Source organism: Pleurodeles waltl, chromosome 6, assembly GCF_031143425.1.
Source record: "Pleurodeles waltl isolate 20211129_DDA chromosome 6, aPleWal1.hap1.20221129, whole genome shotgun sequence".
Taxonomy (NCBI): Eukaryota; Metazoa; Chordata; class Amphibia; order Caudata; family Salamandridae; genus Pleurodeles; species Pleurodeles waltl.
In genome coordinates, this window is record NC_090445.1 from 317350808 (window position 1) to 317422896 (window position 72089).

At 46.7% G+C, this 72089-nt stretch overlaps 1 protein-coding gene across 1 annotated transcript; it reads left to right on the forward strand.

Moving 5' to 3' along the window:
* Positions 1-28698: 28698 nt before the first annotated feature.
* Positions 28699-57421, forward strand: CEBPE (CCAAT enhancer binding protein epsilon). Its single transcript, XM_069238124.1, has 3 exons — positions 28699-29456; positions 30183-30896; positions 54426-57421. The coding sequence occupies exons 2-3, from the start codon at positions 30429-30431 to the stop codon at positions 54774-54776; spliced, it is 819 nt and encodes a 272-aa protein (XP_069094225.1). The 5' UTR covers positions 28699-29456; positions 30183-30428; the 3' UTR covers positions 54777-57421.
* The last annotated feature ends 14668 nt before the right edge of the window (positions 57422-72089 follow it).

Consider the following 72089-nt stretch of genomic DNA (forward strand, 5'->3'; position numbering starts at 1 on the left):
AGTGGGCGTTTTGGAGTCAGGGAGGTGTGTGACTGCTCCTCAGGGTGGTGACCGCGCACAAGCAACATTGCACCACTTCATTAAAGTTGAGAAGACAACGTTTTGACGGGTTTTTCAAATTAAACTCTGTCCTGGAAATCATCCTAGAAAGTATAACCTGCTTCTACAACATTCTTAGGAACAGCAGTTGATCGTGTGACCCGTAAATACTTTTGAAAAACCGAACCCACAATCCCTAGCTTTACACAATGCACCCAGATTGTTCATCATACGTTATCTGCATTTCCTGACAAACCTTTTCTCTAGTTTTATACCTTGACCTTCCCCTCAGTCTCTGTTTGCCGCCTCTCTATTCGGGCTTCCTCTTTTCGACTGTCACATTGAGACATTTTAGTCCCCCTCGACTGTCATGTGGTGCCCTCTTACACCTGAGCAGACCCTCATGTGATGATGGATGTCTAGCATTTGCACTCACTGCTCCAGGCTCATAATGCCAGCTATTCCTAATGAGTATCCTTAAAAAACTCCGGATGAGTCCTTTAGAACTGCTCTAAATCGAGCCTACACAACGTGGCACAATACATCTCCTTCTATCGAAGAGGAACTTGTAGTTCTTTTCCCCCGGCTACGTGTCATGAAGGCTGCAGATCTTTCCCGGGGCGGCAGGGACATCTTAATCATTTTGGGGGCCCTAGGTCAAACGTATTTTGGCCCCCGGTTCGGAATAGCTTTGAATTTTTAATCCACTTTTAGCTCAAATGTATTTTGGGTGCCTCTGTTTAGAATAGCTGTGAATTTATAATCCAATTTAAGCTTTTTCGTTCCCTCTTTGGCCAGATCAGTGACTGCACAGAAGCACATTGGCCCAAATTCTAAACTTGTCTACATGTAATATTCAGGGATAGTGACACGTATTTTCAATGTTGTAACAAAGCAGCAGATCACTAATATTACTGCAAATAATCTCTGTGACATCTTACAATTTCTCAGATGTGAGGTCCTGCTTTGATCTAAAGACGTTAAGGATGTAACATGAAGCATAAACATTACATTTCTCATAGAGTCTCACGCAATGTAGGAAAATGTCTCTTTTGACATGGTCACACCCCCCACACATACTTTTTGCCTAGTTTCTGGTGCAATTTCGACTGAAAGTGCTCTAGGTTCCTGCTTAACAGGTCCCAGTGCCAGATCTCTTCCCTCCAAAACTGCACAGATGTTTTCCCAATTGGCAAACCTTTAGCTACCACTGTAAGTCTTTAGTAAATAGTAACCCTGGTACCTAGGGCATGAGGTACTAAAGGAAGCCCCCTGAGGGCTGTAGTACGAATTGTGCCACAATCAGAGCCCCTCTCACTAAGTGCACACAGTGCTGCTTTCGCAGGCTGCATGTCTTGGTGCAGAACTAAAATGAAAACACAACATGGCACACGGCCTTTGTGCCCTTCCCCCCTTTACACTGCATGCAATATATGTAAGTCACCCCTTGCCTTGCTTGCACTACCACAAATAAAGCATTAGTCCTATAAACTTTTGCCTCTGCAATACCAATTGGTGATCCACTGGACTCTATGCACAGTGTACTTCATTTAGTGCACATATAGAGGGCCAGCTCCCTACACGCATCACACAATATTAAAATAAATTAAAGGAAAACAATATTTAAAACAGTTATTTCAAGTCTTGTTCAAGGTGACTAGGGCAAGACTCTCTGCCAAACAGAGCTGGGCCTGTAAGCCCCACTAAAAGGCTGGGGCCCTGGGTCAGAGACCACTTTGTTCATGCCTAGAACGCCTCTGCGGGGTGACTATTTGCAAAACACGATATGCAATTCAGTTTTCCGCTGCCTTAAAGTGAGTTGGCATCGACTTGTTGCTCGTCATGGATACAGAGAAGTAGAAACATACTAGGATCTGGGCTTAAAATGGAAATATAGAAGTGAAGATAGTCAGTGCCGCAGAATACGTATTTGCTGCTTAGGAGTGCCAGTGCTGTTCCATTAGAAGTATTTAACCTCTTCTGAGAAGTTCAGTTACTCTCCTTTTAAAATAAAAGTTGCTGGTACTCAGTACTTGACAGTGCCTGCTCATTTATAGCACTGTTGGACATGGCTCTCTTTAGTGAAAAAGCTTTTTCCTCCCAGGCTATGCTGTTTCCCCGTGCCGGACCTTAGGACTCTGGACACTTCCTTGTCGTCTGGCAGTGGGGAAGCGAGCCCCCTGTCCTACTGAATATAGGGGAGGACGTGCTGGAGTGCTGCCTCTGGCTGGCCCCAAGCCATAGTTGTACTAGATACCTGGGGCTGGGGGGTAGGTTTGTGGTTCTGGTTGCCAAGTAGAATTCCGGCGCATGTTCTGCCCCCATTGGCAACCGAGTTGGCCACGTCTGAGGCTTGATTGAGAAGGCCAGCAGGGCTTGTGGGCTTCTGCACTCAGGATAGAAATCCTGCTGAGTGTGACTAGAGCTGAGTGGGCTCTACAGCATCCCCGGAGAGCCCCAGCAGTCAGCCGGACCGGCATCTCCCGAAGGATCTGCCCAGGTAGGGGTGAAAACCCCTACCGAAAGGAAGCCGGCCGGATCCCAAGTGGGGATGCAGATTCCCTGATATGTGTCCAGGGGCCATGAACATAGGCCTCATGTGTGGGCAGGGTGGAGGTGAAGGAGCTCCCCAAGTGGGGAGACCGCACTGTCTAGCATGGGTGGAACCAGCCATGGTGAGACCCAGAGTATGCCTCAGGCCTGGAGGGTCGGGTAAAGTATGGGCCAAGCACAGCCAGGCCGTACCAGCATGCCCCCGCTCAGCAGACCCCCTCATGTGGTGCTGTGGCAGAGTATCTCAGAAGGTGCCTAACTGCAGCTGGACACCACATGACTTAAGAGCCTAGGAACTTGGAGCACTTTCCCCTTGCCAATCCAGGGTGAAAGTGCCCACACCATCCATACCTGTTAGAAACTGGCATCGTTACCCAGGTGCAGGTTTTAGTACCCGGGATGGGGCAGGTATGGATGGGGGTTGGCCTCTCCAACCCGGGCGTCCATGTCTATGACCGGGTGGAGTGGTTGCTATGTGGATGCGCACATGGCTGAAGTGACAACGGAGCATGTATTTATGCAAAAGTATTCACTAGAGAAATATAGCCTGAATGCTCAGGCCATCGGACGTGCACGAGCACCGTGGTGGTGGCTGTACCAGAAGTGCCACCTGCCTTGGCAGCTTGGTGCATGCACTAGGGCACAAGTGCCAGGGAAGTGCTGAACACCCATGCATGTTTTACCCATACTTTGGTATGGAACACCTAGACTTATTAATCCCAGTTGCAAAAATGGGTTGCAGGTGAACAGCTTCATGCTGTTTGGTATCGATGGATTCAGGATGAGAAACTGAAACAGTTGGTAATGTAAGCTTTGTCGCCTCTGGGCAGGAAGTGCCACTCCTTGGAAGTGGGTGTTTCTAAGAGTTGGGACTGGTTCTGGTGCCCGATAAATTAGGCTTCGTTCTAGGGGTCCCAGTGGAAGAGCACATCTGCACATTCCCCAGATGACCGCTATAAAACTCGGGCATCCTGAAGGACCGATCCCTGCCATTTGGGGCCTGGGACATTTGGCCTCCTGGAGCCAGAGCTTGGCACCCATAAAGCTAAAGATCTGTATCCCAAGACCCCAGGGAAGACATGGAGGAAAATTAGGGTAGACATCTGTGGTTCAAAGGGAATGCCCTTTGAACCACACCCCACTTCAAAGGCTTTAATTATTATAAGTAGGGGTACTCAAAGTCTGCAACTTAGAGTACCACTGATGGATACGTGAGAACAGTATGGCTGAACCGCGTCAGCACACTGTCAGAGGAATCTGGGTGGCCAGGAGGCTAACTGTAAAAAGAAGGGGTTGCGCTCCATTCCTGATTAGAGACTGTCCTGAGGCTGATTGCCTGCTGCTGTGTGGCACCTTGAAGTGGCTCTCCAAGGGCAGATTGACTGCCCCCTGCTCTCTGCAGCAGTCTCAGAAACATCGTGATCAGTACATCTGGAGAGCGGTGCTGTCTGCTTACACATACATCATGCCAGACTCCACCTGCCAGGAGCGGTGTTCATGTGGACCAGGAACTAAGTCTGTGAAGCGGGCGCACTAGGTGCGGGGTAGCAACATACTGCTCCCACTCCTGGTGTGTGGCCCTTCATCGTAGGGACCACTGCACCCCACAACGCGGCTTATGAAGTGAACGGATCAATGTTGAGCAATCCTGCTGGGAGCTCGCTGAGGTTGAATAGTAGCATTTCAATTGTGTGACTCTCGGCTGCATGTTCATTGTGTGCTGTGCCTGTTCATAAGTTGGAACCTGCGGAGGTGTGAGTACAATCCAAGGAGTGCTTTACATGGCCTAGTATTGCACAATGGAACTTGCATCTAGTGTGTTCGTCTGCCGAGTCCCATATTGCTAAGGTCATAGTGTACTGGGTACGGAAACGAAGTATGAAGTCCCAAGTGGAACTGGAAGGTTTGGTGCGGGGGCTTTGACGCTAGGAGTTGGTTGAAGAAACCTGGTGCCATCTGGGAAACCCCCAGTCATTGGGGGTACGACACTGAGTACATTCTACATGGGATTGAACCTGTCTGGGGCTACTGGAAGTTCACAGGCACCAGACAGGGTGTCTCCAATCTGGAGACATGGACCTGGTAACTTGCCTGTAACCTGAAGCATCAAGGGTGGGTCGAGTCAACATGCCCCAATGGCTCCTCTCCATTCCAGAGGTGTTGAATTTGATTACTATTTAGCAACATTTGACTGTCTGGCAGGGCTGGGATCCTCTGAGTATAAAGGTTGGCCCAGGTGACCATCCTCCTGTGTTTTGCAGACCTCTGAATGACCCTCCTATCGGGAGGCTGAACATCTCCTTCTTAATTGTTTACTGGCTGTTGCTTTTCCGGCCCCCACCTTGACCTCGACCTCGACACCTGGGGAGTTGTGACTTAGCCGTTAGTGGCTGGGTGCCCAGGAGAAAGTTACTATATTCTGTGGGGTGCAGTGGGGTGAGGTTAACTGGAGGCTGTTTGGCAGGTGGAGGTCGGGTTGGGATCCAGAGGGTGTGCAAGCACATGGGCATCCACTTGCCAGTTATCAGGACATCACATTAGGGTGTCGGAAGCAAGTGCATCTGAGATTGTTGCGCGTGTACCAATAACAACTGATATCCGGGCCCTGAGTCTAGGAGCAGGGTGGATGTGAGGGAGTCTGAGTGAGAACGAGTGAGTGTTTGGCCAGCACTGTTGTGTTGCTGGGTACTCAGGCTCTGCTAGGGGGTTCATATGGTTGACATTACATTTTACTAGTGCAGCTGAGGCCGTGGGTCTAAGTGGGAGTGTGGCTTACTGTGATATACATTGTGCTGCTACTGTCAGCCTCAAGTCACACCCTAGATTGCACGGGTTACACTGATCATGACTACCGTGAGGGTAGGCCTAGTGCTGACAGCGGATGGGCACCATATTGGAGTGTGGAGAGGGAATGAATGGTTTCCTCAAATGCATATACAGTGATCAGTGTTTAACACAGTGCGGCCTATTATTGTGGGTGTTAGACCTGGCAGCTTTTTGGCGTATCTCCCCTGTCTTTTTGCCTTCTGACCTCCTGTTTTTATGGTGTACTGGACTCTGTTGTTGCTGGTTTATTTTCTCCGCACACTTTACAACTGCTAATAAGTGCTAAAGTGCAAGTGTTCCCTATTGAAAGTGTACTGTTGATTGGTTTATCCATGACTGGCATATTTGGTTTACTGGTAAGTCCCAAGTAAAGTGCACTAGAGGTGCCCAGGGCCTGTAAATCAAATGTTGCAGCCTGGTTGTGCACTGGTTGTGCTCAGACCTGCCCCTGCAGGGTGTGTGTGTGTGCAGTTTTAAAATGCCAATTCGACTTGACAAGTGTACCCATTGACCAGGCCTAAACCTTCCCCTTGTCTACATATAAGGCACACTTAAGGTAGGCCCTAGGTAGCCCCATGGGCAGGGTGCAGTGAATGTTAAAGGTGGGATATTTACATATGTGTATTACAGTGAAATACTGCTAAATTTGGTTTTCACTGTGCAAGGCCTATACGTCTCATAGGTTAACATGGGGGCTGCCTTTAAATATTATTAAAATGCAGATTCCCTTTGAGAGCAGATAGAAATATGGAGTTAGGGGCCTCTGAACTCACAATTTAAAAATATATCTTTTGGTAAGGGTTGTTTTTAAATTGTGTGTTTGAAAATGACACTTTTAGAAAATAGGCATTTTCTTGCTTAAACCATTCTGTGACTTTTTCTCTTTGTGGATTCCCTATCTGGGTCAGTTTGACAGTTGGGCTGTTTGCACCTCTCTCTAGACAGTGGCACAAAGGAGGCTAGGGTGTAGCCTGCATACCCTGATGAGCCATCTGAGCTAGAGGGAAGGGAGGAGTGGCCACTTACACCTGAAAGGACTGTGCCTGCCCTCACACAATGCAGTCTCCAACCCCCTGGTGTGTGTCTGGGGCCCGGCCTGGACAAGGAAGGATCTTGCAAACACTTGAGACTTTGCTTTAAAGTTTGCCAACTTCAAAGGCAGAAAGGGGTATAAGTATTGGACCAAAAACCTCAGACTTTTAGAATCTTTCTGGGATCAAGAGAAACCTCTGCCAAAGAGAATTGCTGAAGAGCTGGAGGGGGAGAACTGTCCCTTTGCTGTGTTGCTTTGCTGAATTGGCCTGCAGTTGCTTCTTTTGCCTTAAAAGAGTGCAAAGGATGAACTTTGCTGTGTATCCTGCTTGAAAAAGTTCTCCAAGGGCTTGGAGTAGATCTTGCCTCCTGTTGGAAGTCTCAGAGACACCAATGACTTCAGTTTCCTCGACCTGCAGCACTGGGATCAAGAAGAAAAACCACCATGACGCTGCCAACGATGCCGCTGGCCTGCACCGTGACCTGCCGATGCCGCATGGTGCTGACACTGGTCTCACCGACACTGTCATTAATGACTTCACTGAGCTGCTGCTCGTACTGCGACCTGTGGGCCCAACACTCTGGCATCGCCTGCTCACACCGCAGCCTGGACATCCCCAGTGACACCACTCCTGCTGACACCAGCGCTGCTGCCTACACCATGGCCTGTGGACACCGCTCGTGAGGTACACAAAGCACCGTCCCATCCCGCACCGCAGCCCCGGTCCACTGACGCCAGCACCATCGACTCCAGTGTCGTCACCAGGCATCCTTGCCTGCACCGTGGCCTGTGGACACTGCTTGTGAGGGTCATGAAGCACTGTCCTGTCCTGCACCGCCTGCCTGGGCCTACCGATGTCAGTGATTCAGCAACGACACCGCCACTCCTTGCACTGTGACCTGGTGACACTGCATGTTGCGCTGCCCCCCTTCACACCGCAGCCCTGGTCTCACCGACACCACTGGATGCCATAACTGAGCCGCTGTCTGCACCATGACCTGTGAGCATGCACGTTGCATCATCCCGCTTCACACAGCAGCCCCAACGCTGTCCACGCCAGCGCTCCTGACTTCATCAGCCCTGAGGTCGATCTGCAATGCGTGTGACTTCAAGGGCCTGAACACCCCAGCACCGACCTCCGGAACTGACACCGCAACGCCAGCGATGCCGCTCTCTGGAGCTCACCGCGAGGATCACGACACCCTGCAATTCCAAAGGTACTGTTTGTCGGTCTTCCCAACACAGTAGCTGGCTCGCAACGCTACGCCCGACCTAAACTGTTCGTTTTGTTGATCACGACGCCTTGTGTAGGAAAGTACCATCTTGCCTGGCATGTTACCCCCATTTTTACTTGTGTGTCAGTTTGGTTTTGCCTGTGTCACTGGGATCCTGCTCGCCAGGACCCCAGTGCTCATAGTTTGTAGCCTATATGTGTTCCCTGTGTGGTGCCTAACTGTATCACTGAAGCTCTGCTAACCAGAACCTCAGTGTTTATGCTCTCTCTGCTTTTAAAATTGTTACTGCAGGCTAGTGACCATTTTCACCAATTCTGATTGGCACACTGGAACACCCTTATAATTCCCTAGTATATGGTACCTAGGTACCCAGTGTATTGGGGTTCCAGGAGATCCCTATGGGTTGCTGCATATCTTTTGCCACCCATAGGGAGCTCAGACAATTCTTACACAGGACTGCCACTGCAGCCTGAGGGAAATAACGTCCATGTTATTTCACACCCATTTTACACTGCACTTAAGTAACTTATAAGTCACCTATATGTCTAACCCTTACTTGGTGAAGGTTAGGTGCAAAGTTACTTAGTGTGAGGGCACCCTGGCACTAGCCAAGGTGCCCCCACATTGTTTAGGGCAATTTCCCCAGACTTTGTGAATGCGGGGACACCATTACACATGTGCACTACATACAGGTCAATACCTATATGTAGCTTCACAATGGTAACTCCAAATATGGCCATGTAACATGCCTAAGATCATGGAATTGTCCCACCAAGCCAAATCTGGTATTGAGGTGCCAATCCCATGCTTCCCTGGGGCTCCATCATAGACCCGGGTACTGCCAAACTAGCTCTCTGGGGTGTTCTCTGCAGCTACCGCTGCTGCCAACCCTCAGCCAGGTTTCTGCCCTCCTGGGGTCTGGGCAGCCCAGTCCCAGGAAGACAGAACAAAGGATTTCCTCTGAGAGAGGGTGTTACACCCTCTCCCTTTGGAAATAGGTGTTAAGGGCTGGGGAGGAGTAACCTCCCCCAGCCTCTGGAAATGCTTTGAAAGGCACAGATGGTGCCCTCCTTGCATAAGCCAGCCTACACCGGTTCAGGGATCCCCAGCCCCTGATCTGGTGTGAAACTTGACAAAGGAAAGGGAAGTGACCACTCCCCTGTTCATCACCACCCCAGGGGTGGTGCCCAGAGCTCCTCTAGTGTGTCCCAGACCTCTGCCATCTTGAATGCAGAGGTGTGAGGGCAAAGTGGAGGCCTCTGACTGGTCAGTGCCACCAGGTGATGTCAGAGACCCCTCCTGATAGGTGCTTACCTGGTTAGGTGGCCAATCCTCCTCTGAGGGCTATTTAGGGTCTCTCCTGGGGGTTTCTCTTCAGATAACGAATGCAAGAGCTCACCAGAGTTCCTCTGCATCTCCCTCTTTGACTTCTGCCAAGTATCGACCGCTGACTGCTCCAGGACGCCTGCAAAACTGCAACAAAGTAGCAAAACAACTACCAGCAACATTGTAGCGCCTAATCCTGCTGGCTTTTTTGACTGTTTCCTGGTGGTGCATGCTCTGAGGGCTGTCTGCCTTCACCCTGCACTGGAAGCCAAGAAGAAATCTCCTGTGGGTCGACGGAATCTTCCCCCTGCTAACGCAGGCACCAAACTTCTGCTTCACCAGGCCTCTGGGTCCCCTCTTATCTCGACGAGCGTGGTCCCTGGAGCACAGGAGCTGGATCCAAGTGACCCCGACAGTCCAGTGGTCCTTCTGTCCAAATTTGGTGGAGGTAAGTCCTTGCCTCCCCACGCCAGACAGTAATCCTGTGTACTGTGTGAACTGCAGCTGCTAGGGCTTCTGTGCACTTTTACGAGGAATCCTTCGTGCACAGCATAGCTCAGGTCCCCAGTACTCTGTACTGCAATGCTCAACTCGCTGAGTTGACCACCGACTTCGTGGGACCCTCCTTTGTAGTGTTGAGACGACTGCCGTGTTCAGATTTCTTGAACATCTGTTCAAGTGCTTCTGTGGGTGCTGCCTGCTTCTGTGTGGGCTTATGCATGTGCTGCTGAGCGCCCCCTCTGTCTCCTCCTCCAAGGGGCGACCTCCTGGTCCTTCCTGGGCCCGGGCAGCACCCATTTTCTTCAACCGTGACCTTTGCAGCTAGCAAGGCTTGTTTGCGGTCTTTCTGCGTAGAAACAATTCTGCATCCTCCAGCACGCCGTGGGACATCTTCTGTGCAAAGAAGAAGTTCCTGGCATCTTCCGTTGTTGCAGAATCTTCAGCTTCTTCCACCCGGAGGCAGCCATTTTGCACCTTCATCCAGGGTTTAGTGGGCTCCTGCCCCCCTGGACACTTTCGTGACTCTTGGACTTGGTCCCCTTCCTTTACAGGTCCTCAGGTCCAGGAATCCGTCTTCAGTGCTTTGCAGTCAGTTGTTGTCTTTGCAGAATCCCCTATCCCAACTTTAGTGTGTTTCTGGGGAAGTAGAGTAACTTTACTCCTACTTTTCAGGGTCTTGGGGTGGGGTATCTTGGACACCCTTAGTGTTTTCTTACACTCCCAGCGACCCTCTCCACATTACACTAGGCCGGGGGTCCATTTGTGATTCGCATTCCACTTTTGGAGTATATGGTTTGTTTTGCCCCTAGGCCTATTGTGTCCTATTGCATCTTACTGTATTCTGCAGTGTTTGTACTACTTTTCTAACTGTTTACTTACCTGTTTTTGATTTGTGAGTATACTTTGTATATTTTACTTACCTCCTAAGGGAGTATATCCTCTGAGATACTTTTGGCATATTGTCACTAAAATAAAGTACCTTTATTTTTAGTAACTATGAGTATTGTGTTTCTTGTGATATAGTGCTATGTGATATAAGTGGTATGGTAGGAGCTTTGCATGTCTCCTAGTTCAGCCTAAGCTGCTCTGCTATAGCTACCTCTATCAGCCTAAGCTGCTAGAACGCTACTAATCTACTAGTAAGGGATAACTGGACCTGGCACAAGGTGTAAGTACCATCAGGTACCCACTATAAGCCAGGCCAGCCTCCTACACCGTGATAGCCCCAGGTGGAGCTATCGACTTCAAGGAACTGTATTTTTTTAGTAAATCTTGCAGAATTCATATTTTTATTACTGTATGCTGGATTTTTATCGTATTTGGTCTGGTTTTATATAGATAACCATCGGCTATTTTTCTCCAACTGGTGCAGTGTCCTTTTGTAGTGCTTTCACTTGTTACTGTGTGCTATGTGCAAATGCTTTACACATTAGTTTTGAGATAAGCCTGAGTGCTTGTGCCAAGCTACCAAGGGGGTCAGCAGGGGTTATCTGAGCGGATATCTCCCTTATCCTGACTAGATTGAGGGTCCCTACTTGGACAGGGCTCAAACCGACTGCCAACTAGAGACCCCATTCCTAACATTGGTGGCAGCGATGGGATAGGACTTGCATTTGCACTTGACCCACAGTGATTGGTGTACACCACTACCATATTGCAGACCACTACAGCTAACATACATATTTTTGTTTTTTTTCTCTTTGTCCTATAATGATCCTGAGTTCAAGTGAACTCCAACGACATCATGTCTCAGTCAGGAGCACCGTCAGTTGCATCCCAGGATTTGGCTTTTGAGGAGGATAGGTTGGAAATCTACACCGTGAAGGAACTGAAGCATTTTGTAAAAACCTAAAAGTCCAGGTCAGAGGCCCCACCAAAAAGGAGGAGCTACAAAAGGCGCTGAGGGCCTGGATATCAGCCAGAACTTCCAGTGGGCAGTCTGTGGATCCAATGGGGGGGTCGGTGGACCCAAATCCAGGAGAAGATGTGCTGAGGGTGCAGGAGCTGCTGGGGGGTAGGTACCCGCTGGGTCAGGCAGCAGTGATGGTTCTAAGAGCCTAACTCCAGAGGAGCTGGAGGACAGGAGAGAAGCCAGGAGGCCCCAGATTGAGTTGGAGGGATTGAAAATGGAGGAGAAGAAAATGCTCTTGGAGCATGAGCTTAAAGTAAAGGAGCTGGTTGTGAGGAGCATGTCCAGCAATGATGGTGACAGCAATACCTTAGTGCAGACAGACAGAATTGTGCACATTCCTAAGAACGTAGAGAGAGAGCACAAGAAGGGAGACGACATACAGAGGTGGTTTCAGGGATATGAGGCATCCATCCACATGAATGGGGTCCCTTAGAAGAATTGGGGGTCAGGATTGTGGAACCACTTCACAGAGAAGGGTATAAACACTTTGCTAGCTTTGGGAAAGGGGTACAACCTCACCTATGCTGACATGAAGGAGGCCCTTATCACTAGGTATGGTTTCACTCCTGACAAGTACCGAGATCAGTTTAGGCAGAGTAAGAAAACTGATTCCCAGATGTAGTTAGAATGTGTAGATTCTTTTTGCAGAGCACTGGATGGTTTGGTGAAGGGCAGTAATGTGACAGATTTTCAGGGGCTGTACAACTCTATTGAATGGGAGCACTTGTGTAGTCTGTGTTTTGCAGAGCTGTGCCAGCACTTCACTGATAGTAAGCTGACTGACACCAGGAAGCTTGCTATGGAGGCGGACTGCTGGGTGAGTATCAGAGTCCACAAAAAGGTATATGGGGGAGAATGTGCCAAAGGTGAGCAGGGTTCCTAGCAGCAGGCTGGGGGGGGACAAGGGTAAACAAAAGGAGTCTTCTAAAGGGGCCCAATCTAGTAACCCAGGTAAGAAATCCCACCCCCCAGGAGATAAGAAACCATGGGCCTCTTCAGAAAAGTCTGCAGAGGCAGGGCACTTTGCATGTGACCAGGATGGTCACATGAAGGTAGTTACCAAATGTCCAAAGTGGACACCGCCACACAGTGGTAGGCAGACCAAGGGGTTGGCCAGTGTAACGCTTGGGGAGGAAGTGGTCCCAGGTGGATGTGGGGATCCCACAGAGATGACCATTGTCTCACTAGGGGACGGTAAGATGGTCTAGAGAATCCTAATGCCTGATCACACTAAGAAATACAGGCAGATGGATACCATCAATGGGCAAAGGGTAGAGGCTCTCAGAGATACTGGAGCCAGTGTGACCACGATCTGATGTCACCTGGTGTCTGAGAAGCAAATAGTCCCTGGTGTATACCACCAAGTAGTTGCAGTGGACAACTCGGAGAGCTAATGTAAGGGGGTGCAGGTTCCCTTTGAGTGGGGGGTGGGGTGCTGGGTTCTTTGAGGGTAGCTGTGAGTTCCACCATGCCAGTTGACTGTCTGCTAGGCAACCACCTGAAGACTTCCACCTGGAAGGAGGTGGAACTGAGGTCGCACTTGGGGATGTTGGGGTTGCCAGAGTGGGCATGCGTGACCAGTCGGTCAATGGCAGCCAGACAGGGTGATAAGACAGAGCTGGAGCCTGTAACAGTGGCCCAGGTGACTGCCAAGAAGAAGGACAAGGGCTGTGGGAAACCCGCCCCAGAGGTTCCCATGGTCTGGGAGGAGGCTGACCTTGAGGGGGATGCCCCACCACCTACAGGGAAAGAAGTGACCGAACTGGGAGAACTACCTGAGCTGACCCATTGGCAGCAAGAAGGGGGTCCCACCAGGGAGGAGTTCTGTGCTGAGCAGAAGATATGCCCTACTCTTGTGGGTCTTAGGCAGCAGGCCGAAAACCAGGGAGCTGGCACTGAGCCCAAGGATCACCTGATCTACAGAGAGAATGATCTCCTGTATAGCGTACCTAAGGCTGCTGAGCCTGGGGCAGCCTGTGTGCTGGTTGTACCCCAGCACTTCAGAGCCTTCCTACTGGGTTTGGCTCACGATGTGCCTCTGAAAGGACATTTGGGACAGGGCAAGACCTTTGACAGGCTTGTCACCCACTTCTATTGGCCGAAGATGTGAAAACATTCAGATGCGTTCTGTAGATCCTGTCAGACTTGCCAAGCGAGTGGCAAAAGTGGAGGGAAATATAAAGCCCCCCTCCAGCCCTTTCCTGTCGTGCGCACCCCTTTTGAGGGGGTAGGCATTGACATAGTGGAGCCTCTGGACCCAAGACAGCCGTAGGCAACAGGTTCATACTGGTCTTGGTGGACTATGCCACCCGGCACCCCAAAGCTATCCCTCTGAGGACAGTGATGACACGTGTTGTGGCCCGGGCACTGAAGGGGATCTTTACCCAAGTGGGCTTCTCCAAGGAGGTGGTATCTGACCGGGGTACCAACTTTATGTCCAGGTACATAAAGGCCATGTGGAAGGAATGTGGAGTGAACTACAAATTCACCACTCCTTACCACCTCCAAAGTAACGGGTTGGTTGAAAGATTCAACTGAACCATTAAAGGCATGATTGGGGGTCTGTCAGAATCCATGAGCCGTAAGTGGGATGTCCTCTTACCATGCCTTCTCTTTGCCTACAGGGAAGTACCACAGAAGGGGTTTGGCTTTAGCCCCTTTGAGCTGTTGTATGGGCAACTGGTCAGAGGACCTCTGAGTCTGGTAAAAGAGGGCTGGCAGCAAGCTCCTAGGAAGCCACCCCAGGATGTATTTAGCTACATGCTGCCCTTCAGAAATCAAACCGCACGCATCAGGAAGCTCGCACAATAGAACCTAGAGGCAAGCCAGGAGGACATGAAACGCTGGTACAACCAGAATACCACTCTGGTTGAGTTTCAGCCTGGCCAGAAAGTGTGAGTGATGGCCCACGTAGAGCCTTGTGCTCTGCAGGACAGGTGGTCAGGGCCATTTGAGGTGAAGGAGGGCAAGAGTGATGTCACCTACTTGGTGTACTTGCAGACTCCAAGGAACCCCTTGAGGGTTCTGCATGTGAACCGCCTCAAACCCCACTTTGAGAGGTCTGAGTTGACCATGCTATTGGCTACAGATGATGGGATGGAAGAGGAAAGTGAACCTCTCCCTGACCTCCTGGTTGCCAAGGAGGATGGGTCAGTAGAAGGTGTAGTCTTCCCCCCTTCTCTGACTCTAGAACAGCAGAGTGAGTGCCGCCAGTTACTTGGACACTTTGCCACTCTGTTCTCACTCAATCCAGGTGTCACCCATCTATGCATGCATGATGTGGACACTGGGGACAGCCTTCCTGTAAAAAACAAGGTTTACAGGTTGGCTGACCGAGTGAAGGTAAGCATCAAGGAGGAGGTCTCCAAGATGTTGGCTTTAGGGGTGATTGAGCGCTCCAGCAGCCCTAGGTCCAGCCCAGTGGTTTTGATCCCCAAGGCTGCTGCAATTGGTGCCACATCAGAGCTTTGGTTCTGTGTGGACTATTGGGGGCTCAATGCTGTCACCAAAACAGACGCCCATCCCATCCCCAAAGCTGATGAGCTCATAGGTCGGTTGAGGGCAGCCAAGTTCCTCAGCACATTTGATTTAACATCTGGGTACTGGCAGATTGCCTTGACCGAGGGGTCGAAGGAGAGGTCAGCTTTCTCAACACCAGAGGGACACTTCCAATTCTGGGTCATGCCCTTTGGGTTGAAGAATGCCCCTGCCATCTTCCAGAGATTTTTCAATCAGGTCCTTGCTGGGCTTGAAAACTTCAGTGCCGCCTACCTTGACGACATTGCTGCGTTCAGTTCCAGTTTGGAGGACCACTTGCACCACCTCTGGGAAGTGTTGAAGGCACTGCAAGCCGCAGGCCTCCCTATCAAGGCCAGTAAGACACCAGGTAGGGAGCACCCGCATGGTGCCTCCACAACCCAAAATTGATTCCATTAGGGCTTGGTAACCCCCCAAGAGCCAGACAGAGGTGAGAGCCTTCTTAGGCATCACCGGGTACTACAGGAGATTTGTCAAGTGGTATGGCACCATTGTTGCCTCCTTGACAGAGCTGATGTCTACAAAGCAACCTAGACAGCTGATCTGAACTGAGGCGTGCCAGACTGCGTTTGACACCCTGAAGGAGGCCATGTGCACGGCACCCGTGCTGCTGGCCCCTGACTTCTCCAAGGAGTTTGTGGTACAGAGAGATGCTTCTGAGCATGATGTGGGAGCAGTGCTTTCACAGCTGAACGAAGAGGGCCTAGACCAGCCTGTAGTCTTCCTTAGCAGGAGACTACTCCCCACAGGAGAGATGTGGAGTGCAATTGAAAGGGAAGCTTATGCTGTGGTCTAGGCGCTGAAGAAGTTAAGACCCAAATTGTTTGGGTCTCACTTCCGGGTTCAGACCGACCACAGGATCCTCAGATGGTTAATGCAGATGAGGGGTGAGGACCCAAAACTGTTGAGGTGGTCCATTTCCCTAGAAGGGGTGGACCTTACGGTGGAACACCACCCAGGCACAGAACCCGCCAATGCTGATTGTCTGTCCAGGTTCTTCCGCCTTAGTGAAGAGGACTCCCCATGGGTTGGTAGTTCACCCTACTCTCAGCTGGAGGGGGCATGTGTTAGACCTGGCAGCTTTTTGGCGTGTCTCCCCTGTCTTTTGCCCTCTGATCTTCTGTTTTTATGGTGTACTGGGCTCTATTTTTGCTGGTGTATTGCCTCTGTGCACTTTACCACTGCTAATCAGTGCTAAAGTGTAAGTGTTCCCCATAGAAATTGTACTATTGGTTGGTTTATCCATGATTGGCATATTTGATTTACTGCTACGTCCCTAGTAAAGTGCACTAGTGGTGCCCAGGGTCTGTAAATCAAATGCTACCAGTGGGCCTGCAGCACTGGTTGTGCCACCCACATTAGTAGCCCTGTAAACATGGATCAGACCTGCCACTGCAGTGTCTGTGTGTGCTGTTTTAAACTGCCAATTCGAGTTGGCAAGTGTACCCACTTGCCAGGCCTAAACCTTCCCTTTTACTACATGTAAGGGACCCATGACCATGGGCAGGGTGCAGTGCATGTTAAAGGTGGGACATGTTCTTATGTGTGTAACATGTCCTAACAGTGAAATACTGCTAAATTCAGTTATCACTGTGCAAGGCCTATCTCTCTCATAGGTTAACATGGGGCTGCCTTTATCATTAAAGTGTAGATTCCCTTTGAGAGCAGATAGAAATATGGAGTTTAGGGTCTATGTACTCACAATGTAAAATATATCTTTTGGTAAGAGTTGTTTTTAAATTGTGTGTTTGAAAATGACATTTTTAGCAAGTAGGCATTTTCTTGCTTAAACCATTCTGTGACTCTGCCTGTTTGTGGATTCCCTGTCTTGGTCAGTTTGACAGTAGGGTTGTTTGCATCTCTCTCTAGACAGTGACACAAAGGGGACTGGGGTGTAGCCTGCATATCCTGATGAACTATCTGAGCTAGAGGGGAGGGAGGAGTGGTCACTTACACCCGAAAGGACTGTGCCTGCCCCCACACAATGCAGTCTCCAACCCCCTGGGGGCTGGCGTAGACAAGGAAGGATCTTGCAAACACTTGAGACTTTGCCAAAGTTTGCTTTGAAAGGGGTAGAAGTATTAGATCTAAAACAGAAGACTTTTAGAATCTTTCTGGGATCAAGATGAACCTCTGCCAAGGGGAAGAGCTGAATAGCTGGGGGAGAAGTACTGTCCCTTTGCTATGTTGCTTTGCTGGATTGGCCTGCAGTTGCTGCTTCTGCCTTAAAAGAGTACAAAGGGTGAACTTTGCTGTGTACCCTGCTTGAGCAAGTTCTCCAAGGGCATGGAGTAGAGCTTGCCTCCTGTTGGAAGTCTCAGAGACACCAAAGACTTCAGTTTCCTTGACCTGCAGCCCAGGGGAACTGTGTGTTTTGTGCTGTTCAAGAGGAAAAACCACTGTGACGCTGCCAATGATGCCGCTGGCCTGCACCGTGACCTGCCAACGCCGCACTGAGCTGCACTGCCCCCCTTCGCACCGTGACCCTGGTCTCACCGACGCCGTCATCAGACGACTTCACTGAGCCGCTGCTCGTATCACGACCTGTGGCCCGCACTCTGGCATCGCCTGCTCACACCGCAGCCTGGGTATCCCCGGCGACGCCGCTCCTGCTGACACTGGTGCAGCTGCCTGCACCGTGGCCTGTGGATGGCCTGTGGACACCACTCGTGAGGTACATGAAGCACCGACCCGCACCGCACCGCAGCCCCAGTCCTCCGACACTAGCACCATTAACTCCAGTGTCATCACCAGGCATCCCCGCCTGCACCGTGACCTGTGGACACCGCTCGTGAGGGTCACAAACCACTGTGCCGTCCTGCACCACCTGCTTAGGCCTACCAATGACAGCGCTTCAGCAGCGACGACACTGCCTGCACCATGACCTGGTGACACCGCACCTCACACCGCCCCACTTCACACCGCAGCCCTGGTTTAACTGACACCGATGGACGCCATCACCAAGCCGCTGCCTTCACCGTGACCTGTGGGCACCGTGCGTCGCAACGTCCCGCTTTGCACCGCAGCCCGACACCGTCCAAGCCAGCGCTCCTGACTTCATCAGCTCGGAGTTCGATCTGCAACGTATGTGACTTCAAGGGCCCGACGAACCCCGCACCGACCTCCAGATCCGACGCCAGCGACGCTGCTCTCCGGAGCTCACCGCGAGGATCACAACTCCTTGCAATTCCAAAGGTACTGTTTGTTGGTCTTCCCGACACCGTAGCTGGCTCGCAACGCCACAGCCTGCCTAAACTGTTGATTTTGTTGATCACAACACCGTGATAGCCCCAGGTGGAGCTATCGACTTCAAGGAACTTATTTTTGAGTAAATCTTGCAGAATTCATATTTATATTACTGTATGTTGGATTTTTATTGTATTTGGTCTTTTTTTATATAGATAAATATTGTCTATTTTTCTAAAACTGGTGTGGTGTACTTTTGTAGTGCTTTCACTTATTACTGTATGTTATGTGCAAATGCTTTACACATTGCTCTCAAGATAAGCCTGACTGCTTGTGCCAAGCTACCAAGGGGATGAGCAGGGGTTATCTGAGTGGGGATCTCCCTTATCCTGACTAGAGTGAGGGTCCCTACTTGGACAGGGTTCAAACCAACTGCCAACTAGAGACCCCATTTCTAACGCTGGTGGCAAGCAATGGGATAGGACTTGCATTTGCACTTGACCCACAGTGATTGGTGTACACTACTACCATATCACAGACCACTAAGTGCGACAAACAGATTTTTGTTTTGATTTTTTTCTCTTTGACCTATATTGATCTTGAGTTCAAGTGAACTCCAACGACATCATGTCTCAGTCAGGAGCATCGTAAGTTAGGATTTGGTTTTTGAGGAGGATAGGTTGGAAACCTATATCGTGAAAGAAATGAAGGCAGTTTGTAAAAACCTCAGAATCGGTGCTAAGGGCCTGGGTAGCAGCCAGAACTGCCAGTGGGCAGTCCCTGGATCCAACTGGGGAGTCTGTGGACCCGAAACCAGGAGAAGATGTGCTAGGAGTGCAGGAGCTTCTGGTGGGGGGGCGAGGTACCCTCTGGGTCAGGAGGCAGTGGTGGTTCTAAGAGCCTGACTCCAGAGGAGCTGTAGGACAGGAGAGAAGCCAAGAGGCACCAGATTGAGTTGGAGAGATTGAAAATGGAGGAGAAGAAAATGTTCTTGGAGCATGAGCTTAAAGTAAAGGAGCTGGTTGTGAGGAGCAGGTCCAGCAATGATGGTGGCAGCAATACCTCAGTGCAGCCAGACAGAATTGTGTACATTCCTAAGAACGTAGGGAGAGAGCTCAAGAAGGGAGACGACATACAGAGGTGGTTTCAGGGATATGAGGCATCCATCCACATGAATGGAGTCCCTGAGAGGAGTTGGGGGCAGGCTTGTGGAACCACTTCACAGAGGAGGGGAGGGGCACTTTGTTAGCTTTGGGTCAGGGGTACAACCTCACCTATGCTGACATGAAGGAGGCCCTACTCAGTAGGTATGGTCTCACTCCTAACAAGTACCAGGATCAGTTTAGGCAGAGTAAGAAAACTGATTCCCAGACCTGGTTAGAATGTGTGGATTCTTTTTGCAGAGCACTGGATGGTTGGGTGAAGGGCAGTAAAGTGATAGATTTTCAGGGGCTATACAACTTAATTGCAGGGACGCACTTGTCTAATCTGTGTTTTGCAGAGCTGTGCCAACACTTGACTGATAATAAGCTGACTGACCCCAGGAAGCTTGTTATGGAGGCAGACCACTGGGTGAGTACCAGAGTCCACAAAAAGGTATATGGGGGAGAATCTGCCAAAGGTGGGCAGTGTTCCCAGCAGCAGAGTAGGGGGGATAAGGGTAAACAAAAGGAGTCTTCCAAAGGGCCCCAATCTAGTAACCCAGGTAAGAGATCCCACCCTCAGGAGATAAGAAACCATGGGCCTCTTCAGGAAAGCCTGCAGAGGCAGGGCACCGTAAGTGCTTTGCATATGACCAGGAGGGTCACATGAAGGGAGATCCCAAGTGCCCCAAGTGGACACCACCACCCAGTGGTGGGCAGACCAAGGAGTTGGCCAGTGTAGCGCTTGGGGAGGAAACGGTCGCAGGTGGGTGTGGTCTCAGAGATGACCCTTGTCTCAGTAGGGGACGGTGAGATGGTCCAGAGAAACCAAATACCTGATAACACTAAGAAATACAGGGAGTGGGTGACCATCAATGGGCAAAGGGTAGAGGCGCTCAGAGATTCTGGAGCCAGTGTGACCACAGTCCGCTGTCACCTGGTGTCTGAGGAGAAAATAGTCCCTGGTGTATTCCACCAAGTAGTTGCAGTGGACAACTCGGAGCGCCAATGTAAGGTGGTGAAGGTTCCCTTTGAGTGGGCCTACCGACAACAGTGCTTCAGCAACAGCGACGCCGCTGCCTGCACCCTGACCTGGTGACACCACACGTTGCACCATCCCGCTTTGCACCGCAGCCCTGACGCCGCCCACGGCTGCTCTCCTGACTTCATCAGCCCGGAGGTCAATCTGCAATGTGTGTGACTTCAAGGGCCCGACGACCCCCGCACTGGCCTCTTGACCCGTAAAGGACGCCAGCGATGCTGCTCTCCGGAGATCACCGCAAGGATCACTACGCCCTGCAATTCCAAAGGTACTGTTTGTGGGTCTTCCCGACACTGTAGCTGGCTTGCAATGCCCCAGCCGGCCTGAATTGTTGGTTTTGTTGATCACAATGCCATAATAGCCCCAGGTGGAGCTGTTGACTTCAAGGAACTGTATTTTTGAGTAAATCTTGCCGCTTCATATTTTTATTACTGCATGTTAGATTTTTACATTATTTGGTCTTATTTTATTGGCTATTTTTCTAAAGCTGGTGTGGTGTCCTTTTGTAGTGCTTTCACATATTACTTTGTGTTATGTGCAAGTGCTTTACACATTGCTTCTGAGAAGCCTGACTGCTCGTGCCAGGCTACCAAAAGGGTGAGCAGGGGTTATCTGAGCAGGTATCTCCCTTATCCTGACTAGAGTGAGGGTCCCTATTTGGACAAGGTTCAAACCGACTGCCAACTAGAGACCCCATTGGGTTATGTGGGTCATTGAAATTCACGCCCAAGCGTACATTGCATATCGTTGTGTGTTGTGTGCCTATTGACATTTAGGCTGCAAGCACATTGTAATCGTACTGCTTTAATAATTTGTGTGTGTTGAATACAATTTTTCTATTCCTACAACCCGCGTGAAGTCCCTTGTTGGGGGGTTGTTCAGCCATGGTTTTGTAGGAACATGCTGTGATGTTGCTTTACACATTGCCTCTGGGATAAGCCTGACTGCTCTGTGCCAAGTTACCCAAGGGTGAGTGCAGGCTAACTAGCAGGTATTCTTGGCCACCCCAGACAGGAGGGGCACGCTCCACCTGGCTGAGCTTACGCTTTAGCCAACCGGACCGAGCCACCTCCAACACGCTCTGATTAGGATGGCCTGTTAACCACACAGGCAGGATGTACCTAACCTATTAATTGGTTTTACATACAGCTCAAGTATATTGCAAATGCACTAGACCACTTTTTAAAACTTAAAAAACCATAGCGTCCAAGTTTCCTTATGTCATGCGTGAGTCCTTCTCTCACAGTCCAGACCATTAAAACAACAATGCTTTACAAACATAAACTATCGACAAGTCCCAGATTGTAACATATGGCTGTCGGAAAGCCAGATATGTCTGACGGTGTCACCCAAGATAATGGGCCACTTGCCAACTATGTAAATTTACAAAATCACAGTTCAGTTTGTGATTTTCTGCCTTTAATTTTGAAACAATGAAAGGTTATTCAGTGAATTGATGAAAGACAATGAAAGGTTATTCAGTGAAGTGGTGAAAGGGAGGAGATTGTACTTCGTGCTTATGTTAGTGTTCTAATGCTAATATGCAAAAATGTACACTCTTCTGAAACAATAGAGTTCGCTAAAACCTTTGCTGTCCACCGCAATGATAGCACCCAAGGGTCTTGAGACAAGGTCATAGCATCGCCTGCACCCTCCAATCATCCTATGGTCTGCCGCAAAAGAGGGGTTCTGAACTGAGAAATGAAAAGAAAGCCTCGGTGCTAGCACCTCTGTCCCCATGCATAGCCCAGGAGGAGCTGCAGTAATTTAGAAGGCCCTAAGTTGAAATGTTCTTGGGGCATAAGCCCCTATGCCTTACAGAGCTTGGCACCCGTTGTTGTGATTAGCAGAGACTGAGAGAGGTTTTGTCCTAGTCTGGCCCATCTACATAGACACTCTGGACATCTAATTCCCCTGACTGAGCAAGGAAAAGGATGTCATAGCCATGAAAACTGAAGAAAAACAGTGCACCAACCTAGGAGTCCTGTTGTAAGATCATCTTATGACGTCAATGCATGTCATCACAGAGATACTTGTGCATATAACAGGCGCTTGAGGTCCAGGGTGCCCTTTTAGAGAGCATAGTTGAAAAGGGTTTTGATGCAATATTGTCTAAATGGGAAATGTTGAATGGAGGTCTGTGTAATATTTAAGGTATTTACATGTTTACTTTTGGCCAAAAATATCTGACTTGGCATGCTAATAAAGTACTTTGCATTGAATTGCATGTGGGGTGGCAGGATATGAAGGGTATTCTTATGGGGAGTGTGGGCTACAGGAGGAGTCAGATGTGGAAGGTCCTATCTTGGGTCGATTGTATGTTGGAGTGTTGTTTATAAAGAATATTGTCACAGAGGATGTGAAGGATGTTCAACATCTGTTTTTCAGTGCCAAGATGCCCCAAGGTTGAACACTCACTTCACAATTACCCATTATGTTATGGGCAGGGACAGTGCTGCTGACACAATTTAAAAGTAGTGGTAAGTATTGAGGGGTCCCTGGGGATCACACGGGGGGAGGGCATTGGGGTTTTAATAATAAAAAAATATAAAACACTTACCTGGTGCTGCCGGGCACCTCGCACTCCTCTGCTTCCTGGCCCCAGCAGTGCATGGGACAGCTTCAGAGACTCCCTGTGCAATCCTCATGCTGCTCTCATGCTATTACCAAGCATGAGAGTAGTGCAGGGATTGGCCTGAGCGGGCTGGTTTACCGCTAGCTCAGGCACAGGGAGTCTGTGCTGTTTCTCCAACTCGGCTGTCAAATACAGCTGGGTTGGAGGAACTTAAGTGCACATGTCTGTTTGACTGGCCTAAGACGGCTGGCCAAACTGACATGCGCACTTAAGTGCACGCCACTCCACCACTCCTCCCCCCTCCCATGGCCCAGCCCCACCCTTTCCTGCACACGCTGGCTCAGCCAGTAGCTGAAAAATAAAACAATAATAAAATATATATATTTTTTTTTTTTTCAGCTGCTGCCTCTGAGCCAGTGGGTCAACGCTCTCTGACTTTGCGGAGGAGCCACAGCTGGGAGCATGATGGGGCGAAGGAAGAGCAGAATGTGCTGGTATTGTTATGAAGTATGTTATGGTTGGAGGAGTGGAAGGACGTGAAAGATTGTTTTCACAAGATATATTGAGTTACAGGAATGGACTGAACATGAAGGGTAATGCCACAAGGTGTAAAGGGCTTGCTAGAATGACATGGGAAGGCAGTTCCCATGGTGTGGATGGAGTTATTGAGGTGAGGGATACAAAGGGGTCTTTTTTATTGGGTACATTTGGCTAGAAGGATTAAGGGTGTGAAGGGTTTTATGTGTGCAATGCTCTGAAATATGAAATGTTGTCATAGATTGTGTTGCACAAGGAAGAAGCTAGAGGGGTGGGTTGTGTTTAAAGGGGGTTACAATGTGTTGAGTGCTTTCATGGGGTGTGTTGTGTTTAAGGAGCGGGTTTACTTTTGTAATTTTCCAAGGGTTGCGTTTGGGGTAAGGCAGGGATAGAATAAGTTTAATGTTGTCAAGAGGTGTGTTGTGATTAAGCAGGGGTAAGATAAGTTAAATGTTCTCAAGAAGCCACAAGCATCGGCACCCTGTGTGGGCAGAGTAGAAGTGCAGAAGCTGGTGATCCCTGAGTGGGGAGACCACGCTGACCAGCCATGGTTGGACTGGGAGTGTGCCTTAGGCCGCAAGGGCCAGGTAGAGTATGCTCCCAGCACAGTTGGCCCGTACCAGCATACTCCCTGCGGTGGAGACAAGGAGAATATTCTGTACTCACAATCTCACATAGGAGTGCTTCTGTTTGAAAAACATGCTAGTTTACCTCTCTGCCAAATGAATAGAAATCATCCCAACTTCCTAGCTCTCACACACCCCATGAGAACAAAAATATTCTCCAAGTTCCCCACACTTATAAAAACACCCTATATTTTCTACTTCCTACTTAGCCCAAACACCCCTATGAAAAATATATTCACACAGTACTGTTTCTAACCCAAATTCATACAATAAGACTGCCCTTCACATCTTACAATATTCTTAAGTGCAAAATATTCATTGAAGCCATCTTCCACTTTCCACCCATGCCCCTCCCTCGCCTAATACACCCCTTTCGAAAACTCTTCACATTCTACCCCTTCTATAATGCTAACACACCCTTTAAAAGTACCCATCACACTTAACCCCCTCTATAACACCTACTCATTCCACTAGTCCCTAACCCATACACACGTCAGAAAATTGCCCTACACACCCTACCTCCAACCAGCCCCACAAACTAAATGAGAAATGTTAGATCCTACTCCCTATCTAACCCAAATATACCTCATAAGAACCCCCTTCAGGTTTTACCCATCATAACCACAACATGCTTAATGTGCCCTCCGACATACCATACCTCTACCCTAACCCCAACATATCTGATTAAGGTACCCTTCATATTCTGGCACTCTGGTAACTGCAACACATCCCATGACTACAGTCCTAATTTCCTACTGTGACCTAAACCCTACATATCCCATGAGAGGATCCTTTACACAGTCCCCTCTTCCAAACTCCCACACACTCCACGAAAATACCCTACAAGTCCTACTCTCTGCCTTAATTTCACGTGCCCACCGTAATGACACTCATCACATTTTAGCACCATCTTATACCCCACTGCAACCAAGAAAAGCATCCTACACCCTTTCTAAACTGCAGTTCATCCTATGACAACAGCCTTTATATCCTAACACATACATACATTGAAGCACACTCAGTGAAAACACTTGGCCCATCCTATCAACTTCCTAAACCCCAATTCACCTAATGAGAACCTGTCTCCAATATTACTCCCTCCATATTCCAAATGTACCCCAAGAGAGTAACCTTCACCTCTTAGTACATCTATTATCCTAACACACCACATTTTCAGACCAGCCACACCTGTCTCCTTGTGTAACTCGCAAATCCCATGAATATTCCCTTCACATCCTGTTGCATCCATTGTTGCAATATATCCCATTAAAATATGATTCATATACTGCCGCCTCCCTAGTACCAGCACACTGGAATACTGTTGACATCCCACAACCTTCCTTCACTAGAATACTCCTTGACCACACACTTCACACCATGTCACCTCCCTAACCCAGGATATGCCATAACAACAGAGCTCCTATCCTACACTTTACACAGCATACTGTTTGACAGCATTGTTTACATCTAACCCTTGCCAAACCCTAACACATTTCTTGGGATCTGCCTTCACTGACTACTTTCTGAATCCCAGCAAGCCTCATAACATCAAAGATTGCATACTATATCCTGTGTGGAAGCAAAACTCCCAGCTGTGAGTGTTTATTAGAGTCTCTGTCGTTTTGATTTTCCCCTCTTCGATTTACATGGTTTTGACCCTTATCTTGAAAGTTCTAGTTTCTACAGAAGTGTCATTGTAAAAGTTCCTAAAAGCACATCAGTAGTCCTCTGGAGATCCATCTTGGGTCGGTGAGTATCTTTGCCTTACTGGGGGTAAGTAAAATGTCTAGTTCATGTGACGTGTCCGGGATCAAGCAGCTGCCCAAAATTCTTCCTAGTAAACTCATGGTAAATGTGGGTGTATCAATGAGATCCCTTTAGAGGGTTACATATGTGCCGTTGAGTGAAAGGAGTGTGGCCAATGAGTACACCACACACCGACCTATATACTACACTTCTGTGTCTGCTTGTAACCGCAAACTCAACATTTTAAACCTGCATTCCCTTAGACCACTTTCAAACACTTCCGTCACAGCTCTACTAAGTCTTTCAGGAGCCAAAAGGGTTCAGTAATTCATATTCACACAACACTACGGGGAGCACAATATGTCTACGTCTGGCCAGAACCAAGGCTTCATACTGAGGCAGAGCAAACTTAATTGTGTGGGTATAAAAACTGCTGTTTAAACACTGACTACCAAGGATTCCCAGATTATTGACATGGAATAATGTAAGCATGTACATCTATGAAACACTCAGTGTTGGGAAACAGAAAGTTATCTGGCAAGGGGCCGGGTTGTATGAATTTGTGAATACCACAGTGCCATACACTCTTCGCCTGTAGGGCTAATTCATGGACAGCTTAAAAGCTTTGCATTGACTACCTATTTAGCCACTGCAAAGCGCTGCTATTATCTGTCATTCCTTCTGGGCCACTGTTCTGTCACCCTGGTATACATGCACTACCAGGTTGTTGTCCTGATCTGATATCGATCCTCTAATGCTGCCAGGTTCGGTGCTCTTTCCTTCTGAAGGGCCCCTCAATATGCTCGAAATCCAGAACAGCAATCCATATGCCAGTGTATCGGGAACCGGTGGACTCAAGAGCTCCCTGCCATAAATGGGGCAAAATTGACTGTTTCTTGAAGCCTTTTTGCCTTCTCTTGTCAACTGCGAGCACCTCCAAGTCATGAAAGAATTGAGGACTGTACTCGAACTGAAAAGCCTGCGTCCTCGGGAACCCACAAGGAACAGGGATGCCTTGACCATGATCACTATCACGTCTTTTTAGGTCTGGCATTAGCCATATACAAATATATATATATATATATATATATATATATATATATATATATATATATATATATATATATATATATATATATATATATATATATATATGCATAAAATACTTATTTAAAGGGGCTTTAAACTAAAACTATTTTCTCCTGAAAGATTTATGTTCCCCTACATTGATGAAAACTGGGGTGACAAGTGCTCCCTCTTAGAATTGCTACAGCAGTTATATCTGGATCCTCCAGTAGTACCTTCTACTTCTAAATGTTTGTAAATAACCAGAAAGTTACAAATGAATGGGTGTACGCCTCATTTTTAGAACACTTCCTATGCAATGATATTTTACTGACATGCCATGTTTTGGATTTTTATTAACACGTATGTTACTCATATTTAAAGGCATAAGTGAGTCAGAAATTGGGCCCTTAGAGGCAGATTTAAGAGCACCTTGCGCCACTTTAGCTCCATCTTAGCATCGTTTTTTTTATGATAAGGCGGCGCTAAGGTGGCCTTTTCCCCGCACCATATATACAAAGTGGCGCAATGTATGCACCTCTTTGTAAAGCTATGCACCACATTATGCATGTGCCATGCACAATGTATGCAAAAGGGGCGTTCTGGCGCAAGAAGGCCTGCAAAAATGGGGCAATTAAATCTACAAGATTTCATTGCGCCATTTTTGGCATCATTTTTAATGCCTGCTGACAGCAGGCGTTAAAAGGACGCACTCATTGTAATCAATGGGCCTCCTTGCACTTTGCTCTACTAGCGTCAACATTTTTGAAGCTAGTGGAGCAAAGCACCCCAATAGCATCAAAAATGTTGGCGATATTGTTCCTACTACTGCCATGGTGTGCCGTATCATAAATATGGTGCACACATGGTGGCATTAGGGGGGCTCAGGGAAACCTGGACCCCCTCCAGCTCTGCTTGTCATTGGACAAACGGTGTCCATTCCTTAGCAGGTTGAGTGTTACATTTGTACTGCCAGGACAATCCAACCAAATGGTGTCCCCCGCTAATTCCGTGTATCTATGTGCCAGTGCTAATACAATGAGAATTTCGCCACACGACAGCAAGGTGCGGTTCAAGAGTAGATAACAGAAGGAGTGATTAACATGAAGGGTGGGATCTGTAAGGGCCACAGGACATGGAGGGAAACTGGCTGCTTGCTTTCAGTGGATGTGTTATTGAAGAAGCTATCCAGGGGCGCTTGTTCTGTCAATGGTGGTTGCCATGTTTCGCTGTCCTACTGGAATGCGATGGTCATTTCCTATTACCCAAGGAATGGTGTGAAAGGGAGTGAGGGGTGGAGTTCCAATTTATTTGCTAGCTCCTTAGTAAGCTTATTCATCCACCAATGTAATTATTGTAAGAGTTTTGACAGAGCACGACAGCCTACAGTGTTAAATGGGGTCTGCAGAACCTGCTACTGGCCTTCTCCCTGCAGGACTGAGGTACGACTGTTGAGCCAAAGGCCTGTGTATATATGAGGCGATGGTATCCCCTGAGCTCCTCTTCACATACTGCTCGAAGCCCCGCCATTTTGTGCGACACCATTGGCCTGCGCACCAGCGGAGGAAGGAGCCTCGGCGACATTATAAACGATATTGACTCTGTGGACCAGCCCTCTCCTCTCTCGGCCTAGCACCCAGACCGCCTCTGGCAGGTACTTGGAGGATTCTGTGACACCTCTTTCCTCTGGTGTTGCACCAACACCGGTCCACACATTGTGAAATCTCTGCGGGGAGGAGAGATGCTGAGGGCCGGCGTTTTCGGAGGCAGCCCTCAGACCTGCTGAAATCGGGCTGGTGGCAAGGCGATTGGCAGGCCCGGGCTCTCCTGTACCAGGGGCGGGGTCAGTGATATGGCCACAATTTCATAACTTCAAAGCTGGGGAGGAACTTTTTTAAAAAAAGAAGTGTTGGGCGATGGAGCTAAACATTAGGAGGAGCGAATTTAATAGAGAGGTGTCAGTGGATGCTCTTCGCACCCTCAAGGTGCCAACCCTCTTCATTTGAAGATAAACTTCCTGGACGTGAATAGATGGTGCGCAACAGATTCTACCATCGTAGAACCAAAAGGGCGACTCTTGTCCCAACCGAGAATGAGCCGTAAGCCGGGTCATGCGATATCTGTGAGACAGGCCCCACCAGCCTATACAGAAGTAATTCACCACCGTTTCGCCTGCTAATATGCAAAACCTGTAGCGCCTGTGACCCGCCCTTTGCGGCACCCGTCAGCTGACCCTGTACCTGTGAACTATCCCGTAAGCCCCATCAAGGTAACAGAAGTGCGGCAGTCGTGCAACCCCCGTTAACCTTCCAATACACCGTTGTGCTACAATCACGAACCTATCTGTGTAAAAGTGAACCAAGTGTGCATCAGTCGTCCGCCCCCGCTGACATCCGTGCAGTATCTGAGCAAGTTCTGGCCTGACCCTTAGGACAGCCGTGCACTCTGAAGCCTGAGGCCCTTTGGATGCTGGGAGTGAAGCCTTCGAGGGAGCTCTAGAGGTGGCCACAGCACTACCTTCACCCGCGGCGGATGGGCAGACCGGCGGCGCATGGACCCCCTCGCGCTGCATGAGGTAAGTATGAATGGGTGCGCCGTGTGCTGGTAGTAGGGGGAGGAGTTAACGGGGCACCTGCCGAACCTAAACACCAGTGCTCTGGGACCACCACTACCAAGAACCCCGTGTCTCTGACCTGCACCAGGCCCCTCCCTCTGTGCTGTATTTACCCCACTACAGACACATCTGTGCTTCATCTCCACTCACCTCAGGGCTCCATCTCTACCATAAACGTCCACAGGTAGACAGACTGAACTCCTTATCCTTTCACCATAAACATACCGGTGCTTTATCTGCACCACAGACACATCTGTGTGTCACCTACTCCTTGTGACTGCACTTCCATTCGGTTATCACCCATCTGTCAACAAGTACATCTGTGCTTCACTCCTTCGCCAAACACCTCCGGGCTTCACCCATACCGCCCATCGCCAAAAACATATGTCCTTCGCCTCAAGCACAAAAAGACCCCTGTGTTTCATCTCTATCATCGAATGCCCCTTGGCATCACCTCTATTACCAAAAAACCCTGGTTTCATCTCTGTCACCAAATATCCTTGTGCTTCACCACTAGTGCCACATATATGTATTTCACCTCTATCACCAAGCGCATCTGTGCTTCAGCTTGAGCACCAACTAAAGCTGTAGTTCACCTTTAGCTCCAAACACCTCCACATGCAAGATCTCACATTCTCACCTCAGTCAGATGTTTCCCTCTGTCTTAAACACGTTTCTGGTTTACAGGTTTGATTGTGTTCCCTGACCAAGGGAGGCCAACTCAGAAGCCTACTACAGAGAACCCGAAATCACAGAGTGGCGGACAAGAGCCGAGGGGGCTTTGAGCGGCCAGACGTGAAACGGGCACACCGAGGGCACCAGAGAAGTCCACACATCCCAAAACGTGAAACAAGCACAGAGATCTCGAAACCACGCAATAGGTGAAAACACCCCGAAGAGAAACCCAGCGAGGCAGTCCAGGAGTGTCCAGACATGTCGCAGGACAGCTACTATGACTGCGATAAGAGGGCACCGGGTTTGGGGTATCCCGGTCGGTCCATGGCGGGAGAGGGCCTGGGTGAAAACGAGGCCTCCATCGATCTATCAGCCTACATCGAAACGGGCGACGAACTTCTGTCCGACCTGTTCACCTCCAGGCCGGAGCGACTGAGGGGCACCTACCACTACCTGCCGTCCGACGGGCACGGACCACACAATTCGGCTGCCTACGGCTACGTACATCCGTTCGCCTCTTCAGCAGAGCGCAAGGCCCTACCGGGCCCCTACGAGGTCTACGACCCCCGGTCGGTGATCGTGAAGGAAGAGCCGCGTCTCCACGGTGGCGGGCGCAGCAATGGCTTCAATCCGTTGCCCTACCAGGTGGCCCACTGCGGACAAACGGCGGTCCACTTGCAGGCTGGTCTGGGTGTCGGGCACCAGCCCCTGCGAGGAGCCATCAAGGTAAGCAAGCGTCTGGTTTAAATGCCATCAATTGACGAACAATTTCATGTGCCCAAATGTTTCTGTCATGCACACCAAAATTTTCCTCGCTCGGTCTAGTGACCAATGTGTGCAACTCCTTAGTGACCTCAGTTCCAGTTACCTCTGCCCTCTCAATCTGACAGTGACCATTCAATCTCACCTTGCCACTTCCCCTCACTCTTTTAGTGACCTGTGCTCCCTTGTTTATATCTGCGCCTCTGTCCACAGGGAGTTTAGCGACGTGCTTTTCCAGTCACCTCTGCCCTTTACCCTGTTTCTGCCCCCTTGATGTGACAGCGACCCCTCCTTATTTGTTCTGTCAATGAATGGCCTTTGCTACATCACCATACTAGCATAGATGTTTAGGTCTGGCATTATAGCACAGCTGTTCAATTAACACACGCTTACCAGTTCTTTTAAACATATATAGACTCGGCTTTGACTCCACCCTTTCACGTCATGCCATTGGCTATTTGAGGTATCCTTTCACTTCTTATGAGTGCTTTGCATTGCAACGCTTGAGGGACCATTTTATATGCCACACGCAAACTAAGTCGCCACACATTAAATTCTTTATCTTGTAGATGCATTGTATACAAAAAAAACTTTTTTAATGCCAACGTTTTAATCAAGACTTAAAATGCAAGCCAAAACAATAGAGGCCAGGTTTATTGGCTTTGACAATGCCTGTTTCTAAGCTACGAGTAGGTTACATTTTCATTTCAAGGTGGATCACAACTTATTTTGCCACTGAAATGCACTGGACAAAGTTAATATTTTAGGTAGTGTTCTTCCCTTAAAAATACATGTAAGAACTTCGTCCCCTTGCTCTCTGAGTGAACTCTGCCTCCTCACTGATATTGAGCTCTGCGCACCCCTTACTCTGCCAGTGGCCCCTGTCCCCTGTGCCAGTGTCCTTGCTATGTTGTCATGTGTGTTTGTAGAGCTCAGTGCCACCCGCGAGGGTATCCTGTGTGGCTCTAGATATGCCTATGGTAAGTTGGTTAATTTTAAAGCCTTGGTCATTGCCATCTCCAACTGCCCCTACCAGTTACCTCGCCTCCCCTTCCCCGAATCGCCCCTTTCCCTCGTCCTTTCTCCAGTACCCTCCACATGTTTTGCACCATAAATGCCTCTCTCTGCAGCACCCTCTGTCTGAACCCTTTTCCACTGTGTCCTGGCATTTCCTACTCTCCTCGCACTGACCAGCCAGCGTTCGCTGACATAAACATTCAACTTCTCTCTCTAAATCCTCCCACCCTTCCTCGCCGTGTCTTCCTCTACTGTTCCTCGCTTTTAATGCTTTCACTTCTGTTAGATTTCCCATCACTACAGAATGTTTTACTTTTTACTAGTATTGTGCTCGTTTGGGCTATGTGAGGCCTTTACAAATATATTGTTTTTAACATATTCAGCAAATACACTGGACTTCACGCAGATTCCATCAATTGTGTACATTATGGACCAGTTACACGACAACACAGCTCACCCCGAGGTACTGCGAGACCTTTTCTTGTGGTACAAAGGAAACACACAACGAACTCAATGTTCAGCCCTTGCTATCACTCACAAAAGTCACACATCTTCATCCACTCCTAGGTAAAGTAATGAAGATGACTCCAAAACAGAGCATCGCCGTGCATATCCCATTACAGAGCTTATGCAGAAATATGCTATTACAGAAATAACATGTTCTTGTGGCCAATCTTATTCCACGAGGGGCAGGTACTACTAAGATCTCTAGCTGCACTAAGGTCTGTAGTATTTTCCTACTCTTACCTTACAAACTCTCTCGTCAATGGACAGTGGAGCTAGGTAGAGAAATGCAAAGCGAGGGGTTTCTATGATAGTTGTGACCCATGTCCTACATTATTTCACCGGCACGACAGCAATGAAGGTAGCCCTGTGGGTCTTGCCGGGTGGCTGAGTTCCCTTTTTTAAAGTAATTGGGACCCCACTGTCATCTGGACCACAGGCTCATACATTAAATACAACATTTTTAGTGATTATTTTAACTAGTGTGGGTGCAACGTAAGTGTGCAAATATTTAGGTGCATTAACAGTGTAAAAGGATCTTACTGGTAGCACTAGGAGGGAGAACAAAGTCACAGAGTTAATGTTTTTGCCAGGATCCAGACTAGTGACCCACAAGGCATTCAGAGGTCAGTGACTGGGGGCATTCTGACACAGAAAACAAGGGTCAATTCAGACCTCATCTGATGAATGGATGCTCAAAGTCAAAATGTTCTCAAAGCGGGGGCACGCAAGGGTCCCTAGACAATGGGATGCCAGGATTTCGAGTTAGGGTCCAGCAGCAGCTTTAAAAGCATGATATCTCCAGAATCGTAAGTGACAGCAAGATGTAGGCTGTTCAAACTTAGGGGCTGATTTAAAAGTCCCTAGCGCCTCCTTGCGCCACATTAGCGCCATTTTTTGTTTACGCTAATGTGGCACAACAAGGTCAAAATCACTGTGTCAAATTTACAAAGTGCGTAAAAAATAACCCTAGACGGGCGAGTGTGTGTCAAAAAGGGCTTGCGATGAGTCGATTTTACTCACGAGCGAGACCTTGCGTCATTTCTCCTTTCGTCGGGTCGGCGCGTAGGTTCTTCTCTCCGCAGGCGAGCGATGCGTTGATCCAGTCAGCACTCTCGGTTCCAGGCAGGCCTTGCTTTGTTTTTACACGCCCAGCGGTGTTTGCGTTGGAAATCCAGCCGCACGATGATCATAAAACCACGCAGCGCGGGTTGCGTTCTCATCAGCCTCTGTCAACGATCCTGCATGTCATTTCTCCAGCTCCATGCAGCAATTCTTCAGTCATGTTGCAGGCGAGCATCGATTTTCAGCCACGAAGCCATCGGCGCATCGATTTTACAGCCGCAGATCGGAGTAACGTCGATCTTTTCTCGCATGACGTTCTGTGCATGGATTTCTTCATCTTAGGCTGCCAGCTTCTCCTTTCAGGGTCCCAGGAACTTGATGGGCACCACAGGGCAGAGTAGGAGTCTCTCCAGAGACTCAAGGTGCTGGCAGAGAGAAGTCTTTGCTGTCTCTGAGACTTCAAACAACAGGAGGCAAGCTCTAAATCAAGCCCTTCAAGATCTTCACAAGATGGAAGGCACACAAAGTCCAGTCTTTGCCCTCTTATTCTGGTAGAAGCAACAACTGCAGGATAGCTCCACAAAGCACAGTCACAGGCAGGGCGCAGCTCTTCTTCCTCAGCTCTTCAGCTCTTCTCCAGGCAGAGGTTCCTCTTGGTTTCCAGAAGTGTTCTAAAGTCTGTGGTTTTGGGTGCCCTTCTAATACCCAATTTCTCCTTTGAAGTAGGCCTACTTCAAAGCAAAGTCTCTCTTGAATGTGAAATCCTGCCTCGCCCAGGCCAGGCCTCAGAGACTCACCAGGGGGTTGGAGACTGCATTGTGTGAGGGCAGGCACAACCCTTTCAGGTGTGAGTTACCACTCCTCCCCTCCCTCCTAGCACAGATGGCTCATTAGGAAATACAGACTACACCCCAGCTCCCTTTGTTTCACTGTCTAGTGTGAGGTTGTGATATCCTATATTCAGGTGGGAGCGCGAGAAGGTGAATGTGAGAATGTGTGTGCTGTGTGTGTGCGAGGATACGAATGGAGAATGGTGAGCGTGCGATGGAATGGAAGGTGCGTGGGGAGAGAGAGTTGACGGTTGCGGAGAGAGGCGGAGGTCGGGATGCTTTCTCTACGGATAGAATTACAGTTTCTACAATAAACAACACGAGTCACCTTTGAAGCTGTGTCCTGGTTTTACGTACGCCTCGTTCTTACAGAGGTGCAACCAGTCCAACTGTCAAACTGACCAAAACAGGGAATCCACAAACAGGCAGAGTCACAGAAATGGTATAAGCAAGAAAATGCTCACTTTCTAAAAGTGGTATTTTCAAACACACAATCTTAAAATCAACTTCAATAAAAGATGTATTTTTTAATTGTGAGCTCAGAGACCCCAAACTCCACATGTCCATCCGCTCCCAAAGGGAATCTACACTTTAATCAGATTTAAATGTACCCCCCCATGTTAACCTATGAGAGGGATAGGCTTTGCACCAGTGAAAAACAAATTATTTCGCTGTCAGGACATATAAAACACATTCCTATATGTACAACTTTAACCATACACTGCACCCTGCCCTTGGGGCTACCTAGGGTCTACCTTAGGGGTGCCTTACATGTAAGAAAAGGGAAGGTTTAGGCCTGGAAAGTGGGTCCACTTGCCAAGTCGAATTGACAGTTAAAACTGCACACACAGACACTGCAGTGGCAGGTCTGAGACATGATTACAGAGCTACTTATGTGGGTGGCACCACCAGTGCTGCATGCCCACTAGTAGCATTTGATTTACAGGCCCTGGGCACCTCTAGTGCACAGTGCTAGGGACTTACTAATAAATCAAATATGCCAATCATGGATAAGCCAATTACATACACATTTTGTAAAGGAGCACTTGCACTTTAGCACTGGTTATCAGTGGTAAAGTGCCCAGAGTAACAAAAACAGCAAAATCAGAGTCAAGCACACATCAACAAACAGAGACAAAAAGTTAAGGGAGACCACGCCAAGGATGAAAAGTTTAACACTACCACTCTAGCTGAGGAAGAACCATCAGGATATTCACAGCACCGTCAACTCCCTTTGTGTGACTCTCTAGAGTAAATTCACAACCAGCCCAACGGTCATACTGACTCAGACGTGTATTCCACAACCAGGCAGAGGCACAAAACGGTTAAGCAAGAAAATGCCCACTTTCTAAAAGTGACATTTTCAAACCTGCAATTTAAAAACCAACCTCACCAAAAGATGTATTTTTAAATTGTGAGATTAGAGACCCCAAACTCCATATCTCTATCTGCTTCTGTGAGAAAACAGGGCTGATTGCAGAGGCCCCCTAACGTTTTGCCCCTATTTTTCACTTTTTGCTGGTGTTTTCCTGACTCTGATGGTGCCCTGGGCCTGTGCTCTGTGTAAAATCATTATGCAAATTAGGCTAATTATAATTGGCTAAGTCAACCTACCTATAAGTCCCTAGTATATGGTAGGGCATGTAGGTTTAGGGACACCAGCATAGGTAGTGCACCCATAGGTGCACTACTGAGGTACCCAGAGTCATTTTAAAGGCAGCCCTACCTTGCTGGCTGCTTTTAAATTAAAGTTACATGCACATTCGACTTTGGAATTAAAAGTAGTTCCAACGCCTTAAACTATCTTGTTTTTACATATAAGTCACCCCTAAGGTGTGCTCTATGTGCCCCTAGGGCTGGGTGCCATGTAACTATAAGCAGGGACCTTATAAAAATAGTTTTATAAGCCCTGATGAGGTAAAACAGCCAAATTTGTTTTTCCCTTATTGTAGTGAATGGCCTCCATAGGCTAAACTTTACCTGAAAAGTTGCCAACTTCAGCCCTGCAGTGTTTTTGCTGCTTTGCTCTGATTGGCCAGCCTCTGGCAGCCTGGCCAGGCTGCCTTGATGAGGTGTGAAGTGGCCTGGCTCAACACAAAGGGATGTGCCTGGGGGAGGAGATCTTCCCTCAGCAGATGGGGAAGTAGGAAAGGGGGAGGGCTGCCAAACTGGTCTTCAAAGGCAGGGAAGGACATTTGGAGCAACCCAGTAACACCCTCACATCCTGCAAACCCAGACAATTAGGTGCCCCCTTGATTAGATTATTAGATTAGGAGAGGGCAGGAGAGGGGTGTGTTTAGGATTTTTAGCCACACCAGTGGGTGGGCTCAGCCAGATGTAACCTCCAAAAATCACTTCCAGCCATGATGGATTTTTGAGGAATATTGCTCCCTGGGATTGATTTTTGCCACACTTCCCAGGAAGTGGTCATCACAGGGGGAAGGACCCTGCCCCTGACTGGAGAACCAGGACCCCCTTGTTTTTCACACAGGAGCAAGGATACAACTGGCAGACCTGCACCCACATCTCAGTTCCCTACCGGATCCCTATCAGATTTCAACAAGGGAGAACTACAGAAGAAGAAGGACTGCCATGCTGGACCCCTGGTCTGCACCTGGACACTGCACTCTTGAGGACTGCACCAGCTTCCATACTTGGGCTTCACCACAAGAAGGACTTTGCCTGGCTTCAATTGGTTCAAGGAGGGACTCCTTGTTTGCTACAAGTGAAAACTTGCTAACCAGAGTCCCATCCACCAACTCCTGAAGAAACCAACTAGCTGACCGCTGTCCAGTGGCCAAAAAGGAGTTTATGCCAGGTGCATTCTAGGAGTTGTAGTCCGCACCCTTAAGGAGCATCTCAGAGCTTCTGGAACCTTGGGGTGAACTGTGGCCCTCAAAAGAACCTTAAAAGAACATCTGGAAGAAGAGCCAGAAGTCTGGAGAACTTTTGGAAAAAAGCTCCATAAAGGGACCGACCCGCTGAGGCAACTCTAGCCGGCTTGCCTCAACTGCGACCCGGCCTGACTTGCAGGTTCGTCCCGGTGAAGAAAATGTCTGAAAAAGTGACTAAGTCCGAACGTAAGAAGTTGACTGGGACCTCCCAGGCAGTGTATCCAAAGAGGGCTCCAAGGACGTCAGATCAAGATTCAGATTTGCCCCGGTCTAAGGATTTTCACCTCGAAAAAACGACTAAGTCCGAAGGTAAAAATCTCCACCGAGGGCTTCTGCGATATGTATCCGGGGAAGAGTTCCAGGAGGTCGGATTGGACTGGTGACTTGGTCCCTCTGAAGAAAATCTTCAGAAAAATGACCAAGTCCTAAGGTAAACTTTTGACTGAGGCCTCCCGCAGGCAATAGCCGAGCTGGGCTCCATCGCAATCGACCTTAAACTTTGACTTTGCCCCAGTTGAGGTGCGACCAGATGACCAGATTGGCGCTTTTTGTTTCAATGCACTAGAAAGCATGAATTATTTAAAAATTCATATCTCCAGTTCCCCTTATCCACTTTTATTTGTTTTGGTGTCATTTTAAAGCTAAAAAAAAATCCTATTTCTTTAAATTGATTTTGGATTTTTAAACTGTTTCCTGTGTTTTATTGAATTACTGCTTTGTGATATTTGAATGCTTTATGCTTTGTCTCCTAAGTTAAGCTTTGTTGCTCGTTGCCAAGCTACCAAGGGTTGAGCTAGGTTTAATTTACTGAGATCTAACTAGACCTAAGTGGAGGTCAGTGGCCTATTGCTAAGTGTAGGTACTTACCTGTCCTTACCAATAACCCATTTTCCAACAGCTTCCAATGAGAAATTACATTTAAAAGATATTTCAAGGAAATTCTCATGTTAATCTATGGGAGAGATAGGCCATGCAATAGTGAAAACCACATTTAGCAGTATTTCACTATCAGGACATATAAAACACACCAGTACATGTCCTACCTTTTAAATACACTGCACCCGGCCCTTGGGGCTCCCTTGGGCCTACCTTAGGAGTGACCTATATGTAGTAAAAGTGAAGGTTTGTGCCTGGCAAATGGGTGCACTTGCCAGGTCGAAATGGTAGTTTAAAACTGTACACACATGCACTGCAGTTGCAGGCCTGAGACATGTTTACAAGGCTACTCATGTGGGTGGCACAATCAGTGCTGAAGGCCCAGTAGTAGCATTTGATTTACAGGCCCAGTGCACATACTGTGCACTGTACTAGGGACTTACAAGTAAATCAGATATTCCAATCACGGATAAACCAATCACCAAACCCATTTAGGCAGAGAGCACCTTGCATTTTAGCACTGGTCAGCAATAGTAAAGTGCCCCGAGTCTTAAAGCCAGCTAAAACAAAATTCAGCACAGGATAAAACAGGGGATCATAGGTAAAAAGTCAGCGGAAACCCTGCAGAAAGGGCCATGTCCAACAGCTACAATATAAATTATGCCCTGATGAATATATGAAATGCAAAAATTAGACTAAAAAATGTTCAAGCAAATGGCTGAGCAATACACTAGTATTTAGAAGAGAAGCACCCAAATTAGTATAATAAAATGATGGGCGCTTAGCAAGGAGGTTCATTTTGGCAACTTATTTCAGTGCCTATGTGTAGTTTTTATAACTGCAAAGATGTGATCCTTAAGTGGCAAAGATGCAGCAAACACAACGCCATGTGCCTTCACACAGGAGCATGGTTAAGGGATCGCAAAACTTAAGAGCCCACAATTATAAGTTTATTAAGTGTTTGTTAACATGAAAACAGCATTGATTCAGGTTCATCCATTTCCCAATCCCTTTAAAGGAGGTCATTGCATCACAAGCAGAACGTCATTCTGCATTTCGATCAACAAGAATCTGCATGTCATTCAAGTACATCTCCAAGAGATCCAATGCTATGTGCTGTGATCAGGTATCTTAGAGGAATCATCTAGACATTTAAAAGATCAGGCAGGAGGACATAGTGCAGGGGTCACTGCAGGAAAGAGCTGCTACTAATAGCTGTAGTTATACCAGTTATTGTGGTACAAGTAGTGGTTATAGTACTATTGGTAGTAGCACCAGTAGCAATAATAGTAGTAATACTGGTGGTAGTGCTGGTATTTGTAGAAGTACTAATAGTAGTGTAAGTAGAACATGTAACAATAGTCTCAGAACTACTAACACTAATAACAGAAACACTGGTAGAAGCACTTGGTATATTACTGCTACTATTCGTCGTTTGCTTGTTGTTATTTGTATAATTGATCTGCCAGTCATCAGCCTCTTTGTAAACAGGCAGTCAGGGTAGTACGCCAGACTCAGCGCTGGCTGGAGGGCTAAGGTCAAAGACCACATGGTGGGCCCTGCAGAGCCTAAACCGTAGAGGGCTGTGGCAGACCGGAAGACCTATTGTGCCCCTGACGCAGTGAGGGGTCTCAGCAAATGCTGACACCTGGGAGGGAGAAGAGGGGGATGCAAAGTGAAGCCAGGACCTGGGATGGAGCAGGAAGGAGCCTGAGGTGAGGTAGGTCTGCAACCTAGGGGCCTGAAGTGAGTAGAGGAGGGCGAACATGCCTCTGCATTGCTCTTGCTCTTACCTGAGTCCAGCCAGCCTTGAAGGGAGTTGTGGGGATTCCCTGCTCCTACCCCTGCTTCCTCCCGGTGAACTGGAGTGTAGCCCTGCAGAGCAGTACTCTGGCCAGCGGTCCACTGGAGCGGGCGGGACTGGTGCGGGTGCCCCCTATCTTTCCTATCTGAAAAAACGGGAGAAAATAGTTACCCCATCTAAGTGAGTGACCAGGACATGAGTCCCGGTCCCCAGGGCGTGAGGGGGGGGGGGGGTAATGCTGCTCTTTTGCCTTGCATGTAGGCTACAAATAGAAAAGGTGGCTGTAACTGTTGGTAAGTAACCATATGGCCCAGTTAAATGGAGACCAATGTGGCAAGTGCCACCTGGCATCCTGGCTGCTCGTGATCCTAATGGCAGACACAGGAGAGGGGTGTCCCTTTCATGATGGAAAGCAAGTCAGTACAACAGCACCACTGTACACAGTGTCACCAACATCAAGTCAAGGCACGGCCCAAGCACTGTCCCAGGCCATCCCTCCCTCAGTAGATATGGGTTGATGAGCCTGGAGCCTGAGGAATGAAACTACTAATTTGCTGATCGGAACGCTTAGGTCCAGCCAGGTGACCTCAGTCCCACCAACCACAGACAATACTACCCCTTCTTAGAAACAGCCATAGGGCAGGGGGTGCACTCTTAAAGACATGTCGGATAAATTAGATGCAATACTGGAAGTGAAAATAATCCATAACAGATATGTTTGCAGTTGATCTGGGGTTGCTGCAAGTGGACTAGAGGAAGCTGGCGGGTAGAATGACTTAGGTGGAGTAGACCTGACGGAACATCACACAACAGAGGTGAGTCACCAAGTGCAGGACCTCACAGGGTGGGTGAGGTTTTTGGAAGGCAGGTCCAAAAAGGTAGACAGTAGAGCCAGATACAGCAACATCTGGATAGTGGGCCTCCCTGATTGTACTGAAAGCAACAACATGATTAAATACCATGAGAACTGGACCCCGGGACATGCTGCCTGGCTCCATTGACCGCAGCAAGGCCCATAGTGGGCATACTGTTGCATTCCAAAGATAGGTATACCATACTTTAGTTGCACTTCGCAGTAGAAAATAAAAAAATACTAATGTTCCCAGACTACAGGATAGATGTAAAACATAATAGAGCACTGTTTCTAAGGGTGAAATGGAAATACTGTGAAACAGGACTGAAATACGCTTTACTGTTTCTGGCAAAAATGAAAATAATGAAAGGGCAAAAGAGTTCTTCACTGAACCTGAAGAAGTGTGGGGCAGTGTTGAACAGTATGGTACCTTGCCTACAAAAGATTCCTCCATAAGTAGCGAGTCCAGGCGAGGAAGGCATAAACTTAAGAAGCAGGATTGGAAGTATGGCATCCGACTGTCCCAACTCACAATCTCAACTGTGAAGCAGGCAGAGGAGAACAAAAAGGAGGCACCCTTGGTAGAGGCCACCTTTCGTGACGAGGGCAGCCAGCTGATGCTAGGGTCATTGAACTGCTATAAGAATAACGACTGTACTAAGCGTGGACATAGGGCTGTTGACTAAGGTGAAGCCCAGATCAGCAGATGATCTTATTTAAATCGTATAGATGGACTATTTCTCCTGAGTGTTTCTGTAGCCTTGACTGTGGGTGTGGGCTATACAGATGACCACCAGAAAAGGTATAGCTGTATCATGTAAGTAACAAACCACTAACGGAACCTGGGATTCACCCCCCCACTTCCCCAGGGTTTTCAGTAGATGAGCATGGGCAAATCCTGGTGGGCTCAGCCATGTATCTACACCACACAGTATTAAAGCATACTTACCCAGTTACTATCAGTGCTCCATACTAGATATCAAAGATAAAAACTAGGGAGTCTCCGGGCAGGGGCTTATATGACCAGAGCCTGCCTAGCACAACCCATAATTGACAATAGGAATCCTTATTCAATATTTGGAAAGGGGGCCATTTAAAGTCCGGTCCACAATGGGAGCTTCAAGCTGGGAAGGTTCAGGTTCAGTTCCTAAAGTCAGAGATGGAGAGAAGCAGTAAGAAGAAGAGCAAATTCCATGGGCAAGTCACAGCAAGTCTACACCTAGACAAAGGCAGCAATCTCTCAGGAAATTTTTCTGATAGTGATAGAGGGGTAGAAACTGCAGTACAAGGGGATAGGTCAATTATTTTACACATCTTACTCTGCATATGCTGGTGGGTATTGCTCTTGATCTGACCCATTGTTCCCCCGCAAGGTAATGGACCACCAGGTATATGCAGAGAGGCCGTCTCTTTATGCCCCTAGACATCTCAACAACGGGAAGCTCCACCATTTGGCTTTGTACCTCCCTAACACCAGCCAGGCTTGCTACATGTGGTCACCCTACTACTGACTAAAGAGCTGCTAGAACATCAACTGATAGGAGGCCACTTTAATTGTGTTATAAACGTTAATGTAGATATAGCACATTCCTCCTTTTTGCACCATGCTGCCCAGCCGCTGTCTGAGAAAATGTCTGCCTGGGTCGGCTATTGGGGCTGACGGACATGTGAAGGACCATATACCTCATGAACCACAAGTATTTTTACTGCACCTAAGTTCATGACTTTCACACTTGAATAGTTATCTTTTTTGCAACCACACACCTCCATGGCTACCTTCACAGAGCAGAGTATCTCCAGAGAACACTATCTGATCGTAACCCTTCAATAATAGTGGTACATTATAGCAGAGTACTCACTAGGATTCCAAACGGGCGGCTGTAACCGCTGGTACTCGAAGATGCAGTGTATAGGAGTACTGTGGAGGTTGAAATAGACCATTATTTCAGGATCAATGAACGCTTTGTGTGGGATATCTCAACATAATTGGATGTCTTTTGTGGGAAAACTGGGCTAATTGCAGAAGCCTCCTCACTCTTTGCCACCATTTGTAGCTGATACTGGTGTTCTCTGACTGCGCCCTGGGCACTGCAACCAGTTCCAGAGCCTTTTTTAAAATGGTATATGCAAGTTAGGACTAATTATTATTGGCCCTGACAACCTACCTATAAATCCCTAGTATATGGTAGGGCATGTAGGTTTAAGGACCCCAGGGTAGATACAGCACCCCTGGGTGCACTGCTGTGGTCCCTGGTGTCATTGTAAAGGCAGGCCTGCCTTGCTGGCTGCTTTACAGTTAAAATTAAACCCAAATTCGACTTTGGAATTAAAAGTACTTCCAACGTCTCAGACTACCTTATTTTTGCATATGTCACCCCTAAGGTCTGCTCTAGGTGTCCCCTAGAGCAGCGTAAATATAAGCAGGGGCCTTATAAAATGTGTGTTATAAGCCCTGGTGAGGGAAAAACAGTCACATTAATTTTCCCCATTCTAGTCAATAGGCTCCATAGGCTAACATTGGGCAACTTAATTTTAAAATAATAAAGTATTATTTTCAATAGAGATCAGCTAAATATATCAACTTTGGTACCAAATTAAATGTTATAATAACTCCAACAACTTTCCAATGTCAAATTTAATATAACTAACACAGTGATAACGTTTTAGAACTCTTTCTGAAAGTTACTAAATTCAGCCCTGTAGTTCCCTTTCCTGATTGGTCAGCCTCTGGCAGCCTGAGCCAAGCTACCTTAATGAGATGTGAAGTGACCTGGGCTGAGACAAAGGAAACATCTGGTGGGTGGAGGACTGCTGCAGCAGATGGCAGAGCAGGATGGAGGAAGAGTAGCCAAACTGGTCTTCAAAGGAGGGAAAGCCACTTGGGTCAGAAAATGGACCTCCCCCATTTCTTGTTCCCCCTACACATGTGGGAGCCCCACTGATTAGATTAGGAGAGGGGCTGGAAGGGGTGTGTTAAGGGAGATTTAGCCATGCCAGTGGGTGGATCAGCCAGATCTAAACACCAATGAGGAGTTTTGGCCATCTTGGATTTTTAGGGAATGTTGCTTTCTGGAATTGATTTTTGCCACGCTTCACAGGAAGTGGCTATCCCAGAGGGTGGTGGCCCGCAACTTATTGGACAGGAGCACTCCCTGCTTCTCACCCCAAAAGCAAGGATAATTATGGTAGAGCTGCCCCACAATTTAGATCCCTGTTGGAAGAGGACACTGGAGAAGGATTGCTCCGATAAACCCCAGCTCTGCACCTGAAGAACTGCACTCACAAGGACTGCACTAGCTGCACTCTTTGGATTTTACCAAGAAAAGGACTTTGCCTTGCTTCTGCAACTCCTGAAGTGGACCCCCTGTAAGCTACAGGTACAAAGAAGCTAACCAGAGTCCCCTGCATCAGGTTCTGCAAGAAGAGCCCAGCTGACCAGTGTTCAGTGGCCATTTGAGGATTCAGACCAGGTGCAGTCTGGGAACTATAGTCATAGCATCCAAGGAACAATTCAGAGATTCTAGAACCTTTGATCAAGTTTGTGGACAGTTCAAGGACCCAAAAAGGACCTCTGAAAGAAGACCCAGAAGTTTCAAGAATGTTTGGAGCAACCGTTGTAAAAAGCTCCATTAGTTGAAGAGGCGCATTATGGAGTTGTAGTCCCAGACCCCAAGAGGCAAACCAGAGCCTCTGAACCCTTGTCTGGTGCTGTGGACCACTTTTCTGAATCAAGAAACACTTCTGAAAGTAAGTGTAACAGTGTTACATCGTCAGTGGCCTGAACTCTGGAGTTTGTCCCTTCACAGTACAATCTTTCTTAAACTTATGCTTCAAAGTGCTAGGTTTAGTTTTATCTTTAAAAATTCATATCTCTGGTTCCCTACATTGGACTTTTGTCATTTTTGTGTCATTTTAAAGATACAAATATTTCCAATTTGTATAATTTGGTGTCAGATTTTTATTGATTTTTGTGTTTTTATTATTTACTGTTTTGTTCATATTGAATGCTTTACCACCTGTCTCCTAAATTAAGCCTAACTGCTCGTGGGCCTAGCTACCACGGATTGAGCAATGATTAATTTATTGAGACCTTGCCTGGACCTAGTGGGGGATTGTGGCCTCTTGCTTATTGTAAGCACCTACCCACTCTTACCAATAACCCACTTTCCAACACCTTTAAGTCTTATAAATCAAGGATCTGTATTAAAAGCTGGTGGGAGTGCGGACCAAGCTACATGACCAGCTGGGCAGGTTAGAGGAAGGTTCCCCCAATTAGAGGGGGAAGCCATAAGCACCAAACACAAACAAGAGAACTTAACATGGAAAAGATAGACACACAAGGATATGTACAATAGATTAGGGCTGCCTGACTACAAAAAGTACATCACCCACAAACATTTTGGGAGAGGGACAAGGCACGGCGACTGTTGGCATGGTTAGTCAGATTAGATACTCCAAAGACCCCCAACAGCAGTGACGAGGCACGGATACGGTCATTAACTGCATGTGCAGATGGATATTAAGGAGATAATGGCAGACTACTACAAATAGTTGTATGCCTGCCAGTTAGTACTTGGTTACAACACACAGGAAGCTTACATACATGCAGCTCATCTCTACTTGCTGACTACTGAACAAGCTGCAGAACTTCGCTCATTGAAAGAAATAGGGGAGGCTATGAAAGCGTTGTTAGTGGGGAAAAATGCCTGAGAGTGACTGGCTCTCAGTAAAATTGCAAAACGGCTGTTAGAGCTGAATATTGCAGCTAAGGATCACTGGCACCCTCAACACAGGAGGCCATCATTGTGGTACTCCCTAAGGCAGGGTGAGAATGGCTGACTGGCTTTGTCAACGCTAAATTTGGACTGCATGGTTTTGTGGAAGGAATTAGCGAATAGGATCCAGAAGGTCCTCTCATACCTGATGCATCCAGATCAGAACAAGTTCATCCTTACAAGAAATACATTTCTCAACTGATACAGTCTCTTCCATATATTAGAATGTGCATCAGAAAGACACAAAGATGTAACTGTGGTTTCAATTGATATGAAATGATTGACATGCTAAACTGTGAATACCTGTAGAAGGTATTGGTAGACCTGGGGTTTGAGGTGGAACTTATATCGTTGATCACATTATTGGACACCAACCCCACATCCTGTGTGAAGACAAAGAAAGTAATATCAGAAGCCTGGAAGATTCACAAGGAACTGGACAGGGATTCTTCTAACCCCCATTGGTGTTTGCCCCAGCCATGGAACTGTATACCAGTAACATGAAGGAAGCTGTAAATAACCTGGGCATGGAAGCACAGGGCATAAGCACATAGTCTCACTACATGCTGACAATGTCTTCCTTTACATTTGAGATGTGGTTAGAGCAGTACAGCCAGCAATACATACTTTTGATGACTTTGTGTGGTCTTACTGTAAACAAATCAAAGTCATGCATATTTCCCATTGTACAGAGGAAAGACTCAGAAGATATACATCCTAGCACACTAGAACTCTCACTTGAGCACTATACATTCAATTACTTGGACATTAACATATAAAGACATTGAATTGATGTGTTGGCAAGCAATCTGGCTGGATGGTAGCTTGTTCTAAGGTGTTGGTGAGTTTCTGGACAAATTACCTTTGACAGTAATGGGGGGGGGGTAGAGTTGTGTGAGTTATTAAGGACTGAACCCTTTCGGCTCCTGATAGACTGTAAAACTGTGTTAGAGTGTGGTGGGGTGAATGCAGGTTTAGAATGTTGAGTTTGCGGTTACACACACACAAATAAAGACATGTAATACCCAGCTTTGTGTGTGGCATAGTCAGTGGTGGGTTTCTAGGCTGAGGAAGACACTACAACTGGTGAAGAGATGGAGGACATTTGATGATTTCACTGATGCACTTGAAGAAACAAGTAGGCAAGGAGACCCAGGAAGAAGCATGGGGTTGTGCTTACGTAGCTGTCCAATACCTGAAACGACACACCATCAAAGTTCCTGTGTGGTGGCTCAGAACAACTCCAGAGGTCTCTAAAAAAGTGAAGAACTCCAATGAAGACCAAGAAAGAGGTCACAGTTCCACAGATTGTCTGAAGATGATGCCGAGGCCAGCATGCCACAGGGCCTTAGAAATGGCAAGGAGGAAGCGGTTCCTAGAGGACAGCAGACAGTATCGGAAATAAATCCATTCTCAGTGTCAGCCAAGCCTGTAAACATTTATGATGTCCCCTTCCTGAAACCACTGCCACCATTCGATACTATCAAAAGGCAGAATATTGGTGATAGATAGACTGCTTGGATAGAGACATTTGATTATTTCACTGTTGCACTTAAAGAAACAGAAAACAAGAAGAATATCAAATACCTTAAGAATCTTTAAGAATCTTGATGGTGAAGGTGTAAAAGAAGTTATACAGAAAATGCAGCGATCTGCAAAGTTACATACAGTCAAATCAAAGAAGCCTTAAATCTGAAAGTCAATCCAATGCCGAATTTAGACTATGAAAGGCACATTTTCAGTGAAGAACAACAGAGAGTTGGTGAAACCATAGACAAGTTTGTTGAGAGACTGGATACACTCATCAAACACTGTAAGTTCAATGAATTTAATGATGAGGAAGCCATGCATCTCAGAGTTATTGACGAATGCCTGTCAGATTCATTCAGACAACGAATGCTAAGAGAAACTCTTAGTCTGGGGCAAGTTCTCATGGCTGCCAGAGCTGAAGAGCATGCCGATTTACAAGCTACTGCCATGGAGGCTGGAGGTGCCCAACGTGAGTTAGTCATGAACACGAAAAGCAAGCAGAAGGACAAGGCTGAAGGACACAAAGTGATGTCTCCACAGGAAAAATAAGTTATGTTTCTGGTGTTGATTGTCATTTCCACATGAAGGTAAATGTCCTGCCATTAGACAGATATGCAAAGTCTGTGGGAAGGAGAATCATTTTATAATGGTTTGCAAGGCCAAGGAAAACGTGTTTTGCGAGAAGGCAAAATGGCCGTCTGAACGTTTCAGAAGCGGCGTTCAACACATGTCCACATGGCCATGCAACTGTACCTGTTAAGGCAAATCAACACCAAACAAAGTTGATTGCCGTCTAAATCATTGTTAAAAAGTTCCTCAGTATTAATATCAAGTGACGGTAAAGACGATGATTATGCAATGTTGATGTTTACCTCAGAAAAATGTGTGCATGTTGGACTGGCCTCATGTGAAGAAAAATACCAAAGAAAAGTTTAAATGAAAAAGCACCAAAGTCAATCAAACGTTGTCAGAAGATTACACTGAAAGTAAACGGTTGTCAATATCTTTCATTATTGACAGTGGTAAGTTGATAAACATTATGCCTGAGGAGAAATATAATGAACTAGCTCCATAGCCATGCCTGACGCCATTGTGTAAGTTATTAATGCTGGACTGTTTTGGTTCCTGATGGACTCCGTAGAACTGTGATGCAAGTGTTAGAGCATGGTAAAGTGAATGCAGGTTTAGAATGTTGAGCTTGTAGTTACACGCAGACAAACAAAGACGTACAGTACCTAGCTCTGTGTGTGGCATAGTCATTGGCGGGTAATCAGGCTGGAGAAGATGCTACAGGTGATACTTGGGAAAATGGTGTTACTGCTGAAGTTGCTGTATGCTTTAGCCAACATACTGCTGGTGCTGGGCAGGCCCTTTTTTTACTGAACTGAATGTTGTTCTCATCAAACTGATATGGAGTTTGGGCAGAAGTAGAGTCATCCTGGAGAGACTCTACTTGCCTATAAAGGTGGGGGTTTTGAATGATACTACTTGGCAGCCGAGATTAGTGGCCACCGGCTTTAATGTGCCAGGCAGGAGCCTCAGGGCTTGCATATGAGCAACTAGAATTGGGAAATATCCATATAGTGAGCAGGGGTTGGCTTGGTCAGTAGGATTGGGAGGCTGTTAGCTTCACATTTCTGACAATCACACTGGGACATGATGTTAAAATTCATTATATGACAAGCAAGGTGCACGAGAGGGACTTTAGAGGCAGTGGAAAGGGAGAGAAAAGCAGGTTGGTAGGTGTACTGAGTGAAAGAAAGTGCATTATTTTGTGAAACAAACGACATGTTTTAAGTCTTTCCAAACAGGGAGAGAGTGTATGTTTGTTTTTGTCTGTATGTGTACAAATTCCTGGTGAAATACGACTGAAACCTCACCATAACCCGACTGAAACCACCTGCACTCAAAAATTCATCACAAAATAAATTTAATAGTGGGGTGTAACACCCCATATAGCCCCCCTGAAACTACGCCCCTGATAGTGAAATATGTATATGGACGACAAACTAGTATAACACCACATTCCATGAAGGCAGCCACACACAACTGGAAATATACCAGCAAAAAACAGGGCAACAAGCAACATAAGAACCAGAGCTGCCTATAAGGTGCATCTCAAACCTCTATCCAGCTGTGGCCGCCGCAGATCTCAACGGGAGGGGTAGAAGGGTGGGTGGATGGGATACTGGCAGGATAAAATAATAGATTATTTTTAAAAACGTACCTGCTCCCGACGCCTACCTCGATCCTCTTCCTGCGATTGTGTTGGTGTTCCAGCAGTCCCTGGGATGCCAGCACAGGTTCCCTAGTAATCCTGGTGCTGCTCTCATGCTATAACGAGCATGAAAGCAGCATCAGGGTTGGTCTGAGTGGCTTGTTCTGCCACTCAGACAGTGCGCTGGGCTCTGTGCAGCTTCTCCAACCCAGCTGTAACACAACCAGGTTGGAGAAACCCAAGTGCGCATGTCAGCTTGGCTGGCCTAAGATGGCCTGCCAAACTGACCTGTGCACTTAGTGCACACTGACTTCACTCCCCCTCCTCCCACCTTCCACTGACCATCCCCACACATCCCCGCACCTGCTGGCTTAGCCAGCAGCTCAAGAATAAAACAATATTAAATTATCGTTTTATGTTTCAGCTGCTGGTTTAGCCAGTGGTGTGACGCTCCTTCACCATTGCGAAGGAGCCTCCCCTGCCTCTATCTGCAAAGACTTGCACACTCCTGGTGGAGCTAAAGACAGAAATGACACAGTGGGTTACCTGTGCGACTCAACGTCTCTCAGCACATTTACCGAGCTCAGAGAGCACTATGGGATTTCTGTGGGACAGTTCATCATTCAATAAGGTAGCAGTGAGGGCGTGGTGTTGTCTGAGTGAGGAGTACGGGACAGACCAGGTGCTACAGTGGATCATGGAGCAGGGTGCATATCCCCACATTGTTACAGCATTCACAGAGCGGGTAAGGATCCATAAAATAAAGACCTGTGAGGGTTGAGAGCATAGTGAGAATGCAACTTTGGCGAGGAGCTCACCGACGGTGAGTAGCGGCGGCACTCCAGTACACAGCTAAGATCTCAAGAAATGCAAGGTTTATGTTGCTGCAATTTAACTATGTGCATCGCACATACTTGACCACGGCACGATTAAATATTATTTTCTTCAAGGTACACCACAAATGCCCTTGAGTTAAGGGACAGATGCCTCCTTGTACCAGATGATAAGGCTTTGCTCAGTGCTACACATATGTTGGGTGTCTGCAGGGCCGGCTTTAGACACGGGCGAGCTGGGCCTTACATGTATAGCGCTTAGACGAGAGAAAGAGGAGAGCAGAGGAGAAAAGGATGAGGAAGGGCGCCAAATTTGGTTCACCCAGGTTGTCTTTTTAGCAAAGGTTAGTAAATTCCTAGTGAAAACGAACTTGATTAAGCCAAAAGCCTGCATCCTAAGATTAATGTCCAAGCAAACCAAAAACAGACAAATCAGATTGCAAATTTGTTGACTTCGGTATGCTATTGGCGAAAATTGAGACATCAATCAACTGGAAAGCTTTGCAGGCCTCGTCTGCAACAGCTTGGAAAGCTGAGTTGTATAAGTGTACTCATGCGGAATACGTGCTGCGACGCCGCCTAAGGTACAAAGTAGGCAGAGTAAAGCACATTATCAGTTTGAACGACGTATTGCTAGAAGTCGACAACAAACTACTGTAGCTCAGTGCCGTGTAGGCCTCGTTTGGAGGCTTAAGATGTTTGCAGCATATTACAGTACTGTTTGAAATCAGGTGACCCGTGCCTCTGGACATACATACCGCCCTCAGGCTCAGTCACAATAACTCGTATGTCAGCCATATGCAGGAACAATTTAAGGATTTCTGGGGCCCTGGGCCAAATGTATTTGGGGGCCCCTGTTTGTAACAGCTTTGAATGTAGGATCCAATTTCAGCTTTTCAATGCCCGCTTTATGGCCAGGTCACTGACACTGCTCAGGTCCAAATTATAAATGTGTTTCCATCTAATAATATTCAGGGATAGCGATGTGTGTTTTCAATTCTGTAACATAGCATCTGCTCACTAATATCATTCCAAATAATCTCTGCGAACGATTGCTATTTCGCATATGGGAGGTCCTATTTAGATCCTAAAGGAACTTTTATATGGATGTTGCATGGTGTTAAAAAACAAACATTTGTCTGTCAAATGTCTGTAACAGACTCCCACACATCACTTGTGATAGAGCGGTCCGTACTAATAATTTTACCTGTGTTCGGACGCTCTTTAGGCCGATGAATCTTTTGACTAAGTGGGACTATCTGTACTCTATATCGATCAATTTCCTTAAATCAATAATTAATAACGAACATAAGCAATACCTTGATCAACATAACACTTGACAATTAATCCAGAATACATTTCGGCGAACCCTGACCTTTCAGTCAGGAATAACCACACCAGTTTATCCAAAGTTAGTGAATTTTATTTCCCTATATTAACAAAGCTAGCACAATATAGATGTGTCTCAACACCAAATGATAAACATATATGAACATTAATAGCTGTCCATAACGGCGAAACAGGTGCAATCTATGTAGCATTTGAATCACAAGGCATTCGATAATAGCAATGCAAATCACTAATACGATAATCTGTAACGAACTAATTGCATACATTTAGTCAGCATAACAAGGTCTCAAATTGCATCGTGCAACAAAAGGAATCCTCATCTAACCTCAAATTAGCATCGGCATGTGGGACTTCATGCAAAAACAATTTAGCAACATTAATTTAGAAAACTCCTAACTAGGGCTCTTATCAAAATCAGCAGTTGGTTACCTAAAAGAAACACAATGCAATTGTACAATTTCCTTTCATATTTACCAATTACGATCAGCATACAAGGAAGTCTTCGTCTCACAGGTACCGTTTCTCGATCTGCATGGGTACCGTTTCGATCGGCATGGGACGGGGCAAAGGGGCAGGGGTGGACGGGTAATTGCCTCACGGCGGCAAAGTAAAACTACTACTTCATGCAAAGGGACAAATCAAAGTTAAAGTCTCTAGGGCAAGAATCATTTAAGGTCTCTTTCTCTCGATTAGAGAAAGCATCAAAGTCTCTTTCAAAATGGCGTCGCAGCAAAGTGGGCCATAATAGCTGCAATGTCCTGAAAAATGGCGGTTATCGAGCTGGTAATGGCTGCAATGGCTACCTTCTTCTCGTGCACCTGGTTTTTATAGACAACAGTTCAAATCCAGTAGGGTCTTCCATTGGAGGGTTCATAGGTTAGCTTCAAATTGTCCAATCAAAAACGACAGTTCTCAAGCTTTTACTTAAGCATACATTATCCTTGGAGATGGGTACGCAAGTTGCAACATTTTATACCAATTAACTCACTTTCAGAGCTTCCATTGTCCGCACCTGCAGATCGACCTTGGAGTAAAGAGAAAATATGCCAGGCTGGCACGAAACCTTAAGATAAGCATGTGAACGATCTCAGTGGAAAAGTACAGCTTCAAGCAAAAATACACGTTTATTAGCACATTGGAAAAATACGAGCATTTAAACCGTGATACCAGGCAACTAGGCCAAAGCCTCCGCTAAAGTTATGCTAAGCTAGAACATTTCAAACAAGCAAATCATAGCACACGTTTATAATTATGTCGGATTAGTGCAATTCTAATACATCACGTTATATAAAGCACGCTTATAAATGTTGGTAAACTACTCTGAGGGCACATTTTGTCCCCGTACAATCTTTATTAGTTCGGTTAAAGTCACACATGATTATTTCACACTACGTTTACGCGTTAATAAATGTAAAACCTTCATTTTTCTGCTTCATCAATTGTATTAAAAATAATTTCAAACTGATATTTAAAACAACCTATGTTTAAAAGTCATTTAACGTCGTCAGGTAGGACCATGTCTATCAAGCCCCCCCACCCCCTCCGAAAGGCTGGGGATCTGGGGCAGAGCGCACCTTGCCCATGCCTTAAAACGTCTCTGGCCAAGAAGGTTTCTGTTGCCCATTATCGCCCCGTCTCCCAGTTAATCTGTTGATATGTTTTTGCTAAATTTGCAAGTATATGTGGCAGATGTAATCTGTGATAATCTAATCTAATCCATTGGCACAGGATGTCTCAAAGACACACTCCCCCTCTTTCACACGCTTTCCTGTTCACACATGTGAAACACACACTGCATGCACATGAATTTAGGAAAAGGCAAGCAGCTCCGTGGGAGCAGTCGGAGTTTATAGGGGGTGGCAGTGGTAAGCCTCCAAACAAGGGGTTCGGGTAAAAAGGCCTCTCTCCCTGAATAATACCAATTCAAGAAGTAGTCTAAAAAGTGCTGTTACTTTCAGTAATTGTGGTGCCGTACTAATAGTGCCACTATCAGTAACAAGACCAGCAGCAGTAGTATTTTTAATGGTGATACATGTAGTAATAATCATCGCAGTAGTATTGGCAGTAGTTGAGTTGTACTACTCATAGTCGGAACCTAGGAAGACAGGTTCATTGGATGTAATGCTAAAACACGGTGAGAAAGGAAGGGCCTTCAAGCATCTGTAGAGTGGGAGCCAAACTTGCACGTCAATTCACCAAAATGCCCGGGGTAGCGGAAGAGACGTCACGCGCCCTTCGGCTATAACTTTCACTCGCAGACACACACTCACACACATACTTACTCACATAAACACACTCTCACCCGCAAGCACGCACACAACATACATTTAAAAACATTTTTACTTACCTCAGCTACCATGGAAGGGTATATTCCCACCTAATTGAACCCAATTTTATTACCCTAACAGTGAAAAATATACTATTATATTATTATTATTATTATTATTAGGGTAATATAAATTAACAGAAAACAAACAGAGTGGAGCTCTGACTGACGTCAATAACGACGAGCTGCCACTGTGTTCCTTTCTCTGAACTTGCTACCTCTGAAGCCAGGGGTCGCAAAGGCAGTGCCATGGGTCGCAAAGGGGAAAGCCAGCTGCGACCCCTAATTGACGCCCATGGAGCACACTATCTTTCGGGTGTAAACTAATATACAATCTTTAACTTAGCATAATTTCTGCTTTAATGGAGATGGCACTTCCTTCCCTCCTTCCGAAGGTTTGTGGTTGAAAGACTTTACACCAAATAGAGAACGGTTAAAAACAATGCTCACAATAAAAGTAGAATAAATCATAGAATTATAGAGTTTTGACAGGGAAATCTAGCAGACGGTAAAACATTAATACAAATGCATTTTTAGAAAGGGGACTTCCACTTAAAAAGCCCCCTTTGCCCCTTTTTTCCAGCGCCCTGACATTAACTGTCCTCTCTTTTCCTGCAGACTCTGCCCCAAGGAGGCACTTCAGGCTCAAGTACGTCGTCGTCTAGTGGGCCATATTCCAGAGACGGTTCGTTGTCAACTCACCACAAGGGCAAGAAATCGCTGAGCAAAGACAGCCTGGAGTACAGGCTCAGGAGAGAGCGCAACAACATCGCCGTGCGCAAGAGTCGTGACAAGGCCAAGCGTCGCAACATGGAGACCCAGCAGAAAGCAATGGAGTACTTGGCGGAGAACGAGCGCCTGCGAGCTCGTGTCGAGCAGCTCACCCAGGAGCTCGAGGGGCTACGCAATCTCCTCCGTCAAGTCCCCGAGGCGGCTGGCCTGTTGAAGGGCCTGGGGGACTGCGCCTGAAGGCTTTTTGGATCTGGACAACGTGAAAGACATGGGTCTGTCCCTGAGGGAACTCAGAGTTCGACCAGGGAGGAATGGGGGGAGTGTGCCTGATAGGAGAAAGGGTCCACCTTTGCTAGCAAAATGATAGGGGCTGTGTCTGAGGGTGTATTGTGGTCCTGCCTATCTGGACACAGCAATCTTTGGAACAGGGGTTATTTGGGACTGGTCTAAACGTGGTACAGAGCACTGTTTGGTGGCACAATTCAGATCTCTGGATTCTCCAGATTCTAATGTGTAAGTAGTGCATCCAGGCCTGGAATCTTCACTTATACAACCCAGTGAATTCTTGGAGTTGTATTCCTGTCTTGTCTCAGTATGACTACATTTCCAGGTTGCAGTGGCATCTAGAAGAATAGCCCAGTTTGGAATGGGATGTTTCTGGGGACTTAAACAGCATGAGAAACTTTGCCTGAGGCACTTCAAGGGACCACAGAAGAGAACGACACATGATAATGTACCTAAGGAACTGTTAGGGTCGGCCTAGAGAAGATCCTGTAATGTTGCTTCTCAGTACTTGTTAGATTTGGGGGTAAAGAAGACATTGACGATTGTCCATGAGGAAGTTGTAGGACCAGGCCTGTAGAACTTCATGGATAACTGTGAAATGGGAATGAGGGCAGACATGGAAAGACGTGCTGTGCTGTACTGTGTTGTGTTAACACAGAATTAGATTGTCCCGACGAAGCATCTCAGCCACACAAGAGTAAGAGCCTGGGGAACTGCCTGATGGGCTGTTGGTTGTAGGCCTAGGGAAGAACATAGAAGACTGTACCTGAGGGCATCCGGGGCTGCCTGGGAAAAGGGCACCTGTAATGGTGCCTGAGTACCTTGGAACGTCAACCCAGAGACAAGCACAATAGATAGATAATATTGGGAGTCCAGCACACTGGACTGTGCTTGAAAAAAACATCGAAGTTCTAGGAAGGAAGGAACGGAAGCTTAAGGCATAGTTATGGTCTATTGGGGTCCAGCGTTGGAACAGATGCAGGGTCAGTGCCACAGTCCAGCATATAGGGGCATTGGAGACAGTGCTTGAGGGAATGTAGTGCTCTGCCCTATAAGAATATATGGCAAGGACACATTCGGGAATGACTCAGGGATGGATGTGAGGAGCAGTGTCCGGCATCAATTCACATCTGGCCTAGCAGAGCATGGGCAAAGGTGCCTAAAGGTGCAAAAGAGTGTGGAATAAATGAAGGCCAAAGGCAACAGTAATAGGAACCTTATAGAAGTCTGTTCTGTGGTTGGACATGGGCAGTGCGTAAGAGGTTATTACGATTATGCCAAGGGATGGACACAGGGGCTGTGCTGAAGTAGCTATCTGGAGCCAGTCTAGAGGAGAGATCTATGGTGCTGTGCCTGAGGGACTATTACTAGTAATACCTCGCGTAAAATAGACCTTAATATCAAATTGTACCATTGCTCAGAGATGTAAATGCCATCTCTCAGGTGATTGGTACGACATTTATCAACCGTGTAAGGATGAAAGGTAGAGTATGACCGGTTGGGAATTAAACTCCTGACCTGCAGAACACGCTCACCTATCTTGGTACTGGCTGGCCTACAGCATGATGAGGCAAAGGGCGTTTGTAACTGCGTCTCAGGAACCTGCAAACCCTTGTCGTCTTGTTTTAAGGCCAAATTCAGTTTATTTATCAGTCTTTTTCTAACGCTATAACTAACATCTCAAGTGTTTTCAGTTCACTTTCTGCCTCTGTACAACCACTAACTGACCCCAGAAACAGTTTGCGACCCCTGAAACGGTACAGCAGATCCTACATTTGCTTAAATCTGGTTCGCCAGATGACCTTATCCGGTCCGTGTTTTTTTATCTTTGATCTTCTCGCTCATCTGTAAGGTAATTAATTCTTCTTTTAAATCAGGCATGCTACCAGTCAAATGGAAACAGGCATGTGTTGTGCAGTCATTTAAAAAAACTGGCAATTTTCGCCCTGTTCCGCCTTTACCATTCTGTTCTAAGGTTACAGAAAATATATTTAATTCACACCTCTCGCATTTTACCACTAAAGCCTCCCTTTTAAATCTTGCGCAATCTAGCTTCCGACCCCACCATGGAGGTGCAGTTCCCGCAGTTCTAATGAGCCACACATGATTCTGGACCAGGGAGGGGTGGTGGCCCTCGTCCTTCTGCATCTGTCTCCCACCTATATTGGCAGACAGGACGGCAACAGCAGGGGGGAGCAGGCTTTCCCTGGAGTGGCTCTGCACCTTCATTAGTTAGAGGTTGGAGTCAATCAGAGCTCCTAAACATTTGCGAGGGTGTGGCATCTCACAAGGGTCATCTCTGAGCCCTGCCCTCTTCAACATATATCTGTCTCCTTTAGTTAGGCTGATTCACTATTTCAAGCTATGCAGTATGTGTTATGTAGGCGACACACAAATAATTCTTAGGCTGCACAATAAAATATTGCCCGAGTCAGCTTCCTAAATGGTCAGAAGTTGATTGGATGGTGAGGGATTGCCTAATACTAAACTCATATACAACATTTTTTTTTTATCTTAGAAGGTGCACCCTCCTGAATTGTACTTAAGGCACAATGGGCCTGATTACAACTTTGGAGGAGGTGTTAATCCGTCCCAAATGTGACGGATATACCACCAGCCGTATTACGAGTTCCATAGGATATAATGGACTCGTAATACGGCTGGTGGTATATCCGTCACATTTGGGACGGATTAACACGTTCCTCCAAAGTTGTAATCAGGCCCAATGTGTTTAGTCAGTGGCGCATTTGCGCTGTACAAAACCTTGGGGCCATAGTTGATGAGAACTTATCTTTTCTTTCTCATATTGATAAAGTGTCCTTTTCCAGTTTTCGATGTTTGAAGATTGTAAGGACATTTGTTTACATTTTTCTAAAATGATATATTATTTCAAAATTCAAGCCTTGGTGGTGGGAGCTCGACTTGATGATGCTAAAGTTCTTTCTCTTGGCCTCCAGTCTTGTCTAATGCAACGCCTTAGATGATGAATGAAGAATTGTGCAGCCTGTTTCTTCCTTGACTTACTCACCTCTAAGGTCCCTTACGAAAGCGCTGCATGGCTGTGGCCTTGACTTCATTAAGCAGCATCATCCTGTACTCTCCTGCTAGAGTTTTACGCTCCTCATTAGCTTATCTCTTTCCAATTTCGAAACTAAAGAAAGCCCTTATAAAAGGCAGACCCTTTGCTTATCAAGAATCTACCTCATGGTGCTCTCTGCCTTTGAGCAAATCAAGTCAAACTAATTTGTTGAGCTTCAGAAAACATCTTAAAACTTGGCTGTTCACTCAATAAACAGGGTATTTTTGATATATTTTCCTGGGCCAGGGTGTTTCCTGCTAATCACGCACTTTAGAAAGACAATAAATAAATCAGCGGGTTCAGCTTGCCGAAGCCCATCTTCTGAGCACCAAATATGCTCGTCCAGGGAAAGGAATAACACAAGACATGCACCCACTCATTTCCTATTGACAAGCAGGCTTTTGCAGGGCATGCGAGAAGAACTGTCCAGGATAGAAGACGAAACACAGCTTTTGTCACCCTACCCGCTTATCCAGGAGATAAGGTGGAGTGCCAATTTTGTTTGTCCATGTTTGACCGCCACATATTTTACAAGCCAGCCCAATAAAAGGACCGAGGCAGACCTTCTCTTATGTATTTTCCCACCACAAGTCTGCCTAGTACAGAGACTTAAGCACGCCCCCACACCACCGTTTTCTTACAGTGAAAGAGGTATGTCCAAGACATGGGTGAAGCGTTCCCATGGTCGCCATTTTCTAAACAAGACATAGACCAGAGACCTCGAGTCTATGTAGAGTTTTCATAACGTTAAGCTACAGTGAAAAACGTATTTGAAGAATATTTATCAGCATACCACCACCCCAAGCTTCATCCTACTTTGCGCTGGTCATTTAGAATCTCTCCATCTTCTAGCCTAGTAATAGCAGCTACCAAATCAGATGTGACTGTCAAAATGTTTCACAACCACTGGAGTGCAACGCCGCACTCTGACTTACCACAAATGAGACTCGCACTTAGAGGTCCAGTCGAGCTCTCACACCCGACTGGATGTCTGAGCTGGCTTTAGACATGCCACTGGCCAGGTGTCCTGTGCATGCGGAGCAGCTTCTGATGGTGAAGCGACTGATGGAAGCTTTGCCCCTCGCTGCGATAAGGTGCTCCTTTGCACACCTTGCATCTGTCTACTACACTATTTGGGACTGATATTTTCTCTGCCTTTTTAACCGGGGCATATACAAATGCTATTTCTTCAGGGCAATGTTCAGAATGTGGGAGCTCTGCAGGTCTGCCGAGAACATAGGGTGAGAAATCCTGTAAGGTAGACATTTTCTAATCACTGAACATGCCTGCCTGGCCATGACATGTGATGAAGAATGTTTCCTGATAGCCTTTTCCAAACCCTGGACTAGGCCATGCATAATGAAGAATGAGCATGCCTTCTGATGGCTATTTTCTAAAATTAAGCAGGCCTTTTCAGAGCAATACCTTCCAAATGAAGCTAGGGCAGACTTTAAGATGGCCTGCGTCACCCACAAAATTCCGTACAAGCCCACTCGTTGTATTTGGCTGACAAATTGAAAATCTCAGATAGTCAGCAGTGATTGAAAAATAAAAAATGATTTCTCCCCTAGGTTCAAGTAAGAGCAGTATATCAAGCAGTCTTATTCTGGCAATGCTTTAAGAATTTGGAATTAATTTCCACCAGTTGTACGTTCCACGGTCAGACTTGCAAAGAACGTGATCATTGTATTTCCTCTTCTAATAATATATATGCTCCATGTCCATGCCCTAATGTGCTGAAAGACAACACCACAGACCACCCCCACCTTGTTGGCCCAATACTTTAACTTCCCTCTAAATATTTCCATATTTCTTTCTGTTCTTCCTGGACACCTTGCCTGGTTTCACATTTTGACTTCTCCTGCTTATTCCCATTGTCTTGCTCTTCTTCCACATTTGTGTTTTTCTCCTATTCTATCCTATCAATCAATCAATCAGTGATTTGTAAAGCGCAGCTTATCACCATATCCTATCGGTACCCTTGCCTGTCTCTGTTCACCGACAGATGTTGACCCTCTGTTTGACATGCTAATTGTTCTTGTTTATTAGGCTATGTTAATTTTTTTTTACTCATTTGTAAAGTGTGCCAATGTCCTTGGGTCACATTCGCGATATAGAATACCCCTTAAATAAGTAAATAATTGGTTCAAAAGGCATCTTCTGTCTACATTTTCGACCACTATATAGGCCAGTCTGGATTTGGAGAAGAATGCACTTTCAGTCCAGCACTGTGAGGTCCATTGGAATACCATTGGGCAAGAAGATATGAGTTACATAAATAATGTAGTATTTTAAGGTATCTGAATGGTAGGGGTTTGGAGTATCTATTGTCACAATGTACTAAGTGGGCATTTAATGCAGCGCTTTCACCCCACCCATCTTTGTGGGGGTGTTGATGAAAGAGGCATGAGGATTCATTTGATGTATCTGTTTCCTACTCTTTTAATAAAGGTTGATTTTTGCATCTTGGTTTCTGCACTGATCCTGATTACCAACAATAATGACATCACATCTGTTTTCATATTGAATGTATATCACCATAGTCCTGTAAATAACAGTGATTCCTATCCCCCAAATGAAGTGTAACCGATCTCAGAAGGACAGAAGTCAGAACCAGTACCGAGACACTTCACCAATATGTTTCCTCCAGTTCTTTGCAACCAGCTCTGTAGTCACTATGTATGGTAAATATTGTAAGTATATATCAATATGCATACAGTTAAGCTATTCAAGTTTGTGTTTTTTTGTGGAAAAGTAAATAATCATTATGGTACTTCAGTTAATCAGAAACGTCCTTTTTATTTTTAAATAGCACAACATCAACTTTCAAGTTCACATGCTAACAGCTCAAACATGTAAGGTTATTACCTGGTTCAACACCTGTGTGGTTTTAGTTATGAGCCAAGAGGTCTCAGTTTTGTAGCTTTGTGTCAAAACATAAATCCTGATTTAAATTGTGTCAGACGGTATCCATCTGTCCCAGTGGTGGAGTACACTGCCTCCACCATCCTGTTGTATTAACACCTATCAAATTTAGAGGGGACCACCAGCCCAGCAGTCATTTCTGTACACACTGAAAGGAACTGCCATCAAAAGTTTGGTGGATGGTTGCTTTCCGTTTTGATGACCATTCACCAAACGTTTTACATTTTTTTTGTTTTTCAAACAAATTTCCAATGTGTGAGTTTGTTGTTGAAAAGCAAAAAAGTAATGAACCCCTCGTGCCCCCCCCCCCCAGCCTGGAACTTTTCTCTCAAGGTGCTGGAGGACGGTAATATATATTTTTTTCTGTCCCTCGCCACTAGGTTGTTCCTGGCGGTGATGGACAAGGAAAAACATGACATTACACCATCAACCCAAAATAGGGGGAGTGGCATAATGTCCTTCCTCCAGAGGCCCCAACTCCATCAGACTGTTGGAGGAAGTATTCTATTGATGGAGCCATAAGGGGCTTGGTGGGCAGAAAACATAAGTCCACCCATCCCAAAATGCGGTAGACAGACCGGAGGTTTGGCAGATAGGGTACTCCATTCCACCCTGTCACCCGAATTTCTATGGTTTTGTACGAGTAAATTCAGAACCTAACTATAACGTCCCTGTAACATTTGCTTTTTTCCAGTGAATTTCTATGTTTTATAAAATTCTGTTTCCTAACTATAACATCCCTGTAACATTTGTTTTTTTCAGTGAATTTCGATGTCTTTTTAACGTAAAGTCATTTTAATTATTATACGTTAATCCAACCACCGCCACACACAGCCTTTGGCCGTGCGCAACACGGGTTGGCTGCCCAAGCCCATGCCCTGTATGGCCTTTGGCGTTGCACAGCTGGAGTAAGCCACAGTGTCTGTCTCTCTGGGTGTGAGAATAGGTGTGAGAGGATGTCTCTGGGTGTGAGAGTGGGTGTGAGAGTGTCTGTTTTGGTGTGAGAGTGGTAGCTTGAGGGTCTGAGTCTTTCTCTTAGTGGATGTGTGATGGTCTGAGTGAGTCTGTGAGTGGTTGTGTGAGTGGGTCTTTGAGTGGGAGCATCGGGGTCTGAGTGGGTCTGTAAGTAGGTGCATCAGTGTCTGAGTGGGTCTGTCAGTGGGTGCATGCGGGCCTGAGTGGGTCTGTGAGTGGGTGTGTGAGGGTCTGTCTGGGTGTGAGAGTGGGTGCGTGAGGGTCTGAGTGGGTCTGTGAGTAAATGTGTGACGTCTGAGTGTGTCTGTGAGTGGGTGCATGAGGGTATGAGAGCTTCCATGAGAATGATTTAGTGCATGAATGAGTCTGTGAATTGTTTTTAATTTTTTCACCAATATTCGCGAATACGTCGCAATGTTTCACAGGCGGGGCCACACTGAGCTTTGCAACATATTTGTGAATATCGTGCGTCATGAAAAAAATAATTATAAGGTCATAATTTCACCATCAAAGACCCCTATATCACAGCCCTGGGGTCAGGATACCTCCATCCTTACTCCTAATTCCACTTTTCATTTTATTTTATTTTTCAGCCTTGGGAACGGTGTCCCGCTACCTAAAATGGCAGCCGCAACTTTCTGGTCACGTTGTGGTTAGCCAATCATAGCATTCCTGTTGCCGTACACTACGCAAATTCGCCGCGATTACCACGAAAACTTTGTGATGGGTCCGTGACCCTAGATATACACATTTATTTCCCCTTTATCTTCTCAAAAACTACCGAACGCATTTACACCAAATATGCAAAAGCTTAATATTTGTAATGAAACCTACCTTTCAGCCAAATTTGATGTATTTCCGGTCAGCAGTTCGGGCTGTAGTCGTGTTCAAAGCTGCTATGGGAAATAACATGAGAAAGTATATATATATATATATATATATATATATATATATATATATATATATATATGTGGCACATTCCATTGGCAGATCTGCCAATCATATGTCACATTCACCTCATCCACTGGTTGAGAGAAACATACACTCATATGTGCTCTGTCAAGATGTTTATTACCCCAAACTCAATGCGCTTTAACCACGCAGGGTCTGGTTCACAATAATGGTCAAATGTTCTAAGTGCTCATTATATACAGTGGTTAAATGATCATCGTAAGTGTAACAAACATAAAGAAAGGACCAGGCTTCTTACACTTCGATGGGTGCCATATTGCAACGTCTTTGGGTTCAAGTCACCACATGCACTCCTGTAGTAATTCTGTTATTAATCACATACATTTCAAAACAATATGAAAGCAAATGCAATATTAACCTCTTAAGGCCGACGCCCACACTACCTCCCTGGTGCGGGTCACAACCAGTGGCCGACACCAGGGAGGGGGTTAATAAATAGAGGATTTTTTTTTGGATCCCTGGGAGACGCCTCCCACCCCGCACCCGGCCCTTTGTGACGTCAGCGAGGCACGCTGACGTTACTATGTGGATTTCCCCATCGGAGCAGTAAGCGGCCGCATGGGGAAAACGGCCACAAACGGCCTTCCCCACGTTCGGGAAAGCCTCGTAAGAAAGGGGAGAGTCTGAAGCACAGGGAAGCACAGCTGCGATCGGGGGCCAGGAAACACCACTAGACACCAGGGATTTCACTTGGGGGGGGTCGGCCCCCTCGGAAAACGAGCCGCCCCCCCGGGGCATATATATATTTTTTAAAAAGGTCGGTGCCCCCTGGGGGGGGGGGCGCCATCGACCCCCCCCGCCCCCCACCCCCCCGGGGCTAATTTTTTTTTTTTTTTTTAAAGAAAAATAAATGGACAGGGGTTCGCCCTTGGGCAGGGTGACCCCCTGTGGGGGCAATATTTTTTTAGTTGTTTAGGGTTTCCCTGGGGGCCATTTTGTCCCCCAAGGAAACCATACAACAACAACAAAAAAATAGATCCATATATATACATATATATATATAGATCTATATATATATAGATATATCTATGTAGATATATCTATGTACATGGATATATCTATAGATATATATGTATCTATAGATATATCTATGTAGATAGATATATATATAGAGATAGATCTATATATATATATATATATATATATATATATATCACTTTTGTCAATATGTGTGTGGTTTCCCTGGGGGCTGCGATCAGCCCCCAGGAAAACCAGACCCACATATAAAAGTGATATATATATATATATACGTATATATATATATATAGAGAGAGATTTGCCACCAGTTGTCTTGCAGTCGCAGCTTGCGTCTTCAAAGCAATGCACATACTTCAACTGACGCTTTTCAACTGTAGCTTTTAGGCAGCAATAAAAAAGTCAAGTAAATATTGTGATTATGTTTCTGCTACAAAAGGGTCAGACTTGTCTAGTGGCAGTTTTAGTGCCATAAAGAAGCACAGAAGGTTTATATGCCTACTGAAAAGAGCAAATCTGTATTTTATGTAAATAGCTGAGTACATTAGTAAAGTCAGCCATTACCTGCGCTTTAATACAAATGAAATGTATGTGCGGGGTGGAGGGCGGCTATGGAGAGATGAAGGGCTCTTTTGCGGGGTGGTAATGAGGGAATCCGAGGAGGAGGGAGTGGGAGCACCAATTATGATTGTTGGACTGGGCGCAGGAGGTGCTAAAGACTGTGACGAATGGTATGTGACAAGGTGTTTTTTGAGTGTCTTGAAAGAACGTGCTGATTGAGGGAAGAAGCGCAGGTAAGGTGGCCTCTACTGTTGCATGTATCTCACACACACCATCGATTTTGTGACTGTTTACGTAGGCTAGTGTTTTAGAGCAACAGTTTAGCCAATAGCAGAGATGGCATCTTGATGGAAGACTGCTGCCGTCACTCGGGTTATAGAGGACAGCTCTGACATAGGATCAGAGACTGAGACATCAGATTCTGAGACAGCATCTGAGGGATAGGACAATGGCGCAGACTCTGGGAGTGATTTTTCAGTCGGAGGAGTCCCATTCGATAACTCCTCTTCCAGTACATTATGAGGGAGGTGATGAGGACAGTCCTGCTGTCCCTTCGCAAGCAGTCTGTGCAACTGGGTAATAGTGGGTTAGCCCAACCCAGAGAGCAGGTGAATGCAGCGGCAGGCAGAGAGAGAGAGTGCTCTCTTGGGAGCTCCCCAATTCAGTTCAGCCCCAAATTTCACCGCCCAAATCGTATTGTGGAGACATCAAAATTATCTATCGCAAAACAAACTGGTTTTGTAAGGCAGGCACCTGTGTTTTTGGTCCTGGGTTCGGCGGCCATATAGAGAAACACACTAAACCCAAACATTTCTGGAAACTAGACATTCAGGGGAGTCCACAGAGGTGTGACTTGTGTGGATTCCCCAAAGTTTTCTTACCCAGAATACCCTGCAATGCTGAAATGTTGAATAAAAACTAAATTTTTCTTGCATTTCTGTCACACAAACTACAGGAATATGCTGGGATCCACAAAATTCCTACCACCCAGTGATTCCACACCTGTCCTGATAAAAACACTACCCCACTTGAGTGCCCACACCTAGTGCCTGCGTCAGGAATGGATCACCCCAGGTTCAACAGCTGCCTCCTGTAAGGACCAACATTGACCGTTGTGTGATCTGTTCCTGTCGCGGGCACCAGGCCTACCCACACAAGTGAGGTACCATTTTTATCGGGAGACTTGGGGGAATGCTGGGTGGAAGGAAATTTGTGCCTCCTCTCAGATTCCAGAACTTTCTGTCACCGAAATGAGAGGAAAAAGTGTTTTTTTGGCCAAATTTTGATGTTTGCAAAGGATTCTGGGTAACAGAACCTGGTCAGAGCCCCACAAGTCACCCCATCTTGGATTCCCCTGGGTTTCTAGTTTTCAAAAATGCACTGGTTTGCTAGGTTTCCCCAGGTGCCGGCTGAGCTAGAGGCCAAAATCTACAGGTAGGCACTTTGCAAAAAACAGCTCTGTTTTCAGTCAAAAAATGGGATGTGTCCACGTTGTGTTTTGGGGCATTTCCTGTCGCGGGCGCTAGGCCTACCCACACAAGTGAGGTATCATTTTTATCGGGAGACTTGGGGGAACGCTGGGTGGAAGGAAATTTGTGGCTCCTCTCAAATTCCAGAACTTTCTGTCACCGAAATGTGAGGAAAACATGTTTTTTTTGCCACATTTTGAGGTTTGCAAAGGATTCTGGGTAACAGAACCTGGTCAGAGCCCCACAAGTCACCCCATCTTGGATTCCCCTAGGTCTCTAGTTTTAAAAAAATGCACAGGTTTGGTAGGTTTCCCTAGGTGCCGGCTGAGCTAGAGGCCAAAATCTACAGGTATGCACTTTGCAAAAAACAGCACTATTTTCTGTCAAAAAATGGGATGTGGCCACGTTGTGTTTTGGGGCATTTTCTGTCGCGGGCGCTAGGCCTACCCACACAAGTGAGGTATCATTTTTATCGGGAGACTTGGGGGAACATAGAATAGCAAAACAAGTGTTATTGCCCCTTATCTTTCTCTACATTTTTTCCTTCCAAACATAAGAGAGTGTGTAAAAAAGACATCTATTTGAGAAATGCCCTGCAATTCACATGCTAGTATGGGCACCCCGGAATTCAGAGATGTGCAAACAACCACTGCTCCTCAAAACCTTATCTTGAGCCCATTTAGGAAATGCAAAGGTTTTCTTGATACCTATTTTTCACTCTTCATATTTCAGCAAATTAATTGCTGCATACCCAGTATAGAATGAAAACCAACTGCAGGGTGCAGCTCATTTATTGGCTCTGGGTACCTAGGGTTCTTGATGAACCTACAAGCCCTATATATCCCCGCAACCAGAAGAGTCAAGCAGACATAACAGTATATTGCTTTCAAAAATCTGACATCGCAGGAAAAAGTTACAGAGTAAAACATAAAGAAAAATGGCTGTTGTTTTCAGCTCAATTTCAATATTTTTTCATTTCAGCTGTTATTTTCTGTAGGAAAACCTTGTAGGATCTACACAAATGACCCCTTGCTGAATTCAGAATTTTGTCTACTGTTCAGAAATGTTTATGTTCCTGGGATCCAGCATTGGTTTCACACCCATTCCTGTCACTAACTGGAAGGAGGCTGAAAGCACCAAAAATAGTAAAAATGGGGTATGTCCCAGTAAAATGCCAAATTTGTGTTAAAAAATGTGGTTTTCTGATTCAAGTCTGCGCGTTCTTGAAAGGTGGGAAGATGGTGATTTTAGCACCAGAAACCCTTTGTTGATGCCATTTTCAGAGAAAAAACCACAAGCCTTCGGCAGCCCTTTTTTCCCATTTTTTTGGAAAAAACGAAATTTTCACTGTATTTTGGCTAATTTCTTGGTCTCCTCCAGGGGAAACCACACACTCTGGGTACCGTTAGAATCCCTAGGATGTTGGCAAAAAAGGACGCAAATTTGGCGTGGATAGCTTATGTGGACAAAAAGTTATGAAGGCCTAAGCGCGAACTACCCCAAATAGCCAAAAAAAGGGCTCAGCACTGGGGGGGGGGGGGGGAGAACGGCCCAGCAGCTAAGGGGTTAATGGAATTCCACAACTTGTCTTAGTTATAAAGTGTGTGCGCCCAAGTAATGGTTGTTGCCCATTGGTCTAATTTGTAATTTACATGTCTTACCCAAGTTACTGTAGTCAAACTATCTGATTTACGAACTCCTATTAAGCCAAGAGTGGGCAGTGTCTGGCCATGGGATTCATGGTAGGTAGAGCATACAGTATCATAACTCCTGTTTATTCGGATTCTGTGTACTCAAGTGAAAACGTTTTTGCCTGCACACTTCAACTGCGCCCAAGGGAGTCTTCTGAATTGTAAGAAGGTCTGTTCCTTTTATGGAACAAAGAAAAAGGGTAAAGGTTGTTAACTCATCCGACCATGTCGCCCTCTGCTTTAATCTCCAAATCCCTTCCACACCTTACTGAAAATAAATGAAAAAACACTGGTTGAAGACAAATTCTATGATATGCTAAAAGCTAAGGTAGAGAGAAAGAAAACGTCAAGACATCCAACATTAAATACATCTAAACTCCAATGTGGACTCCTAATTATTTTTCCACATTGAGCTCTACTGGGATTTTTGTTTCTAAGTCCACTATGTGCTTGGATTCTCTTCTGAATGTGAGTGCTCTGTTGCCTCCTTCCGACTCCTTCATCACTTGTTCAATAGCAAAATACCTGAACAGGTTTCTGTTGCTTAAGTGAAATTCTGCAAAATGGCAGACTGCAGGATAATGTTTGTCAGCCTTGTCTATGGCCCTCATGTGTTCTAGGACATGTTTTTTACATGATGGATCACGCAACCTACATAATGTTTTTCGCATGGGCACATCAAGATACAGACCACAAAGTTAGAGTTGCATGTAAGAAATTATTTGATTTCTTTGATGCCACTTCCGTAAGAGACAGTGTATTCCTTAACACCTTCAATGTTTATGAAGGCTTTTCAATTTTTCCAGGAAAAAAAGCCTTTTCTAGTTTGTGTCCTTTGTGTTGTGATTCCCCTAAGCCTGCACTTTTTTAAAGGATTTGCCTCTTCTGTATGTTATGCTCGGTGTCTCATTAATTACATTCTGGATGATGGGATCACACTTGAGCATCTGCCAATTCTTAGATACAATGTTCTGTATCACTTTGGAGGCTTTATTAAACGTGGTTATACATCTCATCCCTTCCCATACCTCTTTCTCTGAAGTGACGGTGGTCAGTTCTAAGAACAGGAAGTCTCTGGTTTTCTCTTTGACCCTAGTAACTGCTTTTTCCAGTACCCATTTGGGGAAGGAAGTAGCAGAAGAATTTGTGAGAGAACTGAACAAAAATTAATACAATCTCACATTCACATCAAAGATCAGTAGAGATAAGATTACTTTCCTAGATGTAGAAATAGAGATTGAGAACAACACTATGTTACTCAGTAAATCGACGGCAGGTAATACTATTTTTACATGATACAGTGACCACCCAAAACCACTAAAATTGAGTATCCCACATGGAGAATCCTAAGGGCATATTGTGGCACAGAAGAGGCAGGCATACACAGAGGAACAGGAGACCATGGTTAAGAGGTTCAGGGAAGGAGGATATCCCAAATCATTATAGTTACCACCTAGGTTCCATAGAAAAAGCATTTTTTGTTTTGCCAATAACTTTGGCACTATTTGATGAATCTTCACACATTTTTCAAAACTAGTTTGCCACTCACTTTAGCTGCTGTCTTGAAAGTTTTGGGGGTGATTCTTCAAGCAAGGGGGGCAAGAAAAATGGGGATCATAAATGCTTTTTCCCCGTGCAATTTCCTGCAGGGATTTTGAACATGACTACAGCCAGAACCATTGGACGGAATTACACAAAATTTGGCAGAAAGGTAACTCTTGGTCCAGAAAGACTAGGGGGGTTACCGCAGGGCCTGGATGCAGGCCTTTCTTTATTTGGTGAAAATTTGTTCAGTAGTTTTAGAGTAACTAAAGAAAAAACAAAATTGTATATCTAGGGCTGCAGAGCCTCTGCAGATTGCAGAGATCTCATGCTGAGATCTGATTGGCTGGCAACACTTCAACCAGGAAGTGTTGGCAGCCATTTTCGGACTCAGACTCAGCCAAGTCTGAAAAATAAGGTAAAAAAAAAACACAGAAAAGGGGGCAAGGTAGGCATAGCCTGACCCCCAAGCCCTATTGCAAAGGTCCAGCAGGGCAAAAAAAGCATTAAAAAAAAATTCAGCAGAAGTAGTGGAGGATCCGCAAATCCTGAAAATTTAAAAAAGGCATTTTCTTGAGGTTGTTTTTTCTCTAAGCCCCCGGGTGGGCCAGGACCTTGGGGCATGCATAATATTAATTGAGAGGGAGGGGGGACATATGCAGCCCCCCATTGTGCACTTAACAGTGCCCCGGGGACCACCATCTCCTTAGGGCTTAAATTATATAGAGGAGGGGGCCACGCAATACCCATCACTCAACCCTAAAAACAAATTACTAAACCAGTGCAGTACCCATTCTTGCTCTCTAAAACCTTACTATAAAACTGGGGCAACACCCATCCCTGCACCTCAAAAGCTAATAACTGACCTCGTGCAACACCATTCTCTACACCCTAAAAACTAATCACTAACCCAGTGCAGTCCCCATCCCTGTGCTCTAAAAACTAATCTCTAACTTGGGGCAAAACTCATCCCTGCACCCAAAAAAGGAATTACTAACTCACTCAAAGAACTGAGGGGCTGATTACGAGTTTGTGGGACCGAGGACTGCCATGTAAGTTGTGGAGGTCAGACCACTAACAGGCTGGTGGAGCGGACTGCCGTATTATAAGTTTGGCAGTCAAGCAAACAGAAGACTGCCAGTGGTCTGCTGCCACCGCCAGGCAGCACAGACTGCTGCGGTCTCCTGGAAGCATGAACAAACTGGCAGAGAGTATGTTTCTTCCAGACCTATTAGGAGGTTGCACACCGCAAATGTTAAAGCGGCGGTCAAACCACCACTTAGGAGAAGGTGGAAATGGACAGTTTAAAGGGAGATACTCACCTGCAGATAGCCATACACATCTCTGCCATGCAGCTCCCCCATTGTGCACTTAACCGTGCCCCGGGGACCACAACCTCCCTGCAGCTTAAATTATATACGGGAGGGGGGCCACGCGGACTCCCCTCCTTTTCCTCTCAAGAGCCCCGGCGGCCAACACCTCCCCGGGGCTTGCTAATCAAATAGGTGGGGGCCACGCAGACCCCCCCTCATTTGCCCTTGAGGGCCCTGGGGACCACCACATCCCCTGGCCATAAATATAAAAAAAGGGGACCACCAAATCTGCTGGCCATAAATATAAAAAAAAGGGAGAGGCGTCATATTTGGCCCCGGGGACCACCACCTCCCCAGGGCATGGCTAATATACCAAGGGGGAGAAAGGCCACATCATCCCCCTCCTGGGCTGTTTATGGCCCCCAGGAACCACCAACTCCCCAGGGCCAGCCATGTGCAAACAAAAGGAGAGTGGGGCTCATGGCCCCCTCCTCAAGCCACTAATGGCCCTGGGGGCTGCCACCAACAGGGCTGGCTTCCTATCTCCCGAGGTTCCCACCCTTGGGAGATAGCAGTTTGCTTTTGCTTGGCGGGAACTTTGACAGCTCCTGCCAAGTGAGAGCAAACAGTAAGTCTGCTACCAGCGGGCTGAAGCAGAAAAAATGGGAGCAGACTTTTCATCTGTTTTCCTGCCTGCTGCCAAGCGGGCAGGAAAACAGATGAAAGGAATGCTCCCGCATGCCAGGAGCAGCATTTTTAGCTGCTCCCTGCATGCATGAGCAATGCCGGTTCCCGCTAGAGGTGGGTAGCTGGCAGGAACTGCGGGCCTTGAGGCTCCCTCAGTGATCTACAAGACGCTAGGAGAAGATTCGTGAAGCCCCACCACATATAAGATAGTGGTATGCAATATCTTCCCACCTTTTTTTAGAATGATGGAAAGCTTACTAAGAAGCCCCTGGAGCGTGTTACCTGACAATTTTAGAAAATGCGCTCTTGATGCAGAGGAATATGAGCACATCTCCATAAAACAAAGAAGCAGTCACTACATATAATTAAGAGGAAGTACCCTTGTTTGGTGGCGATTCAAATCTTTGGAGTCATGTCCTCTTCTCTACATGGGGATTCTTGTTATTGCAGATGTCTGTATGAAGACGCTCAAGGAACAATCACACTGCCAAAATTACAGACACACTAGGTACAAGGTCACTGGAAACATTACCTTGGGAACCTTTACTCAGCAGTAGTGTGGAATATACACGATACATTTACCCATCGAGTCAGCACTTACTAATTAGCCAGTAGAAGGTACTCCAGGTGGGTATACACTTTGCGCAAAACTGTATAAATAGGTATGTCAGGATGCATTCTGGCATGATACTCATTTCATAGAAATGAGATGCCAACCACCCCCTAGGGCGCCTAGGGGTGTTACTGGAGGACCTCGGTGCAGGCCAGACCCTGTGGCCAACCCCCAGAGGCACACCACTAAAGCCTGTGTGTGGCGCGGGTTAGATGCCTATGGGGTTGGTTGTAGGACCTGGCCCTGCGACCTATGCTGGCAGCGCATGGCCAAGGGAAGTACGTGGCACCAGGCCGAGGCCCTGCGGCCAACCCCTGCCACACACGGCCAAAAGCTGTGTATGGCATGGGGATTGAAAACCTATGGGGGTTGGTCAAAGGACCTGACTGCAGGCCAGGCCCTATGGTCAACCTCACCCTGCACGACCGTAGGCAGGGCATGGCGCGGGATTGGATGCCTATGG

What these genes read in the sequence shown, in the direction of transcription:
- CEBPE (XM_069238124.1), top strand. Translation starts at nt 30,429, where the DNA reads ATGTCGCAGGACAGCTACTATGACTGCGATAAGAGGGCACCGGGTTTG. An exon ending in CCCTGCGAGGAGCCATCAAG is followed by an intron (nt 30,897 to 54,425) that starts GTAAGCAAGCGT and finishes CTTTTCCTGCAG; the next exon opens with ACTCTGCCCCAAGGAGGCAC.